Source organism: Amphiura filiformis, chromosome 2 (assembly GCF_039555335.1).
Source record: "Amphiura filiformis chromosome 2, Afil_fr2py, whole genome shotgun sequence".
Lineage (NCBI taxonomy): Eukaryota > Metazoa > Echinodermata > Ophiuroidea > Amphilepidida > Amphiuridae > Amphiura > Amphiura filiformis.
In genome coordinates, this window is record NC_092629.1 from 57703312 (window position 1) to 57775400 (window position 72089).

General features: G+C 37.4%; 3 protein-coding genes across 7 annotated transcripts in view; 1 reads left to right on the top strand and 2 right to left on the bottom strand.

The window, feature by feature from the left end:
* The first annotated feature begins 10455 nt into the window (after nt 1–10455).
* On the top strand, nt 10456–40661 carry LOC140146442 (epoxide hydrolase 1-like). Of its 3 annotated transcripts, none has more exons than XM_072168296.1 (6): nt 10456–10556; nt 22350–22474; nt 23740–23822; nt 24427–24625; nt 31049–31215; nt 39540–40660. In XM_072168296.1, the coding sequence occupies exons 2-6, from the start codon at nt 22398–22400 to the stop codon at nt 39803–39805; spliced, it is 792 nt and encodes a 263-aa protein (XP_072024397.1). In that variant the 5' UTR covers nt 10456–10556; nt 22350–22397; the 3' UTR covers nt 39806–40660. The 3 variants fall into 3 exon arrangements, with proteins under 3 accessions (XP_072024397.1, XP_072024395.1, XP_072024396.1); XM_072168294.1 differs by lacking the exon at nt 10456–10556 and adding an exon at nt 10785–10960 and having other exon boundaries at nt 39540–40661; XM_072168295.1 differs by lacking the exon at nt 10456–10556 and adding an exon at nt 21653–21874.
* A 190-nt stretch (nt 40662–40851) lies between these two features.
* Nucleotides 40852–43496, bottom strand: LOC140141631 (uncharacterized). Its single transcript, XM_072163545.1, has 2 exons — nt 43383–43496; nt 40852–43158 (listed from the first exon to the last, which is right to left on the bottom strand). Exons 1-2 carry the CDS (start codon nt 43494–43496, stop codon nt 40852–40854), a joined length of 2421 nt encoding a protein of 806 aa, XP_072019646.1.
* Nucleotides 43497–61138: 17642 nt separating this feature from the next.
* LOC140146446 (UDP-glucuronosyltransferase 2A2-like) overlaps nt 61139–72089 on the bottom strand; it is a 28043-nt gene continuing 17092 nt past the window's right edge. For 2 of the 3 annotated variants that reach the window (XM_072168302.1, XM_072168301.1), the window contains exons 2-4: nt 64702–64921; nt 63039–63258; nt 61139–62158 (exon numbers count right to left, since the gene is read on the bottom strand). In XM_072168302.1, the coding sequence (XP_072024403.1) occupies nt 61870–62158; nt 63039–63258; nt 64702–64921 (729 nt within the window). In that variant the 3' untranslated portion in view covers nt 61139–61869. Of the gene's footprint in view, nt 62159–63038; nt 63259–64701; nt 64922–66031; nt 66914–72089 lie in introns of those variants that run through there. The other variant, XM_072168304.1, reaches the window with a different exon arrangement.

Consider the following 72089-nt stretch of genomic DNA (forward strand, 5'->3'; position numbering starts at 1 on the left):
TACACATTCCCTTTTCAGGGAGTTTTTGTCAAGTGATGAGTTTCCTTGACGTACGATTCAGACCTTTATCATTGCAAATACAGGTAGCTAACAAAATACTACCTATTGCGCTACACTGTGTTAAGGTGGTATTGGAGGCATTATGAAAGTGCTCTAAACATGTTTTAAACAGATTAATTGAGTAGAGCAAAGCACACTTATCAATATGCCTTTTGTTTGAAGCAGATCGGACATACGGTTTTCAAAATATATCAATTTATATTTTCTTTATATCTTATTGTTTTTATCAATAATCAATATAGTTAATGAGCTAAAATGACTGGAGAAGCTCATTAACAATATTTTGCTAAAAATCCATGCATAAATGTTCAGGGTACTTTTATTTTGCATACTTTTGACCTGAAACTTGGTCAAAGTGTTCTAATATGTTCTAATGTATTATATAATGAAGCCGCCCCCTAATTTGCATATTTGCATAATTAATTAGCATTTATGCAAATTAGCTCATTAATTATGCAAATATGCAAATTAGAGGGCGGCTTCATTATATAATACATTAGAACATATTAGAAACACTTTGACCAAGTTTCAGGGCAATAGTATGCAAAATAAAAGTATCCTGAACATTTATGCATTGAATTTTAGCAAAATATTAACAAAATTACATATTAATGAGCCTTTGCAGTCCTTTTTAGCTCATTAACTATATTGATTATTGAGAAAAACAATAGGATACAAAGAACATATAAATTGATGTATTATGGAAACCGTATGTCCGATTTGCTCCAAACAAAGGGCATATTGATCAGTGTACTTTACCCTACTCAATTAATCTGTTTAAAACATACTCAAAGCATTTCCTAATTTCTAGAAAATGCATCCAATACCACCTTAATATGTCGTACCTAGTTTGCTTTTTAAAGCCTTTAGACGTTGACCTCTGGGGATGCGGCTATCATAGAATACATCTAGGGTCATGGGTCATCATTGTACCAAGTATGAACCCTGAGGGCGCTGTAGTTCCTGAGCTAGAGCTGTTTGAAATTTTACACATATTGCCCCCTGTAGCCCATGACCTTTGACCTCTGGGGTCGATGTTACTGCAGAAAATATCTAAGGGTCATGGGCCAACGTTGTACCAAGTATGAAACCTGAGGGCGCTATAGTTCTTGAGCTAAAGCTGTTTTAAAAGTTTACACATATTGCTCCCTGTAGCCTACGACCTTTGACCTCTGGAGTCGTGGCTACCATAGGTTACATTTAGGGGTCATGGGTCATCAATATACTAAGTATGAACCCTGAGGGCGCTATAGTTCTTGAGCTAGAGCCGTTTGAAATTTTACACATTTTGCCCCCTGTAGCCCATGACCTTTGACCTCTGGGGTCGGGGGTACCCTAGGATGTTTCTAGGGGTCATGGGCCATCATTGTACCAAGTATGGGCCCCGAGGATACTTTAGTTCTTGAGATCAGATCCAATATTCAGCCTCACCTCTGATATAGAGTGCTCGAAACGTGGGCTGGATATGACAAAGAACTCAGTTTTTGTTTCATTTAATTGAAGCATGTTGCGGTCCATCCAAAGTTTGATATCCATGATGCAATTAGTGAGAGTGCTCAGTGCATTGTCCAGTTCAGATTTATTGCGTGGACTGAATGGAATGTACAGTTGTATGTCGTCGGCATAGAAGTGGTATTTTACATCCTTATGAACGCTGATGATGTTGGCAATGGGATGAGTGTAGAACGAGAATGATTGTGGGCCGATTACAGAGCCTTGTGGCAGGCCAAAGTTCAAAGTTTGCGAATCAGATAGTACACCGGCAACCTTCACTCTGTTTGTGCGATTACTAAGGTATGACTTAAACCAGTCACAAACATTACCACAAATACCAAAAACACTAGTCAACCTGTTTAACAGAACATCATGATCTATGGTGTCAAAAGCCGCCGACAGGTCGAGCAACACCAGGAAGACAGCCTGTTGATTGTCAATATAACTCATGATGTCGCTCTTGACTCTCAGCAAGGCTGTCCCCGTGCTATGGCCCGGCCTGTAGGCGGACTGATACATTTGGGCAAGGTTATTGTTACAAACATGATTATTAACACTACACAAAGCAGATTTTTCAATAAGTTTAGATAGAAAGGCTGTATTTGAGACAGGCCTAAAGGGCGCTGTAGTTCTTGAGCTAGAGCTGTTTGAAATTTTACACATATTGCTCACCAAGCTACCAAAGCAAAGGAGGTCTACTCCACCATAAAGAAGATAACAAATAAACCCAGCATTAAAATGCAAACTGTTAAAAACAAGCAGGGGGGAGTGCTAACAGATTTAGAGGATGTGAAAAGTCGTTGGAAAGAGAACTACGAAGACCTTTACAACAAACAAAATCCAATAAACACTGAAATGACTGATAGCATTCCACAAATGGCTATGGATGAGGAAGAACCGGATATCCTGAAAGAGGAGGTTATCAGTGCAATTAAGAAACTCACCGATGACAAAGCCCCTGGCTATGACAATGTGACTGCTGAAGAACTAAAAGCTACCGTAGAAATAGGTGTAGAAATAATGCACAAACTTTGTAATATGATATGGAAAAATGAAACATTTCCTGATGACTGGGGCAGAGCCATCATTACCCCTATCTACAAGAAGAAGGATAAACTGGATTGTAGAAACTATAGGGGCATTAGTTTACTAAGCCATGCAGGTAGAGCTGAAGAGGTTATCTCCGAATCCCAAGCGGGATTCCGCCCAGGAAGGTCGACTGTGGATCAACTTTTTACACTGCGACAAATTGCAGAAAAATACCTCGAACAGGGAAAGGAGTTATTTTGTTGTTATGTAGACTTTGAGAAGGCTTTCGACTCGGTATGGCAAGAGGGTGTATGGAAAGCACTCAGCTTCTTTGGGTTTCCGCTTAAGATAATAAATATGCTTAAGGCCCTCTACAGTGAGAGGAAATAGTGACCTTACGGAATGGTTCCACACCACAGTGGGTGTACGTCAAGGATGCGTAATTTCGCCCCAACTCTTCAATATCCTCCTTGAACTGGTTATGCTTTATGCAACTCACAACATCGCCACAGGAGCACATATCCAAGGCCAGCTTATTTCAAACCTCCTCTTCGCCGACGACATTGTTCTCATAGCAGAGACACCCAGGGACCTCCAAACATTTGTGGACAAAGTATTCAATTATAGCTCCAACCTAGGGCTCAAGATCAACATCTCCAAAACTGAAGTACAAGTCATCAGTAGACAAGAAATCCAGCTCAACATCAATATTAATGGACAAAATCTAAATCAAGTAAATGAGTTCATCTACCTCGGGGGCAAAATATCTGGCAGAGGAACATGTAAGGAGGATGTCAAACACAGAATTGGAAAAGCGCTAGGTGCGGTTCAAAGACTACAGCCAATCTGGAATGCAAAGGATATCCGCCGCTCAACCAAAGTTGAACTGTATAAAGTACTTGTTCTCTCCATTCTGCTATATGGGGCAGAAACCTGGACCTTGAAAAAGGAAGATGAGAATCGTCTGCTTGTCTTTGAGATGATGTGTCTGAGAAAAATCCTGGGAGTATCTCGACTAGACAAAATTAGAAACTCAACCATCCGTCAATCACTAGATATGAACCACACCATCTTAAACAGAATGACCTTTGACCTCTGGGGTCGATGTTACTGCAGGAAATATCTAAGGGTCATGGGCCATCATTGTACCAAGCATGAACCCTGAGGGCGCTATAGTTCTTGAGCTAAAGTGGTTTTAAAAATTTACACATATTGCTCCCTGTAGCCTGTGACCTTTGACCTCTGGGGTCGTGGCTACCATAAGTTACTTTTAGGGGTCATGGGCCATCATTAGATTAAGTATGGACCCTGAGGGCGCTATAGTTCTTGAGCTAGAGATGCTTCAAATTTTACACATATTGTAGCCCATGACCTTTGACCTCTGGGGTCAAGGGTACCCTAGGATGTTTCTAGGGGTCACGGGCCATCATTGTACCAAGTATGGGCCCCGAGGCTACTTTAGTTCTTGAGCTAGAGGAAAGCAAAGGACTGATCTTGAGAAGGAGAAGAAGGAGAAGACGGAGAAGCCGAAGACTAAACACAACAAATACAATATCTATGCCCCGTTGCACGGGCGATATAAGGAGAAGGATAAGAAGAAGTCGAAGACTAAACACAACAAATACAATATCTATGCCCCGTTGCACGGGCATAGATAACTAGAAACCACAGCTGTGTTTGACCAAACACGAATATCTATGCCCGTGTTTTCCGCCCTGACAAACCTTAACCCACCATGACACTCATTAGTCAACCCTAGCACTCTTCACCACCTAAACCTACCCTGAAACCACCATGACACCCCCCTGATATCCACCAAGATATCCCCTTAACGCAGCGTATCACCCTTACCCAATGTCGATACACTTTGGACAAGTGTTTGACCATTTTTATGCGAAGTAGCTAATTTGCATATAACTTTTAATTGTCCATGCCAGAGAGATGCAGGCAATATGACAAAATCCGGGAACATGAAGGTTGGCCAAATCGGTTCATACTTTGTAAGATTGATGTACTGGATGACATATTTTCACATGCCAGACTAGACTCACCTGATCCCCCTGGGTAGGGAGATATGGGTATACCCCCTAATTTGGGGCTTTTGACACAGGAAAATTGCTGTGAAAACAGTTGAAAAATGGCAAAGTTTATGAAGTTATTTTTCTATCAGCAACTTCTCGATTGGATTTTATTTTGAAATATTTGTCAAGACCATAGTTTATTTGTAATATAGAACTTAAAATTGCAATGATTGGGGTCTTGGGTTTTCAGGAGGTGTTCATCAATGTTACCCCTCTTTAGCATTTTTAAAAATGTAAAAAAGTGTAATTTTATGAAAATATACATCTTAAATATTGATTTTTTTAATGTCAACATTTTGAGGCTATATTGGTCTACTCCAAACAATAAATGGTAGATTCGGGTGGCGTAACGAATTTGCATAAAATTGGTGTTTCTAGACAGTATTTTCGCCTAATAAATTTCTTGAAAATGATATTGTAAGTCTAAAAATTGGAGGAAACTGAATGTGACAATTCTATTTTTAGTCTTAAAATGCTTAAAATGTTTTCAAATGGTGACATTGTTTTAGATTTTTCTAAACAGAATCATGTCAAGTCTGCAGAAGTGTTTCTAAATACAAAACAATTCATATTTAGCTATCTGAGTAAAATACAAAACAGAAATACTGAATACAAGACTACCTTGTGATAAACCATGATGTACAAAATTGCAATATAAATGTAGGTCCATTAAATATAATGTAGGCCTATTGTGTATGCATTTTTTAATTATATCATTATATGGTTTTTATATATTAATATAAAGTACGCCTAAAAGCCCTCAATGTTGTGAGTAAGAAAGTATAGGATATTAGTTGGCTACTGTGATAGCTGATAACTAACATAGATCAGAAGATTATAAAGGAGAAAGTTAATCATTTCAAATAAATTGGATCACAGTTTACATTCACAAATAATTATTCTAGAAACACTATACTGCAAGTGCCCAAGAATCTCAGCCATGGGATGTAGTTCTAGTAGGCCTATATGGTCTTTTATGATCTTCAATTTCATGCTATACCGGTACTGCTTGAACTGCAACTGCCTTATAAATACTGTACTGAAATATTCACTAAATCAAACCAGGATTTTGTTCAATTACAATCGCAAATTTCCAATTTTTGGACAGTTCTTCTTCAAATCTATAATGAAAAGAACCGACTTTACAAATGTGCATTATAAGGGCGCACACCTCTAAATCACTCCGCGCACGATGTAATGTGGATGAGTTCCGTAAAAACGAAATCTTTTTGAGGTATTTTGGGACTTTCTGTGGACTTGTAAGGAAAAAGAGAAGCATGTTATAGCTTAAATAAAAGTTTGAGACCTATAAACGAACTTGGATCCCATAAAAGTTGCATAATCCAATTTTTGAAAAAAGTAGGCCCTCGGATTGAGAAAATGACCAGAAACGGGTTTTCAGGGTAAAAACGGGTCGAAAATGGTCATAATTTTCATCGATTTGCAATCGATTGGTGGTATATTTATGTTCAATTTGTTGCCGAAAAGGTCTAAAATCGGGCAAAGAAGAGACGTGTTTTCACGTGTATTTCAATGGGACGAGCTATTGGTGGTGTGCGCCCTTATAAGGCATGATAGGCTTAATTGGCCCGAAGTAGGCTTTTTACAGGAATCACGTCAAAAACAGGACGGATATGTGTAAAATTCCGATTTTGCGATCTGAATTAAAACTTTACAAGCCACTTAAAGATTTTAAAGTGTTTTATAGTGAAAATGTAATTTAAATTTCTTAATTAATATTGTTAAAGTTCATTAAAGTGATGAAAAAGTCAGCAAATTCGGCGTTCTGAGAGTTTTCATTAATTTAATATCATGATTAATTTTAGCACGTGTCCTTAAAACGACTCAAATTTCAGGGTTTTTTTTCGGGTGGGGGCAAAATGATACTTAATATAAAAATATGAATGTGTAGAAAATGTATAAACTTACTTTTATTACGTTTAAAGAAATAAAAATGCAAATATACCATTCAAAAGACGCTGATGCGAGTAACATTTTTGAAGAAAATTACCAAGACTGCTAGAATGGTCAAAATCATAAAAACTGTATATTTTCTGCATTGGACATATAACTTCAAACGCAATTTTTTCCAAATCTATTTATCCTAGAGCAATAAAATTTGACAATTTAACCGAAAATGTAATAAAGTTTGCAAATCTAAAATGAAAAGAACCGCAAATGTGCATTATAAGGCATGATAGGCTTAATTGGCCCGAAGTAGGCTTTTTACAGGAATCACGTCAAAAACAGGACGGATATGTGTAAAATTCCGATTTTGCGATCTGAATTAAAACTTTACAAGCCACTTAAAGATTTTAAAGTGTTTTATAGTGAAAATGCAATTTAAATTTCTTAATTAATATTGTTAAAGTTCATTAAAGTGATGAAAAAGTCAGCAAATTCGGCGTTCTGAGAGTTTTCATTAATTTAATATCATGATTAAATTTTAGCACGTGTCCTTAAAACGACTCAAATTTCAGGTTTTTTCGGGGGGGTCAAAATGATACTTAATATAACAATATGAATGTGTAGAAAATGTATAAACTTACTTTTATTACGTTTAAAGAAATAAAAATGCAAATATACCATTCAAAAGACGCTGATGCGAGTAACATTTTTGAAGAAAATGACCAATACTGCTAGAATGGTCAAAATCATAAAAACTGTATATTTTCTGCATTGGACACATAACTTCAAACGCAATTTTTTCCAAATCTATTTATCCTAGAGCAATAGAATTTGACAATTTAACCCAAAATGTAATAAAGTTTGCAAATCTATAATGAAAAGAACCGACTTTACAAATGTGCATTATAAGGGCGCACACCTCTAAATCACTCCGCGCACGATGTAATGTGGATGAGTTCCGGTAAAAACGAAATCTTTTTGAGGTATTTTGGGCCTTTCTGTGGACTTGTAAGGAAAAAGAGAAGCATGTTATAGCTTAAATAAAAGGTTGAGACCTATACACGAACTTGGATACCCCAAAAGTTGCATAATCCTAATTTTGAAAAAAAGTAGGCCCTCGGATTGAGAAAATGACGATTGGTGGTATATTTATGTTCAATTTGTTGCCGAAAAGGTCTAAAATCGGACAAAGAAGAGACGTGTTTTCACGTGTATTTCAATGGGACGCGCTATTGGTGGTGTGCGCCCTTATGCGGTACCATTTATGCAATGACGTAGAAAAACATAGATCGCTGAGCTCGAACTGGTACGTTGCCGTTTCATTGACAATCACACACTGAATACGCCATTATGAAATGAAGGGACCTAACAAAATCAGCATCAAATGCAACTAAAATGGGAACTGAATTTACTCTAGCATGTATGGATTAATAAAATTAAATAAATTACTTGTTTTAGCATATTCAACTTTACTGTGTACCATTTTTTTATCAAAAAATTGCTGAATAAGTAAAGTGGTAGAGTTGTTTAGCGTGGCAACACTGGTGATATACCAGATTCAGGCGTGCTTGCCTTTATAATTCAGCAATTTTTGATAAAAACAATGGTATACTGGGAAATTTAATGCGTTTTAATACATGATTTGTTCAACTTTGTGTATTTATACAGCACCCAAACCGGGACCCAAACCTGCTTCACAGATTCGGCGAGCAGGGCACTCTATCCTTTCTACCTCATTGCATTTATGCAACAGTAGTCTCCTACACAGTCAGTTTGCGTCGGTCTGACACTCGTCGGTCCTCCTAACAAACATGTTCGTGATAGCCACATACAGTCTGGCCTGAGACTAATGCAACAGCAATCATCTATTCAGTGATGCATGATTGATATCAGATTATTTGCAATTCACGATTTCGTCATTCCTTCAATATTCTATTTACACTTAGTAAACAAATCTGTATAACCATGGAGGTATATAAATAAATGGAGAATGATCCAGCCAAGCCTCTTTTGTACTACGTTGGTTATGACCAATTATTGTTGAATAGGCAATTTTAGGTTTATATTGATTATGCTAAGCTGATCACATTGTTAAGTCTGTTTCACTGGCCATTGATTTCAATGGGGTAAAATGAAGTTACTTATTGGAAAGTGCTCACTGCTCATGTTTCAGAAAATGTTGATATTAAAATCTCATTTTCGCCAAAAATTGAGTGCTTACATGTAAATTGCAAAGAAATCGCCCCTCCTCCAAAGAAAATGATAGCCCCTAATAATATTAATAATCATTTAGGCCTAAATACTGATAATTATTTATTATAAAATGAGAAGTTTAATGATGATGATTTGACGATTTCATGACAATACAGGATTAAAAGTTTAAAACAATAACATGACATATCCGTCATGGCACTCAATCAATTTGACTCGAAGCTTCAACCAAAATCACGGTTATCATACACTAAAATATGAGAAACTGTTTAAACAAAGTATGTAGGGCCTATACATTTCGTATATATCAATTTCTCTGATCGTCACTTTTGCTTGAATTCCGAAGTACTTCCGGTAAATTTTGCTCGCTCGTAACTCAAATGGCCCAAATTGGCCCAACATAATTTTTTCACAATCGGAAGGTAAAAACGTTTTGCTTTCATTTGCACTATATTTGAACTCCCTCAGACCCCCTTAAAAGCTTAATATATGAACATGAAAACTAAGTATATTTGTCAACTTACGGCACAACTAGTGTAGAAAACAGTTTCGTAACTTGAGAACAAAACATCCGAATTTCATCGGGTTTTCGCACGATCATACATTGAAACTGCAAGCTATCAAAACTGGCGACTTTGAACAGCTGATTGACTAGCTGACGTCATTAGATCGGACAAGCCTTCCGGTACGGGTCAATGTAGGGTCAATTCCTATTAGGAAATTTTGGGAGTGACGATCAATGAACCATGGTAGAGTCTCATAACCATCGTGGAGATCAATAGCACAGAGCACACCTTGAGAGGACACTTGGCTCATTTGCATGGCAGTCGGACTCTCCATTGTATTTGTTCATTTGTGTATGGAGAGCAATGGCGACCCTTCATTGTATTTGTTCATTTGTGTATGGAGAGCCATTCTTGGAGCCCATGGGACTCAGGCTAGGTCCTCAGGTAGAGTCAGACGCTGTATGTACTAGAAACGCCTATTCTTAATTCCGCGTTTATTCAATGTTAGCCTAAATTTGTATTGCCCGGCGGCCCCGCGCAATGGAAAACCTGAATTTGCTACATAAAAAGAAATGAAAATTTAAAAAAGTCGGGTTCCACCTGAGTACATATTAAATGGGTGTAGAAATTGTTCTCAAAATATTAATTAATTTAGACAAACATACGGGATATAATGAACCTTTCACATGACGCCATGATGACATGATTTTATTAGTCGTTTTATATATCACCTATACCGTGTGTCATAATTCCAATATTTGTAATTTTATATAAGAACTAATATTTTGCATCATAAATGCTCAGTCCATATGCACAAACGAATACTAATCTTCAAGATATTTAAGCTTTTGAAGACTTAAATAACATGTCACTAAGCAGGTCATAGGTGCTGGCCTTGTCCTATTGTACTTGTTCATTTGTGTATGGAGAGCTCATTGACCTGAATAGAGGTGAATGGGAGAGCTTCTTTACAAGACACAACACCATCGGTTTCAGGGCGTAGTTCATTGAACTCAACGGGTTGTTATTTGAAGTGCTTTTATGTTATTGCAAAACGGATCGTGGTGAAAACTAATAAATAATTCATACCAGGGTTTAATTAATCCTGGGATGCGGACATTTCATTATTCGCAAACCACCGGGATTCGATATAGGTTTGCGTTGTAAATAAACATGTGAATAAGAGTGTCACCCCCCTGTCAATAGCTTGGCTGAAGTGGCTGGTCATTCAAGTTTGGTGACTCATTGAATAGAGCTTTGAATAGAGGTAACGGGATAATCTCCACTTAAGAGATTAGAATTCTGGCGATCATTCTCCATTTATTTATATACCTCCATGGTATAACAGTCTGAATGCCAAGCGCGCAAATGATCCTAAATCAATATGCAAATTGGAAACGTTGACGGTAGCTGTAACTTTCTGTAAGCTTACTTGAAATTTTGGATGCATTAGAAAGACACGTTTCTAAAATGAATTTTTCAGCAATATTTTTTCGCCTTTGTGTGATGTATGCACTTGCATCAGTTATTGGGGTTCTGATACTTATAGTTACAGCATTCAGTATCATTTTCAAAGGTCCAAGGTGGTATTTCAAAAGAAATGTTAGAAATTCTAGACCAGAATGTATGGAAGATGCCAGTTTGGGATCGCATGGTTTTTTACGAACTCAGGTAAGCGATTACTCGAGAACTCTAGCTTCGAATTTGCATACGATAGTTACGCATTCGATGTTAGAGAGTTGAGTGCTTTGCTATCGTTTTTCGGTCTGACGGGCTGGGACAGCGGTGCAGCCAATTTTTTGCACCGGAGGTTATTTATTCTGTTAATGTTGAAATTGGATGAAAGTTATTTTGATGAGTCAACTATCTTTTGAGCAAGATTTGCTATTTTGGACAGTCTAAAACTTTTTTTATGCAATAGCCTGTTGTGATCGGCTGTGTTTACTTCTGAACTTCCATTGCTTTAAATACGGTATCATGCTTCAGTGAATCCAACTAGATTTTGAATGCAATGGTCTCTAGCCTAGAATTTATAATCATGCTTCTTCCATTATACCAACAAATAATTGGAGCATTGCCTTGTTCATCCATAAGCTCCAAAAAGTCAATGGTCTACCAGTGTTCTAAACCATTTACTCTTGATCTTGTTTGAAATTTGTTTAGATTGAAATGAACCCTGGGCCGCAAACCCCAGCATACCCTTGTGGAGTTTGCCAAAATGAGGTTGATGACAATGACAAAGCTCTGTTGTGTGACCAGTGTAATTTCTGGTGCCATATTACCTGTGTTGGCCTATCTGAAACTGCCTATTCTACCCTTGCCAACAACTCAAGTAGTTTGTCTGGGGTATGTTATCGTTGTGGTTGCCCAAACTTCCATAGCTCCATTTTTGAATCTGATTTGCTAAATTTGTCCAATACATTTTCCTCACTTGAGGATTTTGTTAGTGACGAAAACCTGAGTCACTCCACACCGTTGACCTCTACGCCTGTCAAAGAGAAAGATCAACCTTTTGAATTCCAGTCGCCCAAAAACCGTGGCAAAAAATCTGTGAAAGGTATGATTATTAACTGCAATGGTCTAAAAAGTAGTGGTAAACAAGCTGCTTTTAGAGCTGCTCTGGGCCAACATGACCCTGATATAATCCTTGGTTGTGAGTCCAAGATAGGTCAAGACCATGCAACATACTCAATTTTTCCAGACAGAGTTACACAGTGCATCGTAAAGATAGGAATGCATACGGAGGAGGAGTATTTGCTAGTAAAGATACACTCATAATTGATGAATGTGATATTGACTCAAACTGTGAGGTTATCTGGGCAAACCTACAATTTGCCTCATCTAAACCATTGTACATTGCTAGTTTCTATGGTCCTCAGAAACAAAAACACATAGCCATAGAGGAGCTGGATAAATCATTATCCAATATTACCTCTAAAAGTAGAGGAAAGTTGCCGAACATTATAATAGGGGGTGACTTTAACCTCCCAGATATCAATTGGCAAACCTGGAAACCCTCAAATAATAAAACTGCATATGCACACAAAAAATTCTTGGATTTCCTTTTGGGAAATTCGCTTAGCCAGCTGGTTGACTTCCTCACCAGACCAGTGTCTAATAATAATGTAAGATCAGATATACATGTACTAATGTATGTAAATTGTAAATCTCTTAAATCCCTGCCCTTTCACTAATGTCCTTCAGTAGAAAATAATATTATCTTTAAATATCTTAAGCCTTATCTAGTTCTTTCTTCATCTCTCTCCTCTCTCTCTCTCTTTTATATTTGTTAACACTATTACCTAACTATCTATTGTATTCTCTCTCTTAGTTTCTTCTCCTACATTCCAAACCCCACCCTTGGTTCATTCTACCTGACACTCTCTAACCATTGAGATACATGTATATAAAGATGGATGTGAAATAAATTGTACAGCTAAAGATGGATGTGAAATAAATTGTACAGCTGTATATAGATATTAAGAGGCAGTCTCGCTTATTATGTACGGATTTGCGATACCAAAAAAATTAGAATTGTCTCTAAAAAATAATTTTGGTATTAGCACCAATAACTCACATGTAAAATATGAGCGTGCACAGCGCCCTCGTTCAGCTTGAAAAAATTCTTGAAATTTCAGCCTCTCTGAGCCTTACTTGCAAATGGTAATCTTTGGAGGTGCATAACATTGTGCGCCATCATCATCCCAACCTGCATTTTGCATTTTTTTAAAGTACCAAATGGTTACATTACAAAAACCAAAAAAAAAAATTGGGATCTTGATGGTGCACAAAATCAGCAAATCCAATGATTTGATGAAAAGCGCCCTCGTGCAAACTTCAAAGCATCATAACGGGCTGCGCCATCAAGATCCCAAGTCCGAACATCCTTAGCTTTTGACGGATGAACTAGTTCCTTATACAATAGTAGAACTATACTACATGTATGTGATGGATGAACTTTTCGGTTGTGCAACAGCTATTGCCTGATTTTGACTTCATGTGCGTCCAGCATGCCATTGTTCTGGTTTCCTATTCCTACAACTTCTATGGCCTATGAACATTGTCTACAACTTATGAAATGGACCACAACCACTTGGTTGACTCTTAACCATGTATGTAGTTACTTTTAAGTACCCTGAACAGAGTAGAAGGTCAATGACCTTGTCTTATAGTGGCAGTCCCAAACGTCAGCAACGAAAGCTAGGACCAAAATGGCTTGGTCCTTACAAAATCATGGCTATTTACATGGATGGTTTGAATTTGCAGCTGATGGATACGCGTAAACCAGCTGCAAAACCAATATCTTTTTTTTTATCAAAATGCATTCAAATTCAATGCATTTTGAAATCATTAATAGACTATGACATGAATACAAAGTATCAATTTTCATATTAAAAATACAAAACATCTTGAATTTTTTTTTTTTTTTTTTTTTTTTTTTTTTATTATTGAATGATCCTAGCATTTAGGTCTAGGTCCAGGGACACTACAAAACCGAAAAAAAAACTTGTAAAAAATTAAAAAAAAAAATTTCGGGTACCCGGTACCCGCCCGAAAAATAAACGGGTACCCGGGCACAAAATTACCCGAAAATCCCAACCCTACCAGTCACAGCCACAACGCCAGGATGTCGGACTTCACCGTATTGCTCCACCCACATTACAGCCAACGTCGTTCAGTTCCACCTACAGCAACTCCACCACCAGTCCCACAGGCACCACCATCCACTCCCCCCTTACTATCTTCTCTACCTGCAAATCTATCCCCTTCACCACCCAAAACACCACCATCTCCATCAACCCCAAATCGCCCCACTTTACGCCGGTCTACTCGTCTTTCTCATAGACCAGACTTTTATAGTGCAGTGCCTTATTATCAATAATTTTAATTGATATTAATTTAATCAAATTGAATTTTATTAACTTCATACTGAACTTTGCATTATGCCACCTGAGTTATTAGCTGTTATTATTGTGTCAAACAGTTTTGATAAATGTCTGATATGTTCCAGTATTGTTTTGTACATTTTAACACAATTTTTGATATCATCTGATATTTATTTAGTGATGATAATTCAAAGATTCTTGTGTTGTATTTAGCATTTTGTACATTTTATCACAATTTTTATATATTGTGTGATATGCTGTATTTAGTTTCGTTGCACAGGTTACTGCAATTTTTTTTTGAAAGTTTAAACTTATCAAACAGTAAACATTTTTTTTCCGCTCGTTTGCCACCTACCATAAAAATTGAACAGTTTAGTTTTAATTTTTCTATTATAACTACACAGAAATGAAATTTCTACAACTTTATCAGTATGAATTGCTAAGATGTATTAAAAAAATTAAATATTTAAATACATTGTAATAAATTTTAAAGCATTTTGGTTGGAATACAAGCTTCTGCTTCACACAAGTTGTAATACAAGTACATACAAAAGTCATGTACTTCTAATAATTATGTGTCTAATAATGGTAACCATAAAGAACAAGAGTTAAAATATATAATAATAGAAACAACTAACAAAAAAAAAAAACCATACACCACTAATTAGTCTAATTTCAAAAGAAATTAAGGGTATATACAAAACATGGCCTGGCCTATGATGGCCAACTGAAAAGTTTTATGTGTTTGTCAAAATATCCTCATTAAAATATTAGTATATGGATTTTGCTATGAAAAATGAAACAAAACCAAGGGAGCACGGAGGCCGAGCGGAACGGACTTCGACTCATAATCGGAAGGTTGTGGGTTCGAGCCCCGGCCACGCCATCGTGTTGTTCCCTTGAGTAAGGCACTTTATCTCGATTACTCCTCTCCACCCAGATGTATAAAGGGCTACCAGCATTCTTAAATGCTGGGAAGGTAACAGTCTCGCTGAGGAAGAGGTGTAGCGATCCCCCTATAGCAACATTGCATGGAGGAGTCTGGCCCAATCGCCAATGAGAGAGAGGGCACTCCGATCACTGTTTATACAGGATCGTCTCGTTTACCTTTACTTTACCAGATCCTCATTAAATCAGCGTGTGATAAGTGAAAAATCATATTTTAGAAAATATTATTTATAAACCTCGCTCGTCCTCGTCCCCTGCCATAATCTCCAAACCAGTCGTTTATCATGTTTATAAGCTGTCTGATGCATTAAGGTGGTATTTGAGCCATTTTGGTAGTGTTCTATGCATGTTTTTAAATATAGACTAATTGAGTAGAGCAAAGAACACTGATCAATACGCATTGTGTTTTAAGCTAATCGGACATGCGGTTTTTTATAATACACACATTTTAAATTTCTTTGTACATTATTGTATTATTTTATCAATAATCAATGAACCAATATGACTTGAAAGTGCTCATTAATCATGTTAATATGTAATAACATTTTTATTTAATAGAACACTGGTTTCAAATTGATCAACGTGTTGCTAATGACTTCCAGATAATTAGCTAGCTGCCCTACTTTGCATAATAAATTAGCTAATTATGCAAATTAGCTCATTAATTATGCAAATATGCTAGACTATATAATACATTAGAACATATTAGAAACAATTTGACAAAGTTTCAAGGCAAAATTCTGCAAAATAAAAGTATCATGAACTTTTTGAATTGATTTTTAGCAAAACATTGGCATAAATTACATATCAATGAGGCTTTTCACTGATGCTATAATGAACTTTAGGCCTCAGCTGCCAAATAGGAAATGGCTTTTATGTGTTGAAAAGTTTAGACTATTTAATAGCTGGAAGGGTAACATTTGCATATGAATTAAGAACATTTCTTCATTAGTTTCCGCTGAATGCCAAAAATGTGGGTGCGGGGGGGGGGGGGTATGTGTGTGTGTTTTTATGACGGATGAAAATCTCGGGGGGGGTTGGTGGTACACCCCTTTATTAGTACTAGGGTTAAATTGAACTGACATACATGTAATTGCCGGGCATAATTTATACTATAATATTGCGAATTATGCAACAACAACAACAACAACAAAACCAGCTGCTTCACTCAGGGAGGTAAATAAGGATAATTTACTGGCCATGCTGGGTGGACAATTTAATTTATTTTTGCCCTCAGTTAGATCTATTATTAGATTGAATTTCGTCTAAATCTATTTTTCTGCATTGAGCTATTTCATAACATTTTTGGACATTCAAAAGTCCAGAGTGTTTTGATGAAAATTTGAAGGCTAGTGTAATCTGGCCTCGAAAATTATCTCATCTTATCATAATTTCTTTAAAAGCTTTACAAATACTTTGTGTTTAAATGTGATAAATTAAAAGATTTTGGCAATAAAGATTGTCTGAAGAGCAGTCTTCTTGAACACTCTTTGTCATCTTTCAATAAAATATGTCTAAAGCTGAAGGAATTAGCGAGTAGCGACAACCTTGAAAGTAATTGCTTTTCAGACCATTGCTAATTCCTTCTCAAAATATTTTTCATTGAAAGATAAAAAAAATAGTTATAAACCAACGTAATATAGACTACACCACATTTCGCCATAATGCATTCTAGAAACGCTTGCTGTTAGAATAAGAAAAATTTTAATGCTAATTTATTGCACATTCTAGGGAAGCGTGGTAACCTTTTTAAAATAACCGAGTGAGAGGGTTTTCAAGAAAATATTTTTCCTGTCAAAACTGAAGCATCCTCTGTATAAAAGAAAATATACATATTAACTGCACATCATATATAACGATTCGTGATACCCAATTGTGGCACAGTTGATGTCGTTCATGAGGCAGAGAATTTTATTTCAATTATATACACGCCAAAATATTTTTTTAATTGAGCGAGAATGGCGATAGAAAAAACGTTGAAAATTCCACGTATAAATGACATTAGACCCAACAAATGATTACTGTTTCGTTTTTATGGTAATAAATCTTTTATTTCCTGAAATAAAATTATGGGTCTAATGTGGGTTAATTGTATAATTGATGAAAACATCGACGTGTATAAAAGAAGCTACAAGAAAAATGGTAGGCCACGCCACATTGATAATCTATGCTTTTAGTATACGGCGAGTTCGTAGCGCACGTGTGAATCAAAATCGATATACTATTGTCCCGACTATTGTGCGCAAAGAGCTTTTAAATAGAAATAGAGTCGCAATAGATTATATAATCTTTTGTTCGTTTGATGCCGATTAGAAGATGCGACAGGCTATTCATAAAAGTGGTACCATTGTTTCGAATAAAGGGGTTCCGCCATTAAATTGGTCACTGATCCGCCATCATATTAACGCTCTACACAACAGGCGAGTATCAATAAGTGACCGGTAAGTGACCACACTATAGTCATGTGTAAGGGCAGTCATGTGTAAAGTGGTACCATTGTACTCGCGTGTCCCAAATGTGTGCTTGTGTGGGTCTGAAATCTATAAGGAGGCTTTAGCTGTCGATGCAATCATCTTTACCACCCACCTGACGTTAGGCGTTTCATTTAAATAAATTGAATGCTCTAGCTGATCGATTACATATTAGAATGTATGAAGGCTGCCATATAGTGTCCAGTCCATATATCTATATTACACTATAATGGTAATCGCTATACGTATACATGTAAGTATAAGTATAGGCCTATAAAGGTTGTTTTTAAGAAATTTCCATTTAATTTTATTTTAAGAAGGAGATTGGTATAGAAATAGTGGCGTACCCAAAGAGGGGAGGGGTTGGGGAGGGGCAGATTCACCTCTGTGAGAAGTCTTGGGAGGGAGGAGGGAGGAAGAGGGAGGAGGGATATGGAGAATGAGAGAGGGCTGGAGGAAGGGAGAAATAAAAGATATAATAAAGACAAGTAGGGCCTAGATAAATAGAAATATAAGGAAAATGATGGGAATGAGAGAGGGAGGGTGAGAGGGGACAATGAGAGCGAGGGAGTGATGAAGTGTAGGCCTAGGAAAGAATACGTACAGAGAAGGGAAAAGAAAGGAATGATGAATACATTTAATAATAATTATTAGGCCTATATAATAACTAAACACATAACAGCACTGGGCAGCCATTCGATGATGTCAATGCCTTTATTCGTTACGTAATTAAAACGCCCAGTCAGATGTATTTCACACCTACCAAACACAACTCACCCAATTTCTCAAACTGGACGTTGAATGTACACTCTCATGAATATTGATTGGCAACATTTTCCAATATGTCAGCGCTCTAATCGGAAACAATAGAACAACAGACCCTGCAGAGCGTTGATTGTGCGTGTATAGCCTCATTTATAAAACACGTAGTTATCAACAATTGAGCGCTATTAATACACATTAATGTTTTTAAACAAATAAAATTCCAAAATATGTTACGTTTTCTGTCTTTGCTTGTCACTTGGTATGTTGAAGTAATGAAGTTGCGATTATATTTTTAAATTTAATGCAATGTTCGTGGCTTCGGACTCTCACCACCCAAAGATCCCATTAAAAAAGCCATAATTTAGGTCTAAACGGTCTCTCACTCAATGACCCATACTTTGTGTCCAAAATGACCTAAGAGCAAAATTTAACCAAGTAAGTGTGAGTAATGAATGTCCACAAATTTGGATTTGGGGTACGGTTCAACATTTTTGAATGACCAAAATGGTTTTCGAGCAAAATTTGGCCTACTAATGAATGTCCATCCCAGTGGGCACAGGTTAGTATTTCGACGTTGAATCAACGTTGATACAACGTCGAAGTTTCAACCTAACCTGATTTCAACCTGATTTCAACCTAGAGGTTAGTTAAAATCAGGTTGAAATTTCAACGTCGATACAACGTTGAAATTTCAACCTGATTTCAACTAACCTCTAGGTTGAAATCGGGTTGAAATGGGTTGAAATCAGGTTGAACTCCATCAGGTTGAAGTCCATTTGCAAATACAACGTGATTTCAACCTGATTTCAACGTCGAAATTGATTTCGAAGTCGAAATTTCAACGTGATTTCAACGTCAGGTGTGCCCACTGGGATGTTTTGTATATATCCAGAAATTAACAATATTTATCCAAATTTTGTCGAAATGTTACAAAAACTTGGTTTGGAATGGGTTTTTTTTTCTCAACTCATTTAATCTTTTCTCTATTTCGTCTCGTAATTTTGCTAACTATGTATCTGTTTTAAATGCTATACGTTTGTAAATTGGAGACGATTGAGTGACCGAAGTAGTTATAAATATATAGTTCCACACTCTATCTTCTGTCCACATATAGAAACTATTGTGTCGTCGTGGATAGAATGTATATTTCTCAATCAAATAAGATTGAATTTTGAGTCTGACTGCAGTACGAGTGTTGCGCAAACTTTTCAGTGCCAAGGTGCGGCACTCGCCAGGCCGTGGTAAGGATTCTCAAGTACCATACCGGTAACCCAATTTTTAAGCTTAACAAGAATAGTCTTTAAAAAAGACAAACATCGCTGAGGCAGTTGTAATATGAAGTGGAGTAGGAGGTCACATAGGTTTATACAAGAAAGGATGTTGGAATTAAAAAGGGATGGTTTAGTAAAATCACCTTTGGGCTAAATTGGAATGTTATTTAAATGCATTGTTCAAGTGAGTGGAAATTGCAATTTGGAATGAGTAGAAATTGTGAAATACATTAGGGGGCCTATGTAGGTTTATATGAAGTTAATTATGCACAGTTGTCTGTTAATATGTATTTTTCATGTTCGCACGGCCACATTTTCTAATGGATGGTCAGAGGTCGGCAATATAACTTACCCGGATGTGGACTATAAGTTAGTTAATGTCGCTTGAACAAGTTTGTAAGTTGGAATATTATGTTGTAAAATTTGTTATAAACAAGGATATTATCATTGAGTGCTAACAACGTAAATAGATGTTTATGTTTTGTATTATTTTACATATTTGTAACATGTTGTTAAAAACACCCCTTTTCCTTGTTTTTTTTTTGGTCACGCATGCGTACAGACCATTTATGTGAGTGGCCCCCGGTGTACTTTTATTTTATATATATTGTTTTTGTTGGCGGCATCTACGTGTAGCACATTAATATAAACTATGTGAACAGGCAGTTTGCGTGGCTTCGCTTTTCATTCCTTTGTTCTTTCTTGACGGCTTCAGCATATTGGGATTTCGATCAGCTCTCAATCATGGTAAGAAAATCAACATTTCATTTAGCTAGTAATTAATAAGCTTACCATCGTAGAAGTAATATTATGATTTCAGCAAACAAAAACAAACAAACAAATATCGTAAATTCACAGTCCAAGTGCACAAGTCGATAGTAGAAATTAATGTAGTGCACGACTTGAAACAAACAAATATCGTCGAATATCATAGTGCACAAGTTAAAACAAACCAAAATCATTAGATCATGAAGTGCTCGGATGACATAAAGTCAAGAGTGAATTTCAAATACACATTGAATCATGTGATATTGTCGCTAAAAACACGCACTGCGGCACCGTTTAATAAAATCCAAAATAAAAACGCATGAACGAAATTCTTCACTATAAAAATCAATAGGCCTACATGAGTAGGAAAGCGATCTGCACCATGCAAAGTAGAGTGATTTTCAAATGCAACAGAAATTCGAAGTCAAGAGTGAATTTTCATATACACATTCTCGCTAAAAAATACGCGCTACTGCGGGACGGTTTAATAAAATCCAAGAAACGAAATTTTTCACTCAATCAGTATATTAGTACTCGAGAATCCTTGGTATACTCAGTAGGCAAGCGACCTGCACCATGCAAAGTCAAGAGTGATACACTTTCTCGCTAAAAATACGCACTGTTACAGGTCCATGGATTACTAGGCCTATGTCGAAATCATAATATTACTTCTACGATAGTAAGCTTATTAATTACTAGCTTATATATAAATGAAAATTATGAAATGTTGATTTTCTTACAATGATTGAGAGCTGATCGAAATCCCAACTGCTGATGCCGAAGCCGTCACGTAAAAGAAAGAACAAAGGGATGAAAGCGAGCCCACGCTAATTGCCTGTTCACATAGTTTCTATTTAATGCGCTACACGTAAAAAATGCGGCAAAGTACTTATGAAATTAACAACATATTACTACGCCAAAGGAAATTAATCACACAAGTTTTAAATATGTAAAATAATACAAAACATGAACAAATATTTACGTTTTAGCACTCAATGATAATATCCTTGTTTATAACAAATTTCAGAACATAATATTTCAACTTACAAACTTATTCAAGCGACATTTACTAAAAAAAAGTACACATCCGGGTAAGTTATATTGCCGACCTCTGACCATCCATTAAAAAATCCGGCCATGCGAACATGAAAATACATTTAATTCGACATATTAACAGACAACTATGCATAGTAATTCAAAATTTATAATAACTTATAACTTTTAATGGAAAATATAAGTTTCAAGAAGAAATAATTTCATTAACTCATAACAAATCAACCAATCGCAGTAATCGATAGTTACTGCTTCGGCATTGAGCGTAGAGACTTGTTATCCACCTCAACGTGATGGTCTAAGCACACTGTCACACACCACAAATCATTGCTAACCTCAATCACGATTTCTAGGCATGAGATAAAGACCAGACTCTATAACAGATGTTGAAACATCTCTACTATATGAACATGACGGTCAACAGTGAGTGTTATTTACGCACTGGGCAGTCCTTGTAAATCGTCTTAGTCATCTGGCGATGAAAAAAAGGAAGCTCAATACCGGGGCTGACGTACAATTCATGCGCTGTGTCTTTGCATGCATGCCAATGATGCCATATCAAAAGATCGAAATATAACCATGTATTAAAATAGGCTAGAATAATTTCTCAAGAAAATCCATAATGAAAACTTAAAAAGTATGGTCAGAATAATGATATATTTACATGCATAAAACCTTAAGAACTGTCAGTGTTTATTTACTTGCGTAAGGTTTCCGATAAACAGCATGTTTACCGTAAAGGCCAGGTCGCAGATGCGTAGCATGTGGAGATGCGCTGGCAATAAATTTCCTGCACAATGCTAATTGCTACAGGCTTCAGTACAAAATCCACTGTAATTTCTCTATTTGTAACTTCATGTAACATATAAAAGATTCTTTTTCATTTCAAAATTTCCAGGATGTTCGTCTGCATTATGTAGCAGCAGGATCATGCAGCAAACCTTTGATGCTTTTCCTTCATGGCTTTCCTGAGTGCTGGTATTCATGGCGCTATCAACTCAAGGAATTCAAGAAGGATTATCGGTAATAAAAAATTATGATTAAATGAATATTATGATATGTTTATAAAACATTTACATTTAATTTATAAAGGTAAAAATTTATGTAACTTGTATAGAAATAACATCCCAGAATACATTGTACATCACCAACAACAATTATCAAAAGATCATAATTGGTAAACAATCTAGGTCAAGTATAACATGACACTTAAACATGTTTGCCCAGGTATCATGAGATTCCTTTTTACAGGTGTGCACTCTATAGTCACCTATTTGTTCTACATGTTATGTGAGATGGCATACAGGGGTGCAGCAACTAGCAAGAGCCTTAGGGGCCCATGGACAAGAAGCAGTGTGAGGCCCTTTTAATATCTCCTTTATCAGCCCTGCCCTATCCCTATTTTCACTTGTGCCCGGGCCCCTGAACCTTTGCGCCCATGAACTTTGTTCACCCTATTTACCTTCTTGTTATACACTGCACAGCATCATCATCCCTAAAAATTGCAGTGATAGTACGAAGAATCCTCGTTTTTCAACAGCTACGCATGGTGATTTTGTTTTTCGATAGGCCGAGTGACTCGACAGGCTAAGCGTACCATTTTACACACGATATGAGATTCCACAGAGCCTGCCACACAGTTTCTGTTCTATGTTTTTACGATTTGCGCATGATCAGTATCCCATATGATATTTCTATTACAAGAAAATTTGATTTGTTGTCAGGTAAATCCCAGGTTTTATTTTTAATACACTAACTGGGAATTAAATACACTAATTAGCGGGGACCAGTATTTTGCTGTGGATATATTTTACTGCATTTTATAAGTAACGATTTTGATCTTCAAAATAAAAATTGTGATATATTCAACTGTTTGAGAATTCCAATTCTATAAAGGAACACATGTATTAGAAAATTAAATCACCAGTCATACAATACACACTATGCCGCTTTCTTTATCTGCATCAATAATAGAATATTGATTTCAATCGAATTGAATACATCGCTCCATTTTGAGTTTGTAGTTCACCACTGAGCGATCCAGCGATCGATTGCTAGCCAATCAGATAGAACTCCTTTTCTTTCGTTCGGTGAAATACCACTCGCCCGTTGCTCACCAATGGAGTATTAAGTTTATATTATAAGGTGTCTACACTGCGCCGCTGGTGGTATATATATTTGGTGGATGCACATGAAAAAAGTTATTCCTTACATTTTACCTGAAACCTTCTTTATCTTCATCACAGCCTGTAATCACATGTCACAATAATTTCTATTATTTTCTTCAGTGTGGTGGCTGTGGATATGAGAGGCTATTGTGAATCGGAAGTGTTATCTGGAATACATAACTACAAAATGTCAAAACTTGTTGGTAAGAAATTAATATAGAAATGATCATGGAATTAATGTCAGATCTAAATGTTTTCACAAAACTGCAGCAATATTTCTTTTGAAAATCAAATCAAATATATATAATCAAGGGGACTGAGTCACATTGCGTATTGCGACAACGCATTGCTTTCAAAAGCAAATAGTTGCTTTTAAGAAAGCAACATGTTCTTAAGGCAGCCAATAGTAGAGGTTTTGGCAATACGTTGCTTGCAAAAGCAACATATTGTTTGAATTTCTCAGTGTAGGAGGCACAAATCAATGCATTATTTTCAATAGGAGAGCTTTTGGCAATGCATTGCTTTTGAAAGCAAGAGAAACACAGGGACCACTGCTGCCACCATTCATTTCGGTCACAAACCGCTCACGTAAGCTGTTAACCACAAATAGAGGTATCCTGCTCCTTCACCAGCTACATGCCGTCCTGTCGGGACTCAAACCCACAATCTTGGGATTAAAAGGTGTGCGTACTGGTGTATATAGACCAAAAGAGGACATCCCCGTCAGTACTATATAACTCTAACATACTTATACATCTGTGACAGTATTATATAAATACTGTTGTTTTCATTTTGTCAATTATGTAGGTGATGTGAAGGGTGTGATAGAAGCTCTTGGTTATAGTTCCTGTGTTCTAGTAGCCCATGATTGGGGTGGCCTAGTTGCATGGACATTTGCTATGGATTACCCTGATCTGGTAGATAAGCTTATCTGTATGAATGTTCCACATCCAGACCGTTTTAATGAACATTATTATGACAACATAAGACAAAAATTCATGTCTTGGTAAGTTGTAAATTAATACTTTATGTACAATGTCTGACGTCACCCCGCTATCAAATTACCTACATTGTATACCGTACAAACCCGTCTACAAGCATATAGTATAGCGACTGTGATGATAGCAAAATTCACGCTAGCGCCCTCCACAATATCATATCATTATGGAATTTGAGCAAATCAATTACCGACACAAGCAGGTATACAATGTATTATTTTATCTTTATTTCGTATCTCACGAGCATAGCTCACTTGGTAAGGCATAGGACTTTAGTACATGAGCGCTTTAGACTATAGATCGAAAGATGGTGAGTTCAAGCCTCATCACGGTCACATGAATTTTATAAACCAAATATATTTCAAACTTTTCATTTATATATTGGTGTTGTAATTTATATAGAGGCCTGCATGGTTTTATCGATTGACTCCAAACAATGGATTTGAACCGGTGTCCTTCACCGTAGTGCAGTTGCAGTGCAGTCCATTCAATGAATTGCTGTCATCAACCTATTTGATCGTAGTGCATTTGTTATGTTTGTGAGAAGAACTGTCGCGGTATATTGCAATCATGCTTTTGTTGAATGCATTTGAGTAGTCCGCCATATTCACTGTATGATACGTCATATGCACAATCTCTTTACTGACAGTTAAAATTAGCTACATGTATTTGAATGGGGCTTCGACTTCGTCAATATCAGCATGATCAAGGATTATTAAATCAGGATGTGACACTTCGTCATTTGCATGTGTCCAATTCATATGTTAATAGCATATTGTTATTAAAATGATGGTCTGACCTGGCCAGAGGGCGCTAATATAATGGACGTTTGAGCAAGGGACAGAGTAGTTTCCGTTTGTATCGGCTACCGAACGAAACATAATTATTATGCTCATTTCGACCAGACTAGCTTTGCCAGGCAGGGTAGGCCATGACGAGTAGGCATATATGCCGAACGTACATTTTGAAGTATTTGCATAACTCTTTTGTATGAAACTGTAATTGTCATCTAAAACAAACAAACAAAAACAATATTATACAAGTTTTAATTTTAAAAAATTACCCTATTTTACTACGGTCAATAATGATGGCGGTAAATTACCATGTAAATTAACCGATAATTTACCGACTCACAAGTTTTAGTATTATTTAATGATATTATTTCCTCTATCGTTTGATGTACAATGGTACAGGTCGGGAGGGGGGGGGCAAAATAGCTTTGTACTTAATATGAGGGTGGGGGTTATAACAGTGTTAGGTCCATTAACTTGTGAGACAATGCGTCAACAAAGTTTTGGATTCACGAAGAGGAGATAGGGGGGGTTAAAAATTTGTAACGCGGAAAAATACATTGCCCCCCACCAAAGTACTATTTCTGAACACTCCCTAATCTTAGTTGATTTTTCAGAAAATGTTATTTTTCAGTGAGTTTTGCTTTTATTCCGTGTTAAATTATGGCAAACGGAAACAATCAAAATATGATGTACTAGGAAACAAATACTATAATCGCTCCTGGGTGTCACCCATGCATACTTTTTAATGTAGGCCTACCGGTATAGGGGCCTATTGCCAATCACAAAGTTTGAAATTGTAATTGTTTAATGTAGGGTACTCCCTAACAGAATACGTTTATACGCACGCTGGCGAAGTGACGTACTTAAATCGGATTAACTACCATAACAATAGATGAATACAATTTTGACTAATGATATCACCCGCACTCACGTTCATGCGATAGGACCTACCGATGCATTGAACCATAGATGTCAAAGAAATGCTAATCACTTGCACCTGTAAGATTAGTCTCTGTGAAAAGAGCGGTATGAACGGTATTGTATTCAATCTATTATATGATTGAAGACAGGTGTACAGACGGCTTGACGTGAGCCTATGATTTTTTTTCTGGGGTCTTGTGGTGTACGCTGGTTATCATCGATGTTGAAGTGCCTATAATAGTTCAATGTAAGAAAATGAGCCAATAGACGTGATGCATAAAAGCTAATAAAGATCGGATTTTTGGATTATTAGTGGCGGTATACAATTAAATGTCAAAATTATGGTGCTATTCTACTTTTCAACAATAATTTATACTGGCAGGATACACCAACAAGTGTATTAGTGCAGATTTATATTTTTCGGGATACTTTTCCACAGGGAGGAAGCACATGGCAAATACAATTGCCGCGGGCGCCATTTTGGAAGGTCACGTGAAGTGACAAATGATTTTTTGACTTCAAATACTCACTGTATTTCATATCTTATGCTTGTCGTATATTTCCTTTGTATTATCGATAGTTAGTCTTAATTTCGACATTACTATATCAACAAGACATTCCCTTATCAAATTAAAAGACTTTCTTGCAGAAACAAATCACTGTGGCCTGATGGGATCATAGTAGTTGACCCACTTCCGCCCGGTCTGACCTTGCTTGGGGGCGCTTTTTACTATCTTCAACAGGTTCGATTCGCTAAACTTACGACACCTTAATGTGGTGACCTCAATCACATGGGCTGAGTAAGAGTTGATGTGAATTATTCATAACCGATCGATACCTTGCCTCACTTTGTTGAGTGCAAGCCAACAAAATTGCCATAGGTTTGCGTGGCTAAACAAAAGCCGTGAATTTAGTGTCACCCCCTTGGCATGATATATGGTTCAATGCAGAGGTACCGCTTGAACGTACCAGTGCAGCGCGGTATATTAAACAATTGTTTTCAATTTGCTATGGTAGTAAATCCAATTATTGCATAACTTCGCCAGCGTATGCAAGACATAGGTTATGTAAGGGATAAACTGACTGTGCATAGGAGTATGGGTTCAAGTTTTTGTTATGGTAATCCTGTTAGTGTAACATCACTACTTCGGTGAATAAAGGTTGTGCATATGACGTAAATCACACCGTAAATATGGCGGACTACTCAAATGCATTCAGCAAAAGCATGATTGCAATCAGACTACTGCGACAGTTCTCACAATCATTAACGAATGCACTATGATCAATAGGTTGATGACATCATTTGAAGAGCTTTGTTTCAAAACCCCTTACATCCACTTGCCCATTTTGGACAACACATAAAAAAATCATCAAAAAAATCACTGATGTATGGGGGTTTGCAACAAAAGCAGCTTTTGGCGGGATGCTTGGGTAGGATGAGCATCCTGACAAAAACTGCTTTTGTTGAAAAACACCTTATATCAGTGATTATTTTGATGATTTTTCGACGTGTTCTCAAAATTGGGCAAGTGGATGTAAATGGTTTTGAAACAAAGCTCTTCATTTGACTGAATGGAATGCATTGCGCCATGAAGGACACCGGTTCAAATCTTTTGTTTTGAGCCAATTAATAATTTCACGCACAAACTCTGTACAAAAGAAGTGGGCCTTTGTAGTTGAATGAGCTAAATAGATGTCTTTGTAAGATGAAATGATTAAAGTTTTGGAAGATATTCTATTTATGATGGGATAATAGATTCAAACATGGAATAATTATTATTCCTTATTGTGGCAACAAAACAATATTTTTTTTAAATGTCACCACAAGTCTTTCATTCAGTATTATTCCGCGTTTCCTTATGGAGAGGAGCAGTTTCAGACAATAACTTGGGATTATTGGGGCAGAGGTTATCTTTTGAATTCTTTCATGACCATTGACCGCTGAAGAATAGTCAAGACTGTCAAGGACACTCGGCGCGAATTGAAAGACCATGTCAGTCACCACAAAAGAATGTCAATGTTCATAAAACACCAATTTAGGGACCTTCTACTACCAATAATATGTATACCTAAAGGTCTATGGCTGCTCTAACCGTGGGTTTCGATATTGTTTGGAATAAATGCTTTTACTTGTTTCTTTAAAACCACAAAATTTCTATATATATATATATATAAAAAAAAGTTAATAATAAAAAAAAAATGAAAAAAAAAATCTAAAATGAAATCCTAAAAGAAGAAAGGTAGATTTGAAGATAGATAAAAAAAACAAGAAACAAAGTTTAATCAAAACGAGCATAAAACGGAACCAGTCCCCAGACAGTGCTCTCTTTACTGCCAAAGCCTGATATATGAAACATTCGTTATTATGTCAATACAATTGATTGGTGTTACAATATATAAATGGAATGTATTATTATAGCCACCTATTGCCAGTACACGGTGGTGCCAGTATAATTATAACATATAGTTGCTCAAACTCCAAATACAAAAAGCAACTAACTTTATTGAGGGCGTTTCTTTGATATATGCTTCTAGACGGGGTTTTACGGTAGTCTACTGTATTAGACCATTTTAATTTATCACCCCACATTGTCATCATCCCTATATCTTCGTGTTAAAAATTGCCGTGATAGTACAGCGAATCCTCTCGTTTTTTAACAGCTACGCATCACGATTTTGTTCGAGATAGGCCGAGCGACTCAGGCTAAGCATACCATGACTATCATATGAGATACCACAGCGTTTTTATTTTCTACACATTAAATTACGATTTGTGCATGCTGTAGTACCCCATATGATGTTTCTATTACAAGAAAAAAATTTGTTTTCAGGTAAAACCAGGGTTTTGTTTCCAGTACACTCACTCGAAAAGCAGTACACTAATTAGCGGGGCCTTGCAGCTTGCTGTGGATATCTTTTACTGCATTTTAAAAGTAAAAATTGAGATATATTTAATTTTGAGAATGACAATTATACTTTATAGGTATAAAGGAACGCGTTTAGCCCATTCAGTTAAGTTCCAGGTGCACGCCCTATAACACAATGCATATGTAAACTTTCTTTATCTGTGTCAATAGAATTTTGATTTCAACGGAGTATTGAGCTGTATGGAAAAAAATATTTATAATACAGGGTATTTAAACACTGTGCACCCCTCTATTCCCTCTGACCATGATCCAACCATGAGAAAAATGGTCTACTGTATTTAGAATATACAATGAACGATGCACTCTAATACTGGGTATGATGCTACCTCATTAAAAATGCAGCCTTGGTTGTTTATGCACAGACCTTGTGGTTTATGTACCTGACGCAGATAGAGCTACCAGCTGCATGGACCATGTGGGTTGAGTTCACAGTGGCCTGGGTTGGGTTAATCATAGGGTTAATGCATAAACATGAATTCTTGCCTATCTGTCATTGGTTGATTTTTACTTCATTAACATTCATCTCAGATTGGAGATGAAAGAGGTTGAGTCTATGTGTTATGGTTAAGGTACATGTATGATGGGTCACATTTTCCAATTAGAGCAGTCCTTTTTTCTCTGGGCAGGGCAGTCACTGGGGATGTGTTTTGTTTTATGCATGGAATGGTATTAATTGTTTATCAAAAAGGGAATGCAGAGCAGTCTATACATTGTACGGTCCATGATTGGTTAGTATAGTGCGTAAGAGGGATGTTGATTCTGCAAAAAACAACTTTTCTAGCTATTGTTGACTTGGTGCCTTGAGGAAGACCTAACTTGTGAGATGGTTTATATGTGGTATTACACCCCTTGATAAATTTTGTGACTAATTTTGCATTTTTCTCAAAAAATAACAACACACTGGTAACCAAAGTTATGTATTATATTTATAGGGGCAAGGAATCCAATGGGATTGAAACTTTTCAAGATATGGATAATTTTTATAAATGATACCTTGATATTTTCGTGAATTGCTATTCTGAGTAATTCGGCTAATAGTTTCCTGCTTTACACAGGATTGAAATTGAAATTCAACTGTCAATTATTGATTAAATAAACCTCTTTTTAATAAGTACTTTCAAGGATTTGAAAGTCCACTTAGTCCCAAGGTCAAATACCATGAAATTAGGAATTCCAAACTTTGATTTTCTTTATGGGAATGTCATCTTTAAAGGCATACATGTATAACCTAAAAACATGCATAGCTACTTGTTCCGGGTTGGAGCTGTCACATATGTATGTACGTAGTCAATCATACAAATATTAATGCTCTATGTGCTAGCCATAGGCTTCAATATAAAAAGTCTTGAGATTTGAGATATTTTCTCAAAATAGCAAGAGCTATCTCAATAAAAATTAACAATTCTGAATTTGTAGAATATTTAAAGAAAAATTGAAAATGCGTGGTGAGGATTAAATGATTTCATTTATCTGGGCTTACATATGGTTATGACTGTGGTATGCCAGAAATATCTTCAAACCAAATGGTGTGGCTGCAAATTGTTGACTCTTGAAGGGGTTGTCGGGGGGTTGTAGTGATGATGCATCTTGGTTAAGATAATGATCAGTAATGAATAATGAGCCTGCATTTAACCACCTCAAAACATGTAATTAAGAAATAGAGGAATAGTATCTTTAACACCCAAATAATGTGTCCGAGGCAAATATGTGATGCGATCAAGCAAAATCAGTATGAATGTTGTTGAATGTAGTAAAACTTTTGTGATGTACTCAATATCTTGCCATGCAGGTATATGTTATTCTTTCAAGTTCCAGTCCTGCCAGAGATGATGATTTCTGCTGGAGATTACGATTTTGTGAAAGCCTGCTATAAAAATGACCAGATGGGTTTGAGGAATAAACAGAATGTAACAGATGATGATGTGGAAGCATTTAAGTTTGCAGCTTCTCAACCAGGTAAATTCAATATCGTCGGCAGAGTGCTACACTATCGTAAGTGCAGTAGAATGTAATAGCTGCCATTTGTGACATTTCAATAAATGTACTTACTTTTAACCAATGATACTAGAAAAACACCCAACTACATGTAAATGTAATATCTTGGGTTAGCTTAGTGGCCATCAGGCAAGTAATACAGAACTTCAACACTTTACAATGAGCATGATAAGGGGATTGTGCTGCAAACAATAGGTGCTTTACAAAAGGCAGCTATTGCATTCTACTGCACTTACGATAGTGTAGCACTCTGCCGACGATATGTGAACTCACATAGTGCAGATAATTATACGTAGCTCAGATCATACAAAAAAATATTCTTATTTGATTGGCCAATTACTTGATTATTTTTGCTATATTTAGTGTCAAGCTAAAAAAAGACTTTTGCACTCTGTGCGACCAATAGTCAATTTAGAATTGCACGAAGCTATGGCAACGCTGACAAATGTGAGCATAGGCGTGCTGTGACCACCTCAAATTATAGGCATGGGTAGTTTAGACATTTTTATTTATTTATTTTATTTTCCCTGGTGATTTATAAAATTAAGTGGAAGAAGAGGAATTTATATGCAAGTTATATTTTCCTTTGGTGAAATATGAACTATTCCATTAAACTTGCAAACCCTCACTGAATGGAACAGTCCATATTCACCAAATGAAAATATTCTTATCATTGTACTCATAAACATTCAATATTTGTACATGTATAACTAGAATAGTAAACAAGTATAGTAAAAAACCGTTGATTGTCCATAGATGCTTCCAAGGGTAGAGTTGGTTAGAATTTTTTTTTATAATAGGCCTATAGACAAATCCAACAAGCCAAGTCATGGTCAGGATTTGGTCGGCCATAACCGGGTCCCCGCAGCACCACACTGGTGTTGTGACTGCCCAATTGGGTGGATTAAAGCCACTTATAATTTGATGTTAGATTCTTTTGTGTTGTAAACTGTCATCATTCTTTTGTCTACGTGTAACGCGGGTGATAGAATGCAGTTTAAAATACCCTCCAAGGCCGCAACATTTCACATTTTAGGTGAGATGGAGCCGACGGGACCCAGCTATGGCTGCCATTGAGGTGTAGGAATGTGTGAAATTGGATTCGTCTATAGCCAAAACATGTTTGTCTATTTTAAATTTAGCTTAACAAATAGCCCAAATAAGTATGAAGTGTGGAGACAAACCTGAAATCAGTGAACTACCTCGACATAAACATGAACTTGGCAACCGGCGTGCACCAACCGTACAAGAAACCAAATAATGAGCCAATGTACATTAACAAACAGTCCAACCATCCTCCACAAATCATCAAGCACATCCCTGCCGCCATAGAAAAGAGAATCAACAGGCTATCATCGAACCAAAGAACATTTGAAAAAGCTGCACCATGTTACAACGAAGCACTGAAATCCAGCGGATACGACGGATCCATCAAATTCAGCAGCAACAAAGAAGGCAACAGGAAAACGAGAAAGAAGAAGAACCGCTCAAGGAAGATAATATGGTTTAACCCGCCTTACAGCAAGAACGTAAAAACAAATGTCGGCGGAACATTCATCAAACTGATAAACAAGCATTTTCCCCGAGGGCACAAGTTGCACAAGATATTTAATCGCAATAATACCAAGGTTAGCTACAGTTGCATGAAAAATATGAGGTCAATAATCAAGTCACACAATAATAAGGTCATCAAAATAAGGACTCATAAACAAACCGAAACCACAAGGAAATGCAACTGTAGAATCAAAGCAAATTGTCCCCTCCGTGGAGAATGCTTGACTGAAGCAATAGTGTACAAGGCTACTGTAACATCTGATGTGGAATCTAAAGTATACATAGGACTTTCAGGAGGACCGTTCAAAGATCGATTCCGTAACCATACGAAGTCCTTCAGACACGAGAAATATGAAAAGGAAACTGAACTTTCAAAACATGTTTGGAACCTTAAAAGAAGTAGGCCTAATTCCAATTATGAAATCATCTGGGAAATAGTTAAGCAATCAAACACTATGAGACGAGAATCCGGTCAATGCAATCTTTGTCTAGAAGAAAAACTTTATATTCTAAAAATGTCAGAAGAAACCCTCCTAAACAAAAAAAATCCGAACTTATCTCAAAATGTCGCCACGCAAGAAAAAAAAGTAGGCGCAATTAAGTTGTTGTTTTGATTTTTGATTTGCGGTGCCATTAAATTTTCGCGCGAAATTCACATCTATTTCGCGTAGGCCTATCCGCGTGGGTCGACTTTGCGTATGTTTCAGGGAGCACACCACTAAATCAATGCGCCATTTGTGCAACCCTACTGAGTTCCGGTAAAATACAGAAAGTTTTTGAGGTATAATGGGCTGCTCTTTGGACTAATAATCAGAAAGAGTAGCGAATGATAGCTTAAATAAAAGTGTAAAGCCTGTGCATGAATTTGAATCACTAAAAAGTCGCATTTTTATAATTATCGAGAAAATAGGTCCGCGTATTAAAAAATGGGCAGAAACGGGTTTACAGTCATGAGAGCATGTCAAAAACAGTGAGGGCGCTGTTTAGCGGCTCCTACCGGGAAAACGAGACGGAAGACTACCCATACATTGAAACATATGTTAAACTTTCATCGATTTGCAATCGACTGGTTATCCTTAAATTTCTCAGAATGTGCCGAAAAGGCATCAAAACGAGCAAATAAAACTGGTGTTTTTACACGTATTTCAATGGGACAATTATTTAGTGGTGTGCGCCCTTCGAAGGGCCTAGGAGTAAAACCGTGCTTTTCAGAGATTCAGCCAAAATTGAAATGGCTTTTGATTAAATTGCAGTTTTTCGATTTAAATAGATAGTTTATATGTTAGTGAATATATTTAATGCGTTTTAGATGCAAATTGCGCTAAGAAAATTTCCCCTGAGGCCTTCAAAGTTCAAGAAATTGCCACAAATTGTGTGAAAACAAGATTTCTTGGATTTAAAGCAATTTGGGCTTAAGGTGACAAATCGGTGCGTGCCGTTTAAAGCTGCCAAATCTTGGTTTTATATGGGCGGGGGGTGATTGTTATAAATCATTAACAGTAGACCCATGCAATTGTGAAACGTGATTTACTCTCATTTAAAACCGAATTTCATCAGATGGAAGGTCAAAAACTATCTAGAGAATTGGAATTTAATGCAAATATAGAAGAGTAGCATGAATGGTCAAAATGTTGAAAATTTGCCTATTTTCGGAATCCACCATGTAACTTTGAAAGGGAATTTCTCTTGAAGTGAATGTCACAGAGCAATTCTGTTTCGAGCGTTTTACTCAAAACATTTTATATTTCATGAAAAAGATAAAAGAATTAAATTTTATGAACATCAGAAACCCTTGAAGGGAGAACACCACTAAATCAATGCGCCATTTGTGCAACCCTACTGAGTTCCGGTAAAATACAGAAAGTTTTTGAGGTATAATGGGCTGCTCTTTGGACTAATAATCAGAAAGAGTAGCGAATGATAGCTTAAATAAAAGTGTAAAGCCTGTGCATGAATTTGAATCACTAAAAAGTCGCATTTTATAATTATCGAGAAAATAGGTCCGCGTATTAAAAATGGGCAGAAACGGGTTTACAGTCATGAGAGCATGTCAAAAACAGTGAGGGCGCTGTTTAGCGGCTCCTACCGGGAAAACGAGACGGAAGACTACCCATACATTGAAACATATGTTAAACTTTCATCGATTTGCAATCGACTGGTTATCCTTAAATTTCTCAGAATGTGCCGAAAAGGCATCAAAACGAGCAAATAAAACTGGTGTTTTTACACGTATTTCAATGGGACAATTATTTAGTGGTGTGCGCCCTTCGAAGGGCCTAGGAGTAAAACCGTGCTTTTCAGAGATTCAGCCAAAATTGAAATGGCTTTTGATTAAATTGCAGTTTTTTCGATTTAAATAGATAGTTTATATGTTAGTGAATATATTTAATGCGTTTTAGATGCAAATTGCGCTAAGATTATTCCCCAGAGGCCTTCAAAGTTCAAGAAATTGCCACAAATTGTGTGAAAACAAGATTTCTTGGATTTAAAGCAATTTGGGCTTAAGGTGACAAATCGGTGCGTGCCGTTTAAAGCTGCCAAATCTTGGTTTTATATGGGCGGGGGGGGTGATTGTTATAAATCATTAACAGTAGACCCATGCAATTGTGAAACGTGATTTACTCTCATTTAAAACCGAATTTAGTGGTGTGCGCCCTTCGAAGGGCCTAGGAGTAAAACCGTGCTTTTCAGAGATTCAGCCAAAATTGAAATGGCTTTTGATTAAATTGCAGTTTTTTCGATTTAAATAGATAGTTTATATGTTAGTGAATATATTTAATGCGTTTTAGATGCAAATTGCGCTAAGATTATTCCCCAGAGGCCTTCAAAGTTCAAGAAATTGCCACAAATTGTGTGAAAACAAGATTTCTTGGATTTAAAGCAATTTGGGCTTAAGGTGACAAATCGGTGCGTGCGTGCCGTTTAAAGCTGCCAAATCTTGGTTTTATATGGGCGGGGGGGTGATTGTTATAAATCATTAACAGTAGACCCATGCAATTGTGAAACGTGATTTACTCTCATTTAAAACCGAATTTCATCAGATGGAAGGTCAAAACTATCTAGAGAATTGGAATTTAATGCAAATATAGAAGAGTAAGCATGAATGGTCAAAATGTTGAAAATTTGCCTATTTTCGGAATCCACCATGTAACTTTGAAAGGGAATTTCTCTTGAAGTGAATGTCACAGAGCAATTCTGTTTCGAGCGTTTTACTCAAAACATTTTATATTTCAAGAAAAAGATAAAAGAATTAAATTTTATGAACATCAGAAACCCTTCGAAGGGCCTAGGAGTAAAACCGTGCTTTTCAGAGATTCAGCCAAAATTGAAATGGCTTTTGATTAAATTGCAGTTTTTTCGATTTAAATAGATAGTTTATATGTTAGTGAATATATTTAATGCGTTTTAGATGCAAATTGCGCTAAGATTATTCCCCAGAGGCCTTCAAAGTTCAAGAAATTGCCACAAATTGTGTGAAAACAAGATTTCTTGGATTTAAAGCAATTTGGGCTTAAGGTGACAAATCGGTGCGTGCGTGCCGTTTAAAGCTGCCAAATCTTGGTTTTATATGGGCGGGGGGGTGATTGTTATAAATCATTAACAGTAGACCCATGCAATTGTGAAACGTGATTTACTCTCATTTAAAACCGAATTTCATCAGATGGAAGGTCAAAAACTATCTAGAGAATTGGAATTTAATGCAAATATAGAAGAGTAAGCATGAATGGTCAAAATGTTGAAAATTTGCCTATTTTCGGAATCCACCATGTAACTTTGAAAGGGAATTTCTCTTGAAGTGAATGTCACAGAGCAATTCTGTTTCGAGCGTTTTACTCAAAACATTTTATATTTCAAGAAAAAGATAAAAGAATTAAATTTTATGAACATCAGAAACCCTTCGAAGGGCCTAGGAGTAAAACCGTGCTTTTCAGAGATTCAGCCAAAATTGAAATGGCTTTTGATTAAATTGCAGTTTTTCGATTTAAATAGATAGTTTATATGTTAGTGAATATATTTAATGCGTTTTAGATGCAAATTGCGCTAAGATTATTCCCCAGAGGCCTTCAAAGTTCAAGAAATTGCCACAAATTGTGTGAAAACAAGATTTCTTGGATTTAAAGCAATTTGGGCTTAAGGTGACAAATCGGTGCGTGCCGTTTAAAGCTGCCAAATCTTGGTTTTATATGGGCGGGGGGGGTGATTGTTATAAATCATTAACAGTAGACCCATGCAATTGTGAAACGTGATTTACTCTCATTTAAAACCGAATTTCATCAGATGGAAGGTCAAAAACTATCTAGAGAATTGGAATTTAATGCAAATATAGAAGAGTAAGCATGAATGGTCAAAATGTTGAAAATTTGCCTATTTTCGGAATCCACCATGTAACTTTGAAAGGGGATTTCTCTTGAAGTGAATGTCACAGAGCAATTCTGTTTCGAGCGTTTTACTCAAAACATTTTATATTTCAAGAAAAAGATAAAAGAATTAAATTTTATGAACATCAGAAACCCTTGAAGGGAGCACACCACTAAATCAATGCGCCATTTGTGCAACCCTACTGAGTTCCGGTAAAATACAGAAAGTTTTTGAGGTATAATGGGCTGCTCTTTGGACTAATAATCAGAAAGAGTAGCGAATGATAGCTTAAATAAAAGTGTAAAGCCTGTGCATGAATTTGAATCACTAAAAAGTCGCATTTTTATAATTATCGAGAAAATAGGTCCGCGTACTAAAAAATGGGCAGAAACGGGTTTACAGTCATGAGAGCATGTCAAAAACAGTGAGGGCGCTGTTTAGCGGCTCCTACCGGGAAAACGAGACGGAAGACTACCCATACATTGAAACATATGTTAAACTTTCATCGATTTGCAATCGACTGGTTATCCTTAAATTTCTCAGAATGTGCCGAAAAGGCATCAAAACGAGCAAATAAAACTGGTGTTTTTACACGTATTTCAATGGGACAATTATTTAGTGGTGTGCGCCCTTCATATCCACGCGTCTTTATGCGTAGGCCTATCCGCGTAGGCCTACTTTGCGTATATTTTTTCGGTTCCGTAATCAAGGATCATAACAACAACAGAGCAATAGTCTGACGATCGCCGTGAGGCGTGAAACTACTAGTTACTAAATGCTGAATATTATTTAGCCAAAATTGTTTTATGAATTGTCATATATATTTTTCTACTGTATATCACTTCATTCATGTTTTTTAAAACAGTTTAGAAATGTGAAGAAACTGTTTTAAACACGTTTCTTAGGATGTCAAAAATGTTGAAAACAACTTTTTCTGGAATTTCCAAAATTAGGGCCGGTATTGCTTTATACAGTAAAACAAGCAAAAAAAAAACCACCTTTTTTCTTGATTAGGGTCTGCAACTGAAGACAATCAAACAACATTTTTTGGCCTAATGGGCTATTTATACAGTCAAGCTTGAACTAGCCCATTTGATTCGCATCCCTCAAAAGAGCCTTGGGTGAGCAGCCATGAACAGGGATGAAGGAGTCTACACTCTGAGTCATATTTATGATCCACTGCTTAAAGCTGCTGACTATGACTACATGTAAGTATAATCTCATTACCAGGAGTGAGGCATCTTCCTGTCAGTCAACTTAAGGTATAGGGGAGACCGGGGCAAGTCCGCCCTCGGGGTAAGTCCGCCCACCCCATGTTTCTGATCTCGTGACTGCTGGAAAAGTACAATGATGATGTAATTAGCTGGCACACGTCATAGCTAAGTACCCAAGAAAACAAGAAAGTCCGACACTTCTCGCCACAGAAATTATCGTCAAAAAACGTTTTTGAGTCAAGGAAGTTCACATTTTTGAATTTAGTAATATTGTAATAATCTCAAGACCTTGCAGAGACGGTTTCCATTCTTATATTTATTTGGAAGGTGAACGTTTTGCCCAACATATTATGCAATTAAAAGATCGACATATTGTGTTTAGTAGGCATAACACGAGGTAAAGAAAAAAAGTAGCGTTGGGGCAAGTCCGCCCTGTATGTGAAGGGGCAAGTCCGCCCTGTGTTTTTCCCAGGCGGACTCCCGGGGCGGATTCGCCCTATCGGCGAATTATGCAAAATATTGATAATAATACCTGTAAGAATTAAGAGTAAAACTACATGCAAACATATTTTTTAAAGTTAAGTGGTATCAGTATTACTCATACCACCGTTTATGCCCTAAAACTATAAATGCCGAAGTTGTAAATAAAGGTTTTGCTCATTTTGGACCCCTACATTTATTAGCTTACATTATACCCCTCCAATAAATTTAGTAGACTCTTTGGAAGAGAGTGAGTGCCTAATATACCCTTTACTAAACGTTTGCATTAAATTTATAATTGTTTTGCAATATTATAACCTTTTCTTTTTATCAGGGCGGGGCAAGTCCGCCCTGTCATCGTGATTTTTATTTTCCCTTCTCCTGCCGTTACTGAAAGCTCAATGTCCTTACAAATGTGGTAGTATTTAGCTATAGCATACAGCTTAAAAATGTAAAAACTATAGCCTTCTAATATGAGAATTGTCCTCTCTAGGCGAGATTGAAGAAAATAGGGCGGACACGCCCCGGTCTCCCCTACATCAATACCAGCTTTGAGAAAGTCAGAGGTGGCTCTGAAAATGGACACTAAGTTTTCACTTAGTAATTGACTAATTTGTCAATTTATCGAATAGTCAAAATTATCTGTTGTGAAATTCTCTTTTCGTTTTTATTTTGCAGGTTCTAGCTCAGCTGCAATCAACTACTATCGTGCATTGTGGAGGTATCCAGCTGAGCCGCGTCACAACCCAGTGGTTACCTCCCCATCGCTGCTTATTTGGGGTGAAGAGGATAAGGCCTTTGACAAAGATATCTTGCCCGGCCATAACAAGTTTGTAAAAGACTTAACACTAAAGAAGGTCTCTGGTGCAAGTCATTTTGTGCAACAAGATGAACCGGTTATAGTGAACATCATCATGAGGGAGTTTTTAGGTAGTAGTGAGTGAGTTGTTGATACTTATAGTTATATAGCTGTGAAGAACATTTTGCAAGAACCCAACCGGATAGCAGGACAGGCTAGAAGTTACGAAGACGTATTAAGAAAAGAAAAAGAAAGCCGGTTTTATGATAAAAATTCAATTTTTACTGGTGCTCTGAAAGCACACTTCATCTTAGTTGCCAAAAATATGCCAAAAAGGTTGCTCAAAGTAGCCCAATGTTAAGGCAAGTCGCTGTAGGATCTTCTGAATTTAAGGCAAGCGATCTTTAAGTACCCAACTCGCACGGCTAAACCTCATTATTGGCATCGTTACATCCCAAGTGAAAAAAGGCTGAAATTCAGGTGTATGAATGAAACAAAAATATTCAGATTTTAAAATGGAAATGTGGCAGATTACCACAAATCTCATTTGTCAGTAAATTTCAAGGCATCAATTAACTAGATAAAAGATAGAATAGACACCAATCTTCACGGCTGTGTAAAAACTCAAATGTTAATCATATTAATTAGCTAATTTGCATATTTAATTTGGGAAAATTCTGCAAACTAATAAAATGTAGCTCCACTATATAATGTCCTATCAAGATACATGTCCATGAGGTGTCAAATTAAAGAACTTGCGAAGATATCATGGACCTCTGCTAACATCAGGGTTTTGTGTTTTTGTAATAATGTATGTACCAAATTGTGTAAATTAATTTGACTAAATATTTCTATAAACATGATCAATGTCCCAGTTCAATTTGATTGTAGGTCCAAGCTCTAGGAAATAGTCTAAAAAATGTGTTTGAAAATAAAGAAAAACAAAGAAAATAATAAAAATAAAAGAATCATATTACATGTACATTGTTATCATTTAAAATGAAATAATTGATAATTATATTTGTGTATATTCTCAGTCATCCAGGTAAATAAAATATCAAGTTGATTTAATTAAAATCTAGTCAACTGGACTTACTATTTATTGACTGGCGACGTTTCACATCCTATCCTGGATGCTTCCTCAAGCCGTCTGATTTTTCGGCGGCGATTGGTCAGTGACCCGTGACGGGGTCACAGAACTGAGACGTCGAGGATCTTTTGGATTGCAGAACTGTAGGCCCCCGCCAAGTTGTGGCGTAGACCTCCTCCTCTGTTCAGAGATGGCTCCTCCCGCTTCACATAAACAGCCTCTTTCACACCTCTTTCAAACCACCGCGATTCTCTGTCCAATATGACAACGTCCTTGTTATCAAATGTGTGGTTGGTACTATTGAGGTGCGAATATACAGCCGAGTCTCCACAACCGGAGCTTGCTCTTCTATGCTGGTACATGCGCTTAGCCAGCGGTTGCTTGGTTTCCCCTATATATAAGTCCTTGCACCCATTGTCTGTACATGGGATCGCGTAGACAAGATTATTTTGTTTGTCTTTCGGGACTTTGTCCTTAGGGTGAACAAGTTTTTGCCTCAGTGTGTTGGTGGGCTTAAAGGAGACAGGGATTTGGTATCCTCTAAAAATTCTACGAATTTTCTCGGAGAGCTCTGACACATAGGGGATGGTGACGTTGTGTCGTCGTTTCTCTTCCCCTGCTGTTGCAGTATGTGAAGCGTCGTCCTTTGTTGGCGATTTTGGCTTATGAAGCGCTTTCTCAAATGTCCATTTGCGGTATCCACAAGCACCAAGTGCAGATTTCAAATGCTTGTGTTCCTTGGTCTTGGCGTCTTCATTCGATGAAATAGTGTCCGCACGATGGAATAGCGTTTTGATAACCCCTAGTTTATGGACTAATGGGTGGTGAGAGTCAAATAGGAGATATTGGTCCGTGTGAGTGTCTTTTCTGTACACAGAAGTGATCAGTTCACCATTACTTTGGATACTGACGAGGCAATCTAGAAACGCGAGTTTTCCGTCCTTCGGTTCCTCCTGCGTAAACTTGATGTGTTGGTTCACGTTGTTGATGTGCTCAAAAAATGGAACAAGCTGATCTTCCTTGATCTTTACCCAGGTATCATCCACGTAACGGTACCAATGCGATGGCGCTGTACCCGTATACGACTCCAAGGCTCGGCGTTCAAAGCGTTCCATAAATAAGTTCACAACTATCGGAGAAACCGGGGAACCCATGGCACAGCCATGGCGTTGTCTGTAGAAGTTTCCATTGTATACAAAATATGTAGTGTTCAAACAAAGTTCTAACAATGAACACACTTGATCAGGATTAAGCTTTGTTCTTTCGCTTAGCGTGTTGTCGTTGATCAGAAACTCCTTCACAACATCAACGGCTTCATCCGGTGGAACACATGTGAAGAGGGCAGACACGTCGTATGATGTAATAGTCTCCCCTTCTTCCAACTGAATGTCCTTGATTTTATCAACAAAGTCTTTGGAATTAACGATGTGGTGTTGCGACTTACCGACCAATGGACCGATTATGTATGCTAGGTGTTTAGCAACATTGTAGGTAACAGAGTCTATGCTGCTTACGATCGGTCGTAAGGGGGCGTGCTGTTTGTGGATCTTTGGTAGCCCGTAGAATTTAGGAACCGACTCCCCCGGGTATAATTTGTAATACAAGGGTCTGTCAATAACCTCCGATTTCTCAAGCTGCTGTAGACAATCGATCACTTTCTTTTTATATCCACTGGTCGGGTCCCTTTTGTGGAGTTCATAGGTCTTAGAATCACTCAATAATTCACTCACTTTCTTGTCATAATCAACCTTATCCAACACAACGGTACACCTGCCTTTGTCAGCTGGTAAGATAAAGATGTCCTTATCCTTTCCAAGCGAATTAACAGCCTCCTGTTGCTCTTTATTCAGGTTAGAGTTCGGAACCTTAGCGTTAACTAAACACGATGATATTTTTGTTCTCAACTCGTCCGCTGTCGATGTATCCAAATTGTTGTGTTTAATGGCTGACTCTGTTGCTGTTATTAATTCCACATGGGGGATGCGATCCGGCGCTACCGAATAATTCAAGCCCTTCGCGAGTACATCTCTCTCCACAACACTGAGCGGTCTACTAGATAGGTTCTTCACCCATCTATCTTTTAAATCACTATCTGGATGTAATCCATCATTATTTCTCCAGTTCTTGTCCAAGTCAGACCTCGACCGCCGTGCAGACGGTGCAGAATTCTGCAGCCTTGCGTATTTATTTTGCTGTCTCTCTTTCGATTTCTGGTGTTGTGTCAATTGCGACTGCGCCGTGAACTGTGACACACGATCATGAACATCACCTGGTAACCGGCCACGCAAATTATCAGAAATCTCACTCACTTTATTTTTCAAGACATTGATCGTAAAATTCGTCTGGCGAACACGTTCGTTTAATAAATCCTTTTGAGCTTTGGCTATGATTTTCTCAGCCTTGTATCCCTTTACGAGAGGTTTAATCCATAAACTGCGGGGTGTTACGTTTGAATGGAGGCAACGCAAATTGAACCGTAGATGATTTCTATAGTCCGCTAGTTTCCTCGACGTTTTCTCAAAGTTCCTCAAAGGACTTATATATAGGGGAAACCAAGCAACCGCTGGCTAAGCGCATGTACCAGCATAGAAGAGCAAGCTCCGGTTGTGGAGACTCGGCTGTATATTCGCACCTCAATAGTACCAACCACACATTTGATAACAAGGACGTTGTCATATTGGACAGAGAATCGCGGTGGTTTGAAAGAGGTGTGAAAGAGGCTGTTTATGTGAAGCGGAGGAGCCATCTCTGAACAGAGGAGGAGGTCTACGCCACAACTTGGCGGGGGCCTACAGTTCTGCAATCCAAAAGATCCCTCGACGTCTCAGTTCTGTGACCCCGTCACGGGTCACTGACCAATCGCCGCCGAAAAATCAGACGGCTTGAGGAAGCATCCAGGATAGGATGTGAAACGTCGCCAGTCAATAAATAGTAAGTCCAGTTGACTAGATTTTAATTAAATCAACTTGATAAATTGATAATTAATTACATTTAATACACACCTATGACGTCGCGCTATTGTTTTACCGCTCCATTATTTTCCACGAATGGAGCGATGATCACAATAACACGCCATTCGTAAATGCCTTTCTCTTTTCTCTGAAAAGCAAATACTTTCACGGAAAAAGTACTGGCATTTACGAATGTAGTGTTAATATCAATTGCACTTTTGAAAAGCAAGTATTTGCGAAAAGTGCGGTATTGTTATCATCACTTCATTCATGCAAAACAATGATACGAAAAACAAGAAGAAAATGATTTTCATTAATACAATAAATTGAGGAAGCGGATAGCAACATTTGCACAGTATTGTCATGGGACCTGAGAGCACATCAGACATATCGAATTGCATGCTGAATACGAGGATTGTCCCTATATCTAATAATAATAATAATTTTGATTTTGTGAAATTCGCGATATAATACAAATTATTAAAATTTCATATTTTTTATTTTTCCAAATTTAACAGTCCTCGAAGTAAACTTTATAAATCTAATGATATGTAATTAAACTATAGGCCTATGTAGCTGGGATGAAAAGCCGACTCAATTGAAAATTTGACCTTTCATATAGAACTTATACATTTGTTTCCAAAAAGACCTACATTTTTTAGTGTTTTGAGGAAAAAATCTATATCTTTAATAATGAAGGTCACAATTTTCATATGATTGACGGCTGTTCAACCCAACTTCCTACTATTTACTGCATATCGTTAGATTTATACAATTTACTTTGAGGACTGTTAAATTTCAAAAATATCAATTTTTAATAATTTGCCTTAAAATGTGTATTGTATCGCGAATTTAATAAAAATCTAAATTATTTGATATCAGGATGTGTCTGATTTGCTCTTAGGTGCCACAAACAAAATACGTAAAAACGTCGCTATCCGAGCCCTTACAATGCAATCTGTGAAAAGTAAGTCAAGATCAAAACGGGCAGGTTAAATTGTTGGCTAAGTACGTTGTACTTATTATGCAAGATGTGTTTTACCTCACTTAGGCTTTACTTCGTAGGCCTTTACTTTTATTTATTTGGACCTTTCTTTCTACGCTTACTGTTTTTTATAACATTTTTTTTCCTTCTTTATATTTTTATACGTTTTCAGTGGCTTAGGCCCTACATATAATTTGTCATATTTTGGGCAACATTGCTACATAATTATACATAATACACATTCTGTATCAATGTATTTAGGCCTATGAATCTGTTTATTTTCAAATCGTTCTCTTCGGGCATGTTTAATAATGATAAAAGCCACAGTAGGTCTATTTTCTGTATAATTTTATTTGTCATTAGTATATCTGATGTTTCATCTGATGGTATTTTGGCATGCTTGAATATTTACTTACATCGATCAGTAGGCCTATCCGATACCGTAAAACGGGTAACTTTGGGCACTTTTCAGAGTTTTTAAACCATTTCTAATTATCTCTTTTTTTATGACGTTAGGGTTCCCTTCTACACCTTGAAGTTGAAAAAGATTTTTGAATAATTTTGAAAGGGTGCCCTAGGGGTTGAAAATAGCCTGACCAAAGTTACCCCGCATTTGGGGCAACTTTGGTCAGAGTATTACATTCCATGAAGAAAAGAAAATGAAAAAAATTGATCTTCGCTGTTTATGGGCAAGGTTTTGTTTTTTGTGACATTTGTCCCCATGCAAAATTAAGCAAGCACGCATCCTTGCTCACAAATATCGATTTTTATTTTGTCTGAAAAAATGTAAAAAATGCTCATTTTTGGTCAAAATGCCAATATTTTCGTAACTTTCAAAGAAATTGGACATGAGCGACTTCTTCCAAATATATTTCTTAACAAATTGAGACCAAATATGACTAAAAACAATATTGCTGTACGGAAATATGACCATTTAAAATATATATTTGAACGACCAAAGTTACCCCGCTTACCGAAGTTACCCCATTTTACGGTAATTAAATATTACAATGTTAGGGACGCTCCATTTGATTTCGGAAGGGGACTGGAAGTTGAGGTGGCTTTTATTTCGCGTCGAAGGCGGCGAAGTTTGTTTTGTTTTTTTCCGACAAAGTTCAAGGACAATAATAGGCCTAGGTAAAATGTGTTGTAGTACATTTAAAATTTTCGTACCTTTTCGTACCTGATTTTGGTCCTTCTGCTGCGAATCAACGATATATATCCTCGGAATGATTCCATCACAAAATTATCCAAGATAAACTCGATTCACAGAGAAGAGTATCTTTGCTCAGGTATAGCGATAGGTGTAGTTTTCTTGAGGTTGACAACTGTAATGACCATTTCATATGAGCCTATACATGCTATATGACCTTTTTGCCAATGTTCCTTATTATGCAAAATAGAGACCTATTAAAACGTAACTACTTCAACAGTTAATACATTAGAAGTGGGCATAAAGAACTATTGATGGTCTAATCACTTTACTGATTTTACGAATCTACGTTTATTCAATTTGTGTAACAAACATTTTAAATCTTTATAATTCAAGAAGGTGGTTACGGATGATTTGAACTAAACACCTGGATCGTGATATGATGGGTATTTCTATAGAAATTTTACATAAAGCTGAGTCGGACTATTTTTGCACTCGCACCTAAAATTTAGTACGATCATTATATTAGTGTATTGTCCGGCATCAATGAGTAATTGATCAATTTGTGAAGAGCAACCTATTTCAATAACACTCCATTCGTGAAAAATAATGGAGCGGTAAAACAATAGCGCGACGTCATAGGTGTGTATTAAGTCGGTTAATGGCCGCGGATTAGAACGTGAGTGGGTAGAATGGCTTCGCCGCTCCGCGGCTCAGCCATTCTTACCCACTCACGTTCTAATCCTTGGCCATTATCCTATACGTAAATGCATAATTTTATTAAATATTTGCACTATAAAAAATATCGAAGAGTTCTTTCATGGAACTTTCCAATCCATTAAAACTCTTGAAAGAGAGAAACATGCACACTGCACTACATCTCATCTCCCACTCAGTAAATTGGTACTCAAACATAGGGCTATTATACTAGGGTGCTGTAGTTTGTGTGTGCTCACTACTCACTGGCACTGCACATTTGTGTGGGACAATTTTGAAAAGATGTTTAGAATTAATGGTGAATTTCTGCTAGTATTATTATTATTATTATGACGATGATGATAACGATGATGACGAAGGTAATGATGATGATGACGATGATGATGATGTTATTTTTATGTAATGTATTTGAATACATTGCAATTCATTTACATGACTTGTATGCTTCTCTAGTCTCTGGGGGTGGGGGTGAGTTTACATGTAGTGTGCCACACACACACACAAATATCCCCACATATGACTGCTGTCTGATACAGGTGATCTGATGATCTGATACATGTAGATTTTACCTTCAGGAGTTACATGTACCATTGTGTGGTATGGCTGGTTGGTTGACTTGGGTTGAGTCCTTGAAATGTCAACTGTGTGAGGTGCACTGGGGGTGGGGTTTGGTAGGGTGGGAGTGTACAGGGAGAGTGGTGTGTGGTGTAGTGAGTGACCTTTGACCAATGACCTTGTTTTTCTGTAATTTTATTATCAAAATGCCATAAAATTATGTGGAATCTTTGAAATTTTCTTTTTTTCAGTAAATTTGTATTGTAAATTTTAAAATTAGAAACAAAATATAAAATTTTGCTCCATTTCTTATGATCCATTTTTTCAAAATGTTATACCAAATGACCCCCTTCTTTCAAAATTTTTATACCCAATTACCCCTACCCAATGACCCATTTTTATACAAATAGGCTTCTACTAAGCAATGCCAGTAGGCAGATACATGTCACATTAAAGTTTAATGACCCCCCCCACCGGGAATGTACTCTGACCGAGTCCGGACTCGAGTCCGGACTCGCGTCTTATTTTTGTTGACTCGGACTTGGCTCGGACTCGGCACCCCGGACTTGGACTCGAGTCCGGACTCAGACACAAAAGGACTCGGACTTGGCTCGGACTCGGATACAACTGGACTCGACTCGGCTCGGACTCGGACAAGCTGGACTCGGGTACAAGTCTGCCTTTGGTGACAAAATAAGTTTATAGTACAAATTCTTGTTATTCATTGTTTCTATTTAGGTAAATACGCAGTCCATAATAATAATGCTGAATATGGTAACCAACAATAAGTTGTGATATTATGCACCTACAATACCATGATGCCAGTAACATAATTATATATTAGTTCCAATGACATGCCTATATGTGACGTGTCATGTCAAAAGGAGACACTTTTGGGCAGGTTATCAATTTTGAGGTTTGTACATATCTTAAATGTAGAGATATTTTGCTCCACAATGCCATTTTCCCCAATGAAATCGGACATTCCTAAGTGAAGATATTGAGTTGGTAAGTTGTGGTATTATAAAATTGGAAATTGAGATATCGTCCTTTAAAAATATTATTGACACTGTTGAGAGTAGGATTTACATTGAAAAATGTCTAAAAAAATACAAGATGCCAGTTATATTCCGGTCCGAAACTATCAGACAATATTTTTAACATTAATAACATCACAAATTCGCGACAAACCCAAATTGTGAAAAAATCACCCACGGGCAGTTTTTTGGCTATTTCTCCATTTACTATCCTGCCCAAAAGTGTCTCCTTTTGACATGACACGTCACATATATCCCGAAACAATTGAGCTACAGCACCATTGGTGCTCTTGTCTTCAGTAGATAGCATTTGACATGCTACAGGGCGAGTCAAAAAAAGTGCAATAGAGAAAAGAATCAATTTTTATTTAAGAACCGAGTTGAACCTTTAAAGTTTTAAAACAATTTATTAATAACATATCCATTAGTGATATTGTGTGAAAAAATGAAGGAATTAGCATTATTTTAGCGTTTTGTTTTTATGACACAGTTTATAGCGATACCCAATTTTAATGTTTGTCCAAGAGACATCTAAAATTTGAATGTCAGCTCACTCTGTGTAAGGTAGATTTGGAACAACTGCCATTTTCTAAACCTCATTGGTATTGAAATAAAATGGAGCACCCAAAGTGTTGTTGTCCTTGGTCTTGTTTAAGTAGAAGTAACATTATTTGTTGTTATTTTCATTTTCCCTTTACCTTAAAGATGTTTATTCTCGATCAAAAACATAAATTTGTAGGCGGGTTTTTCAAATGTCGAAATGAAATGCGCCCAAATTGAGGTGGAGTGAATTACAAAATATCCATAAAGTTGGACATATTGGGGTTTAAAAAAACTGGAGTTGGAGTCGAGTGAGGTATGGAGGACTTAAAGTAATATTAGAAAGTTTGTTTGAACAGAAAAAAGAAATTAAAGTAACGCAAAAATCAATCTTATTTAAGTGTCAGTTTTAGAGCTGGTGCATTTATCGTGCATTATGTGTTCTCATTCAAAATACATGGTACCTCGTGGACAAATAATGAAACTGGGTATCGCAGCAAAAGGACTCATAAATTAAACGGTAGTAGCGAGTCACTTTATTTTTTCACAGAAGGTGACTATCGAGTGTGGCATTTATAAAAACGTTCAATAAAAGGAAAGTTCAACTTGGTTCTTACATAAATATTGCACTTTTTTTTACTCACCCTGTATCTTCAGTAGATAGCATTTGACATTGCTATCTTGACATTGCTATCTTCAGTAGATAGCATTTGACATTGCTATCTTGAGTATATCATTCTCATTGCTATCTTCAGTAGATAGCATTTGATTTGACACTGATACCTTCAATAGATAAGCATTTGACACTGCTATCTTCAGTAGATATCATTTGACACTGCTATCTTCAGTGTATAGCATTTGGCACTGCTATCTTCAGTAGGTAGCACTTTCATTGCTATCTTCAGTATATTGAATTTGACATTGCAATCTTTAGTCTATAGCATTCTCATTGCCATCTTTTTTGTGTAGCATTTTTCATTGCTATCGTCAGTAGATAGCAGTTTCATTGCTATCTCCAGTAGATAACATTTTTTTCATTTATGTCTGCAGTACAGGGTGTAACAATAAAATTTGTACACTTTTGAAAGTAGAATGACACAAGTATGTCGCGTATATTTTGGTTTAATATTTATATGTCTATCAAGATAATTTCTTTAGCCACCAGATAAGCTTTGTTCCAATAAAATCGATGGTATACAAGGGAAGATATGGCAAATTATGTAACCTAGTCTTAAAAGCGCTTGGGCCACTTTTGTCTAAGTGTTACAAAAGTGACTGAATGGAGTTGAACCGTGGACCAGTTGGACGGTGCTCTTAGGTAGTTTTAAACAATGGGGTATTCGAAGTGGTAGAAATGATTACATATTCCTTGAGTTTTTGAAAGTCACAACTAAGCACTGACATAACCTCATTTACTAGAAATCGTGGCTGCAGCTCAACAACTTAAACCCCAATTCACGTTGGAAGAGCGCATTTTTGTGGTTGTGACATTCGGTAGCACATGGAGTCAAGCAGAAACCATAAGATTGTTTATAGCTCATTTTCCAAACTCATATCTTCCATGAAGGCATACAATTACATATAACTGTGAGAAGTATGTAGAATTTGTTAACAGAAGTGCTGGCAATAGGGGTCGCCCCAGAACAGCTAGAAGCCCAGCTGAACTTAATTTCAAAATTTTATTGTTTTGTACTTATAAATGCAAAAACTGTTCTCAGTTTTATCAATGATATCTCAGGGATATAAGAAATTAATTTACTTTTTTTTTAATTTGAAAGACATTTCATGACTTTCTAAGAAATATCATATTATTATTAAGTTCATGTTAATTATATGAAGAAATACCACTTATAATTCTTTTTTGTTAGTTCTTTAATGTACGATAAGCATATCTACGCGGTTCAAACTTGATATGCAAAACATATGAACATGGCAAAAGTGGCCCAACATGTTTTTTGGACGATTTAGTTACGCGGACATAACTTTTGAACCCAAGCTTGTAAAGAAACCAACTAAACGTTATCTTTTAGCCAAGATATTACTCATTAAAGTGCATATAACATTTGTACCATAACTCTTTTAGTTTTTTCCTGAGAAGTCAAAATACAATTGTACAAATTTTATTGTTACACCCTGTACATTGCATGTGACATTGCTACTCTCACCGCTATCTTCAGTAGATAGCATTTTACACTGCTATCTTCAGTAGATAGCATTTGACACTGCTCTCTTCAGTAGATAGCATTTGACATTGCTATCTTCAGTAGATAACACTTAACATTACTATCGTCAGAGTATAGCATTTTAATCGCTATCTTCAGTAGATATCATTTTACATTGCTCTCTTCAGTAGAAAACACTTTTTATTGATATCTTCAGTAGATAGCATTCTCATTGCTATCTTTAGTGAGAGGGAAAATTTTGCAAAATTTAAGTCCAATTGAAGACATATTTGGTGCATCATAGAACCCAATTTGAAAGATTTCAAACTGATACTATACAATTTTAGAGACTCGCAATCACTAAAATATACATGGATCGATGCTGAAAGTGACAAAATGTGATGGGCCCTACGTTTTGCCAAAAGCCGTGAATAAATGCACAATATCGGGTGTTTCTCTATTCAAATCTTGCAATATCTGAACGCGTACGTTTTCAAGATTTTGTACGCATTGGACTTTGGGACTATGGATTTGATTTTGAAGGAGTCAGAAAAGTGCCTGAACGCGTAAATACGCGTGTTTTGTGCGTTAAAGTAATAGTCTAAGAAAGATAATGGATTTTTTGGCTTAACTTAGAACTAATTGCAACCAAAGGTTTTTCTTCACGATGCATTTCTTTGAAGTACCCTTTATGACATACTAAAAGTCCAAAAAAAATCCAAGTTGCGAAAATATGCCTAATTTGCATAAATTCAAAATGGCCGACAATTTATGAATTTTTGCCCATATCTCGAGATCTGAGGCTCATAAAAGAAAAATTTTGGTGGCTACACCTATGTTTTCAAGGGCTATGAATACATATATAACATTATAATTAACATAGAGGTTTGGGTTCAACCTTAATTTGCATAAATTAAAAATGGCCGCCATTTTAATGCATTTTTCATCACATCTCGAGATCTGGGGTTTGTTGGCAAGCACATAGATCTGAAAGTATACAAATATTAACTGTCTATGAGTGTGATGGTCGAAATATAATCACGAGGTGAAAGATGGATTGTTCCATTCCACGAGCCGGAACGGCGAGTGGAATGGAACAATAAATCTTTCACCGAGTGATTATATTTCGACCATTACACGAATTTAAAACAGTTAATATTTGTTTTATATCACTCATGCATACATTCTATTACTAAAATACTATTTAAGGTAGGAAATACATTTTTTCATCAACATAACACCATGTTTTGCTGTGATATACTTCACATTTTGGGGTCCACCCCATAACTAAATCGGCGAGTCCAAGAGTCAGCGCACGGCTTGGCGCAGGCGCACTACGGCAGAGCACATGATGGTAAAGACTATCACACGGAGAGGGTGATAGAAAAAATGATAAATGGTAATCAACCAATGAACTGTCTAGAATTTATGTATGAGTGATATAATAGCTTCTATTGGACAAGCTATAATACAAGCAGTACAGGTCATGATAGCTCCTCTTTAACTCATATATAGTCCAGTCAAAGTGGGTTTTGACTCACCACTAATTGCAACAGAATTTTTTTCACTGCTACAAATGTCAGACATGTCCCCCGAACAGCATACAAAAAGTATACTAAAATATACTTGGTGGAAAGGTAGTTTTTGGCGGGAAAAGGTCATACAGGGGTCAATTTTCAAAATCACTCCAACCATTTTAACAACTATACCAAATTATTCCTCTAGTCATAAGGATTCAGAAAAAGTATAGTTTGCCATATCTGTGATGTACGGTTCTTGAGTTATAACCGAAAAGGTCAAAGGTCAAATGTTGGGTTCAACAGAGGTCAAAAACTAAAATTGTCTGATTTTAACCAAAATGGTCTCAAATTGTTCGGCTTGCAAACATAATTCATTTAAAGAATATTTGCACTGTTTAGGTTGTTTAATTAAATGCGTAACATCGAAAACTAGGTCGGGGTCAATAGAGGTCAATGGTCAATGACCTCTTTTACCCTGCTACCTAGGTAACGAAACGTCCAAGATATGGCAAACTATTCTTATTTTGGAGTGTTTTTGAAGGACGAACACATTGAGACCATTTTTAAGGAGATTGGAGCATTTTTCGAAGTTGACCCACGTGGAGCCCAAAATTTGACATTTGACCTTTTTGCTTATAACTTGAGAATGATACATCACAGATATGACAAACTATACTTTTTCTGAATCCTTAAGAGTAGAGGAATGCTTTGGTATAGTTTTTAATAAGATTAGAGCAATTTTGAAATTTGACCCCTGTATGACCTTTTCCCGCCAAAAACTACCTTTCCACCAAGTATATTTTAGTATATTTTTGGTACGATGTTCAGGGGACATCACTAAAATGTATAAAAGTGAAAAAATTTCTGTTGCAATTAGTGGTGGGTGACACCACTAATTTGTTTAGATTGACTGGACTAATAGGGTATAATCTTCTTCCACGGTAAACCAAACAGCTTCCGTGGTAAACCTTAAGGGCCATCACTTGATGAAAGTACGTTATTAGTAGGCGTGAGTTAAAAGCTATCTGGGCTAGAACTATTGCGACTGTAGGGGTGAGCTTGCCTACAGGTAAAAAAAAAATACTCGTGGCGGTTATATTACACGTCTAGTTTAGGGCAACGGGGGTGGAAAGGAGGGTAGGCCTACTACGGGGATGTGCGACAGATTCGGGGTGCATTTTGGTTTATTGATGGCCCTCAATTTCATGAAAATTTGGTTTAAGAAAGATTGTTTTTATTTATTTTTTTTTAAATTAATTTGTTTCCCAAATTTTATATCGGAAAGTGTGCCATTTTTTTTATTGTTACCATGGCGTGCGATAATAAATAGGCCTAATAATATAATTTTTAAATGCTATTTTATTTGTTATTAATTGAAAATCTAAAATAGTATAAAATCGTATATGATGCCTTAAATTAAAGTTTAAAACGTTCTTCCAATATTAATAACTATTATTAAATAATTCCTAACATCTCGGACAACCCGCCCCCCCCCCCCTCCACACCCCACACCCCACACCCCTACACCAACAACCACATGCCAAGTCTTGGCGAAAGTCTACCTTGCACATCGTGCACGCGTGCGTGCACCATCCAGCATTGTCCCGCTAAAATACACTACCCTATTACGAGCAATGGAATAGCCCGTCAATCATGCACAGTGGTTGCTCCTGGAAGGAAGATTATACCCGATGTGACGCGGTTGCTCATGGAAGACAAGAAGGATTATACCCCTTTTCCTTCAACTTGGTCCTGGAATCCAGCTTCACCATCATTTTGCATCACAGTTTTTGCCGAGGTGAAGAAATATGAGAGGAATGCAGCTGTAGGGTACCGATTTATTATTAGATTTCAATATTGACAGTTTATTCAGTACGCTGCAGATAATGTATACCACAACATCTGCACCATTGATGGATCAGGCACCTTTCATGGCATGGGTATAATAGCTGCAAAAATCCCAGGTTCCAGGATTTATAGGGCAGTGCCAAGGACAACAGTAACTTCTGATGATATTGCAAATGTTGGAAGAATCAACATCAAGTATTGGAAGCCATCTCTTCCATTAAAGTCACTTACCTATCAACCTATTCATAATCTGGGGGTATTGGACCCAACACCTAATCTTGATGTGCTTTGGAAGGCAGGATCCCCACATCCTTCCTGGTCTGGAATGATGCAGATGGTAAATAACAGAAACCACCCTGTAGAATATTCTGTGATGTTCTTACCAATGATTGACTTTAATCCTAGTGACCCATCCTGTGTGTTATCAACGCTTGAGTTTGTGTGTGCACATGCCAAACGTTATAATGGCATTCCCGTCGTAACCTTTGACCAGTCATTATGGTGGAAAGCTCTTTCAATCATTAGAAGAGAGCAATGTGACAGCGGTTTGCACAAACTAGTTCTCAGACTTGGTGGCTTTCACACAGAGATGAGCTATCTGGGATCTATAGGGCATCTGGTGAGCTTCTGGAACTGGTGTGTGCCGCTAATAGTGGGCCACATGTTACGAGGCAATATCACATGTTGTGAGGGGACATTTGCTTGTTGGTGCTGCTTTGAACACAATACTTATTGAAGATCTGTATGATGTCCAGCTGATGACAAATTAACTAAATCAACATCCATCAGAACCATATCCAACATGTTTGTCAAGTGATGAACAATTGAACATAGTCAGTTGTCAGCTGAAGCCGAAGTTTGACTAATGAAAAAAAGTCACTCCCAAGCTAAAGTAGCTGCAGACATGACAAATCAGTCAGACACTGTCAGCGAAAACAGATCTTTCTGATGCAAAACTACTGTATGATAAACTGATGGCAGGAACAGTTTCAATATACAGCGTTTGCTCATCAGATGTTATCAGTCGCATTCGGGGACAGATCCAGGTCATGAAAGAAAGCCTTCAATAGAGAACATCACTGCTATGGATACAGTATATGAACATGATAGATGTTTTTTGTATGTTTCTGAAAGCAGAGAGAACCGGCAATTGGAATCTGCATCTACAAGCTACATACTGCCATATTTTGCGGCATCTGGACATAATCTGAATGACAAGAGTGCCAACATTTACCAGTGATGAGAGACTTGCACAAGACCCATCCAGAAGTTCACGCAATGTTCATGAAAGGTTACGTGGTGGAGTGTAAGAGAGAGTGAGTGTCTGATGGGGTATAAGAGAGAGAGTGTGGTCCAGTCTGGTGGTGTTTTAGAGAGAGTGATGGTCTGATGGGTGTATAAAAGAGAGTGAAGGCTTGGTACGGTAATAGAGAGAGTGTGGGCCAGTCCAGTGTTATGAGCATTACATGTATATCAAATGAAAGCTTAAAACAAGTGCTTTCACCAGCTATTCACAAACGAAATTTACCTTAGTTAACACATTTGGTAGTCAGCCAAATTCGCCTAGAACACAATACATATATATATTTACATAGAAATATAAAAGAACTGGCCGGTCAAGGAAACCTACATAAATATGTTGTCTATACTTCACTTAACCCAAATATATGATTTTTTATGGTGATAAGTCACTCGCACATGGAATTTTAGAGGGATTTTGATAGCAGTTCCATTAAAAAAGCTGCTATCAACATGAGGTCTAAGATCTAGAAACACCACCGAAATGCTTTTTTTTTTTTTTTGCTAGTTGAATCTTTTTGATGAAAGTCAATCTTTGACAAGATGTAACTTTGCTATGTAACGTGCTATGAAAAAAAGGTTTTCAGTTTTTGGCTTTCTTTACTCAAGGGCTTTAATTTGATATATAAAATGATGCAGTTTGATGGCAAATTCGAATTCATCTGGCATACCTACTTACTACCATAGACATACCACCTAGACCTATGACTGCCCATCCACAGCGGGAGGTGAAGCCCCGTATCCAAGGTGATATTGACGGATTGACGGGGTTACTAGGCGCGGAGAATATCGCATACATGTCTGACGCGCTCGTTTGCGTGATTGCTGCGCCGTTATCGCCCGCGTCAAATGCGACATGTTCCGTAGACGCGAACATATCTGCTTGCTTGCGTCCGGGTATGCGTCCTTGTCAAAGTCGTTGCTAAGCAGTGTCGGCTTCACTACGCGAACCAAAGTCACAGGTCTAGGAACTAGTTTGTCTGGGCTTACTACAACCTGAGACTATTGAATGAACGCAGGTTTCAACAGCTGCACTCGATCCAACCGCGATCGTATATCGCGTATTTCAAACTACAACGCGAACGCACGACCTTGGATACAATGCTAACCAATCACGAGTGCGTTCCCAGACAAACGAGCACCTAGACCAGTGACTTTGACTCGCGTAGTGAAGCTGACACTGCTTAGCAACGACTTTGACAAGGACGCATACCTGGGCGCAAGCAAGCAGATATGTTCGCGTCTACAGAACATGTTGTATTTTGATGCGAGCGATGATGGCGCAGGAATCACACAAACCAGCGCGTCTTTCTCTCCAGTCGCGTCTACGGAACATGTTGCATTTGACGCGAGCGATAATGGCGCAGCAATCACGCAAAGCGCGTCTTTCTCTCCAGATATGAACGCTTTTTTCACCTTGGATACGTGGCTTCACCCATAGACATACCACCTAGACCTATGACTGCCCATCCCTTACCACAGCGGGAGGTGAAGCCCCGTATCCAATGTGATATTGACGGATTGATGGGGTTACTAGGCGCGGAGAAATATCGCATACATGTTTGACGCGCTCGTTTGCGTGATTACTGCGCTGTTATCGCCCGCGTCAAATGCAACATGTTCCGTAGACGCGAACATGTCAGCAGTGCAGTTTCACTACGCGAGTCAAAGTCACTGGTCTAGGTTCTCGTTTGTCTAGGGCTTCACCTACTGCCATGGTTAGGGATGGGCACTCATAATTCTAGGTGGTATGTCTATGAGTGCGTTGGCATGGTTGGATTCACTTCCGCGATACTCACGCACAATCGCACACGCTGGCGTATATCGCGCAGTGTACGCAAAAATTCGTCACGCTATTGGAAATTGCGTTCATTCAATTGGAATTCCCTCAGCCGAATTCCTACTGAAGACATAAATCATACACATGTCAGATGTATATTGTATTGGCACATATCCACAAAAGCGTTCATTATAAATTTATTAATTGTCATATTTTATGCCATGTATTATATCCTTAAAACTAACCGGTGGATTTGCGAACAATTTGTCGACATAAATGACGTTATTTTTGGTAATATGCAGACGAATGGCCAAATTAATAGAAAAATACCTGTTGTGATAAATTTATCTGTACAAATTGTCGCACTCCGAGTGACATATATCCCAGCAAACATAAAACGTTTTCGACATCATTCGAAAAAGGTTATAAAAGGTTGTCAGAAAACATTTAAATGTCGGGTTATATAAAGGGTATATTAAGAGTATAAAACGTTTTCATAACCTTAAAAAAACATTTTTGATAATCTACTGCACAGCAATCACAAAATATTTTACAGAAAACGTTTAAATGTCGGGTTGTATAAAGGGTATAAAACGTTGTAATAACATTCTAAAAACATTTTTGAAAAGTTGATACAAAACATTCTAAACAGAATGTTATTTTGGGGTTGAAAAAATATTTTCCGAAAAATGTTTGCCCAAAATATTTGCAATAACGTTTTATACACGTTTTCATGACCTTTATATAACCCGACATTTAAATGTTATTAAAACGTTTTGAAAAAGATATTTTAAGACCATTTCTGTGTTTGCTGGGTGCAAATATAATTAACATAATGTTATTTGAATGTTGACAAAATATTTGGCAAAATATGTTAGCAAAAATAGTTTACAATAAAATTTTGAAAATATTTTAAAACTATTGTTGTAGTGTGTTTTCATACAAAACGTTTTAAAACGTTTTCATGACCATTATATAACCCGACATTTTAATGTTATTAAAACGTTTTTCCCTAAACCAAAAGCCAAAATATAACTTATTTAAAACGTTTTTAAAACGTTTTTGTGTTTGCTGGGATGGTATATTTGCAACCCTGCTGTGGATTTGCGAACAATTTGTCGACATAAATGACGCTTGCGGAGAAATTATTAGAAAAAAGGGTTTTTTTCCCTAGGTTTGGTCCTGGTGACAACCCTGCAAATAGGATATTTCACATTGAAATTGTTTTGTTTAGAAAGGTGATTATTTAACTTAAAAAATGAGGAGTCAACCATGTCTGTAGGAAAAAAATTAGCAAAGTTACGGACAAATGTATTTTTCCAAATTCTGTGTCCATCATTGATGGTACCTTACAATAAATACCTGTACAAAAAAGCAAGTACCCATTATGCCACATTTTTCAGCACAGCAATCAATTTTACAGAAAAGAGATTTTATTTGAAAAAATCTTACTATCACTGTATTATAACTTCTGCTGTATAAAGGTGTACCAATTGACACTTTTTGACTTTCAACTTGAAGTTTCTGGTGTCCAAATTTCATTTTTTTTTGTATTTCCTACACAGTTGGGAGTTGATGGAGGCCCTCTATTATCCGGGGCTCATGATACGTGATTATAGCCTAGTTTCCTTGTGTGTAGCCTTCTTCACTCAGTACGAAGGCTACAGCATCAATGTATTGAAAAATGCAGGGTCCATCGATCATGTCAGTAAATGAATAGGGCCTATTTCGTTTTGGGACTGATTATTCGGACTACCACCCGGCATGCAGGTATTTCAGAATTATTACCATTGCAAGATGGCTAAAGCTAGCATTTCAAGTATCTCTTATAGCAAATAACAAATGGTGCCCGCTGGAACCTCTTGAGGCATTGTCTTTTTTAAAGACATTTCTTGTTTTCTTCTTTTTTGTATTGTACTGCAAATCGATCAAAGAAATAATGTTGCCATAGGGAAGAACCAAATACAGTACAGTGCAGATTAAATTTTAAAAGCCCGTTTTGGGGGAACATTTTCGAGAATCTTGATTGAGAAAACACTGCTTTGTTACATTATCAATATCTTGATTGTGGAACGTTAATTTTAACATCTAGGCGTGTGACCGAGAATAGGCGTATTGACCCTAACTACCAACATTATTTCTCAACTGTCTGTCGATTTTCATTTTGATTTTCATTCCAAAAGAGAAGCTACTTTGGCAAAAAACGAGTTTTTTCGTCATCGATGCGTCCGACTTTGCGGGGACAATGCGCTTGTTTATCATAACAGCCTGTATTCACTATCAGTTTGACCATCAGCTAAGCTCACTCCGTGGCGCAATCGATTAGCGCACTTGACTCATACTCTTCTCGACTAGGTAATAGTTTTGATTTGAGCTGGTCAACTAGTACGAGTTCGAGTCCCTGTGTGGTCCAATTCTATTATTTTCTATTTTTTCTTACTTTCCTCTTTTTCTGTCTTCTTTCTTGTTCGTTTCTTTCTTCATGACTGCAGTGATTGATTGTTTTTGCCGGTTTTTTGTGATAATTGTATAATTCATGAATAGGCCTACTAGTCTAAATAGGCGCGGCCTATATAAGCCTATGAATATTTGTTACAAATTAGATATTGGTTGTTGGTTTTGTTATTGTTGTGGTGGTTATTGTTGTATATTGCATAATCAGGGTAGGCCTACTAGGCCTATTATAGCCTATAGCGGCATTGATTTATTTCACGACAGATATCATCTAAGGATAATATTTAAAAAAAATGAAAATTTATAAAATATTCTTATTCAATGGGTGCGTCTTATAAAGAATTCACGTAATTTGATTGGTTTTCTGGTGTATAATATCTCGCAATAGTTGATAGTGATATTAGTCAGGGCGCGCGCCGCCACGCAACGGCGGCACGCTTGTTGCTCCTCAATGATCACGCGATAATGCGTTCGCGTAATACACGTGCGAGAACTAAGAACGCGATTCGGCGGCTTAGATGTTCGTGATGGTTTCGTTCGTTTAAAACAACGGGGATGTCCTCACCAAAGTAACTTTATTTTTATCTGAAGTTTTTCTCGCAAAAATTACATTAGGCCTAAAACTGAATAAGAATGAGAATAAAAGATAGGATTTTGTCTTTTGCCTATCCAATATCGTATTTTGAGTAGTGGATGCCGGCGCAGCCGGTATCCACTACGATAAAAAATATTGGCGAGCCCATCCATTATGACACGATATTGGATAGGCAAAAGACAAAATCCTATCATTTATTCTCTAACCATAGGAAAATTGCAGAAAACCGGCTGCCCCCACCCCGGCAGCCCCTATCATGGTTGCCCCCTCCCTATCCCTGCAACATAGGATGACTCACGTGCCACGGTTTCATAGGTTCGTGGTCATTGTGCATGTAGAATGATACACCAAGTACGCTGAGTTCATTTTTTTCTGCATGGCTGTTTCTATTATTAACTTACGCCCCTCTGGAATCAAGCCTTAAAAATCCATTGTATAACCTTAAAGTAGTGGAGCGTAACCTAGCGGTGTGCTCATATTCATCAAATCGAGTGGGACTTTCCATTCTTAACTTGTGTTGTAACCTTTCATCATTCTTTTGTCTACGTGTAACACGTGCGATGGAATGCGGTTTAATATCCCTGCCAAGGCAATATCAATTCACATGTTAGGTGGGATAGACCTAAGAACTAAGGGGGACCCATCTATGGCTGCCATTGAGGTATAGGAATACGTTAAATTGGATTCGTCTATATCTGCCTTCACCAAAGAAAGGATACATGGATATGTTACTCCCACACGCCATGGGAATTATGCACAGGCTTAACACGCAGATAAATGCAGTTTTTGAACTTGTCATTTGGATAACCTTTGTTAAAGGAAGTGTACGACAATCACAACATTATGTCTTGTATGTTAGAAAAATTATCAAGCACGAATCACATGGTTTTATTTAACACAAACTCACCCCAACCATAAAAACGAATAAAACCAGCCACCTCTCAACCCGCGATATTCAAAATTCCCGCGCCAAAATCGTCTAGAGCAATGACGTCCCAATAATTCAATGAAGCCTGACGACAAATGAGCACAAATAACCATCACGTCATTGCTCTTCTGTATCGAAGCGAGATCGCCCAGTTTTGCACGTACGAAATGAGCGTGGAGACAATGTTGAAAATGCACAAAATGTGTCCATTTAACAATACATACGTCAGGCGAAAACTATTATTTTTATCTTTGGCTCTGACCATGACTGGTTTCAACTCACATTTTCGGTAAATCCCATAAGCCTTTGCATCGTCACGCCGATGCGCACATCATGGCGTTGCAATTCGCAGTAAAATTGTTCGCTAACGATGTGCACACCGGTGTGACGTCAGGTGACGACATCAGGGGTCCAAACGCAAAGGCTTATGGGATGTGCCGAACAGGTGAATTGGCGTGCGCGTTGAAGTTCAGTGTTGGTAAGAATCGTAACCTCGTTAAGGCACTTTTTTATATTTAAAAAAGTCATCGAGAAAATCTATAATTATGATGCAAATCGTCGTTACTTGCAACATTACCTCGAGACTTGCACTAACCTATTCACTTTTTACTTTGTTTGACCCGCCACATAGTCTTCTACAACCTCTAAAACATAGTCTACAACTGCAGTACAAGATAATCATCAATGTAATGAAAGCTAATAGCAAGACTGCGATGACGTCTAGTAGTAAGTACTGGAATATGTTCAAATCTAAAGCAGCAGATCGTAAATGTTTGGCGCCACCGTGACGTATAACATATTCTATCCAATCAACGGCTACTTCTGGTGGTGTTCGGGGTGAATCTCGGAATATGGCCGATATACGGGTTGCATTGTTCTTGTAACTGAAAGAAAGGAACAAACAACAAAAGAGTGTTTATTGTACTTTATCATACAAGATGATTATAATGGCAATTACTTTTAATTGCTTATTAATGCAATATTACCATTTACATTCATAACTTTGTGTTTAAAGTGATTATTAGTGATTTGTTGAGCCAGAAATCATCCATCAAAGTTTAGTTTTCTGCATTTTGGAACTTATATCGATATACTAATGAGTAGACAAATATAAATGCGATCTGATAAAGACCAAATGAAGATAGAATATAAAAGGAATCACCGTGTTTTAATATTTTACACTTGCACCGGAAAGTATTTCCAATGTCTATCAGACATGGAATTTTATGATCAAATGGCTTCTTGTCAGGGAACTTCGGATCTACGGAATTGCACTGAAAGAGGTCACGATGCACACAAGTGGTACCTCATGCTATGATCTGAATTTATTTCCCGGCATGCTTAGTAGGCACATCCGTCTTGCCATAGACCATGGAAGACATTTAATCAACATTTGGTCACAACTTATGAATAAATACTATTAATACAGTAAAACATAGTATAAGAACTATTCTATCAGTTATACCAAGAAACTGATGAGGCATTAAATATGCAGGATATTAATCATCTTCCTAATAGACAGACTATGGTACATGTCACATACGTGGCTGTTTACATCCACAAGTGACCGTTAGTGGTACCTCGTGTTCTGACATGCTGTGACCCTAAGATTCCTGACATTGCCCTTATAAAAAAATGAACTCTCACCCTCCTGTTCTTGTTCAAATTGGTGTGTTTAGAATGAGGACAATTTACAGATATAGGTCATTTATTCATCGTTCTTAACCCCGCAGATATATGCCATACACATTAATATTATCCTACCTTGGATCCTTAATGACTGTACGTATAGCTTGAGCCAACTCGTCGCTTGTCAACGTAGAGATGTCGACTTTCACTGCCATACCACGTGACACCAATCTCTGTGCATTGTCATATTGGTCACCAAATAATGGCACAGCTACCATAGGTACTCCGTGATATACAGCTTCCCATACACCATTCACACCACAGTGATAAACAAAGGCTTTGATCTGAGGATGACCTGTGAACAGAGACGATGGGCAATATGATTAGACACCATTCATCCAACATGAGGTGATCAGGCTTTGATCTGAGGATGACCTGTGAACAGAGGGCAGTATGGTTTAAGCAGGGATGTGAGAGAGCAAGTCATACAAATGGTTAACAACAACCGCCTGGTTTTCTTGTTTCCAGTGTGGACACAATTACACCCTAGGTACTAACCACTCTATGTGACTCTCGTTTTGATGTGGACAATCTTATATGTAGTGTATATCAAACATAATGCGATTATTGGATTCAATAAACAATGCCAATAATATTCAGCCCGGGCATTCAGCATGCTCAGTGTTACTGTTGCGGCCTACAAAATGAATAGAAGAATATGACAAAATTCACAAAAACGGAAAGTGGAAATATTAATGTTCTATAATTCGTCTTTGCATAATTAAATATGATTTCTGATTCGATTATTTATAGTGCTGCAAGCCATAGACGTGAAATGAGTGTACGCCGTATATGTGTTCATCTGTGCATCAATTCATCATCACGTCATGGTGAAATGTCATGCCCAAGTTTAGAGAACTGGAGCCCCTCTTGTTGACTCTCTACCGTGTGGACGCTTTTTATTTTCATTTACTGATATATTTTGTTTAGGCCCGTGTATGACGACGAATTTTACTCCTCACCATGCAAAGCACACAAATTCAATAATGCCGCGATGTAACTCTGGGTTCAGTAAATTATACAGACATTATAATCATTATTTTGCTCCTTGTGTTCTGTGCATGTAAAATAACAATAAATTTCACAATCGTAATTCTGGTCTCATCTTGTGTTAGCTATTCCTTTCCTGTACATTATTCCTTCTCTTTTGTGGGACTCCAAATCCGATATTCTAATTCATCTGGTGCGTCTTGTCAAGAATACATAACACACAATTTGATTGGATTTTCACCTATACATTATGACACAATGGTGGATAGTCATATAAGACAGCGCTCGTGCAGACACGCAACGGTGGCACGCTTGTAGATCCTCAACGATCGCGCGATAATGCCTTCGCGTCATACACGTGTGTGAACTAAGAACGCTGTTCGGCGGCTTAGATGTTCGTGACGGTTTCGTTCATTTAAAACAACGGGAGTAACTTTATTTTTTCTGGAGAAAAAGCAGTTTTACTTGTAAAAATTGTACTAAACTGAATAAGAATGAGAATAAACGATAGGATTTTGTCTCTATCCAAAATCGTGTCATAATGGATGGGCTGGCCAGTATTTTTATCGTAGTGGATACTCAAAATATTGGCCAGCCCATCCATTATAACACGATATTGGATAGGCAAAAGACAAAAACCTATCTTTTATTTTCTATCTCCTACCTTTCCTTTGAGTTATTCCACAAGTTTTAATAATGCTTAGAGCAGCCTTATGGCTGGCTCACTTTGTTCGGCTTGTAAGCTTACCTAGCAGATCATTCTGTGGTATCCAATCTACAACCTTGACATTAGGAGTCAAAGTGGCCGATGGTTTGCCGTTCAACTTCCAGATAACCTTTTGAGGTAATTGAGCAAAAGCTCCAGCAAAGAGACCTGCCACATCTTCATCAATACCAGTTGCATAAGAGCCCATTGAGAACAATACTACGCCATCTTCACCAGCGCTCTCAAGAAAGTCTATCCACTCCTGTATGGTTAAAAAAGTAGAAAAAATATCTCCATTAGTGATATCAAAAGGTTTTTTTACCAAGTAAAAAGGTACCATCACGATTACAAAAGTTGTGAGGTTGAAAGAGTCCTGCAGAAGATGGTAAAGCGTTTATTTAAACGGTCGCTCCGTATGGAGACACACTCTGATCCTGATTGGACCATTCAAACAAAATGCTCAAGCTAGGCTAAAAGCATATATATTAAAGCATGCTGGTCTACGTGGAAAGAAAAGAGAAGAACAGATTTGAAGATAAAGATCAAGGAAAAGAAAGTCACTCCTAAGAATCAAGAAGTGAGGGCGGCTTCAAATCTCGATCATCGGTTCGACCCGGTTCCGACCGGTTTCTATTGTTCTACGCGGTTCAACCGGCGGTCGAGTTTGAAGCCACCCATGAACATTTAGACTATAATGTCATTATATCATTCTCTCCTTGCTATTTTATATAATTTCCACATCAGTGGCGTAGCTTGCTGGGTTATCGTGCCCTGGAGCAAGCATACATATTGCCCCCTTTCCCCATTCCTGTAACAATTGCGCGCGGAGCACAGGAAAATTTGCACACATTTTACTACTAATTTGGATATAATCAAGTTGAAGTTCAGCGCCAATTAATCCTTGTTCAACAAAATTTTGGAAATAAATCATTCACTCATTGAACAACAATTACATCACTACACAATGCAATAGTACAGGACCAGCCTGTAGAATCCGTAACCAAATCATAGAACAAAAGTTTGAGAGTCATTTTGGGATCTTTGATTGATTCTGAATAAATTTAGCTTGGCTCACCTCCTGAAACTTCCGGGCATTCCGGGGAGGGGTCAATCAAGGTCACATGGGGTCAAATTTTCAGAATACTCCAATTATGTCAAGTAATATATTAAATTACTCGTATGGTCATTAGGATTCCAAAAATGTATAGTTTGTTATGCGTCAGACCTTTCAAGAGGGCGCTATGAAGAAAAATGTTCATAGGTCAACGACCTTTTCGAATTCTGACCATAGTTAACAACGTCCGATTTTGGTGTCTAATTATATGTTTTCTTGCATGAGAAATACAACTACGCATAATAATTGCTGACTTACATTTTCCAAAGGCTTGCTTTGTTTTGTAGTCAATCCTCCTACCGCGATAACATTGGGCATAAGAGGTCGGGCAAAATCTAACACAAAATGTGTGTTCACTAAGTGCAATTCGGCATCACTATAAAATGGAGTAGTATCTGATAGATTATAAACACTCCTAATCGATGTTACATCCGGGTCTACGTTGAAAACTAGAAATAGTATTGCATTTGTTATGATTGTACTTAGAACATTAACGCATCTTTCTCGGAATGACATCACGTGACCCAAACCAAGAGATAGAGGTGCAGGCATATAAGACGGGTAGACCGGCAATCGATTATCTAGACATGACAAAGCAGGTAGATTGTGTATATTTGAGACTGTTACATATTGGATCCCCATGAACTTGCGAAGATATTGAACAATTGGGCATTTGTTGAAAGTATCAACGATTGATAAATCGAAATTAGCATTACGTAACCTCTGCAAGAGCTGCTTATCAGATAACATTTTGTGACATCCTTCAGTACGTTTCTTACGCTCTCCTGACATTATTGCGATGAGTGCTGATAATCTATGGCCTTTAATTCCTGCCTTGGTTATAGTATGTATAAGAGCATGCTTATTTTCATTCGACAACACCGGTGTGAGGTATTCATAATAGTACCTATCATTAGAAGCAGTAAGTTTATCACTTTCGACCAGCACTGTAACGTTATGTCCACGATTCACAAGTTGTTCCGCAATTGCCATCATGATGGTGTAGTGGCTACCACTGCTCATAGCGGGAACGATGAGAACATTACTTGCGGAGATGGAATATATCCCAATCATCAGGATGGGAGCTAACAGAACATGCAGTTTAGTGTACATCATGTACATAGTAACTGCTGCTACACGGATAATACATGTACATGTAGCTCAGTCTGCAAATGGCCAACACATTCTACATTATAACATTTTCGTCACACGGTGCTTCTTGACGTTGACTGGTTACTTCACAACGCTTCTGAAGAAGCCAATCACGAAGGAGCGCTATTGGCAAACGGAAAGTTTATTTTCCATAACCAGCTAACGGAAAGTGCATCGAAGAGCTTATAATCCTGCATAACAAAACGGTTCCATATAAGGGGCTGTTACTATTTGAGGTTTCTTTAAAGGGGGATCCAGTTCATGTGCGTATTTTTTTTTGGGGGGGCTTTGGGGGCGCCAGCCCCCCGGGGTCAAAGCAGGGGGCGGCAAAATTGAAGGGGCGGCGGGAAGAAGAAGGGGCGGCCAAAAAGAGGGGCGGCGGAAGAAGAAGGGCGGCAAAAAAATTAGTAAAGAAAAAAAGGGCGGAAAAAGTGAAAAATTGTACTACACATCAAATGTGTTGCTTTTGGGGCAGTAGCGCCTATAAATCCTTTTTTTTTTTTTTTTTGCTCTTCACTTTTCAAACGACCGTAAAAAAAAATTGGGGCAACCTTTTCGGGCTGTTGAGGAAGGGGGCGGCAAAATTGGCTTTTCTTCAGCCCCCCGGGGAAGGGGCGGCCACGGTACGCCACTGCAATTGACCAGGCAAACTTTCAAGGACAGCCCAATTAAGCAGGCTTAAAATATAATCAAGTCAATGTTCACCTCTATACCACCAAACTTTGTACAGCTCCCAACTTAATGTGTTTTCCAGATATTTATAGCGGCCTTTAAGGGCTTGGATAGCGACGTTTTCACGTATTTATTGTGGGACCTGAGAGCATATCAGCCATATCGAATTGCAAACATCACTTTCCGAGCACTTAATAAATCATGCCAAAAATTCCGTAAGGACTCTTGATAAAGCCAGAAAACCAGTCTGGACTGGGTCATAGCTGATCGTGCTGGTCATTATACTCCCCCGAATGAATTAGTAACCATGCTAACACATCCCTGCTCATTCATCGTTGTAATCCTACATGTAGCCCTATATATGCCGTCTCGACCCCGAGTCTCGACTGTAGTCATGTGTGCACAGTCACAGATAGGGTGTGGATAATGTGCGAGTTGCGAGATGCGATTTGCGAGTTCGAGTTACGGGTTGAAACTCTACGAGTTGCAAGTTGTCAATGGAAGTTGTGAGTTGTTTTCCGAGTTGCGAGATGGCATTTGCGAGTTGCAAATTGAAATTTGAATTGTGAGCCGATTTCCCAGTTGTTCATAAATTCAACACATATCAACAAAATATTTCTTTACATTCTAATGCATGATTTAAAAAAAAAAAACACCAAACAAATCACCACCTTCGGCCCCGACCTCAAGAAATACGATATGCAACAAGTTGTTTTCATTCCAATGAATGTGACGTGACACCAACCCTGACATCCATCACATGATCATGAAGACATGATGGTGGTCAAAATCGGAGGTTGGTTAAGCTTTATTAGGCAACAGACACAAATTTGTTCGATCTTTGGATCGACCGTCGATGCTGCTTCGATGCTTGTTACTAATGAAATAACAACTAATTAATCAGAATGGGTGACTTGTGTTTGGCAGGTGTGAAATACACCTGACTGGGCGTTTTAATTACGTAACGACTGAAGGCATTGACATCATCGAATGGCTGCCCAGTGCTGTTGTGTGTTTAGTTATTATATAGGCCTAATAATTATTATTAAATGTATTCATCATTCCTTTCCTTTCCCTTCTCTGTACTTATTCTTTCCTATGCCTACACTTTATCACTCCCTTGCTCTCCTTGTCCCCTCTCACCCACCCCCTCTCTCATTCCCATCATTTTCCTTATATTTCTATTTTCTACTTGTCTTTATTATATCTTTTCATTTCTCCCTTCCTCCAGTTCTCTCTCATTCTCCATATCCCCTCCTCCCTCCTCCCCTCCCAAGACTTCTCACATGGGTGAATCTGCCCCTTCCCAACCCCCCTCCCCTCTTTGGGTACGCCACTATTTCTATACCAATCGCCTTCTTAAAATAAAATTGAATGGAAATTTCTAAAAAAAACAACCTTTGTAGGCCTATACTTATATTTACATGTATACGTATTATAGCGATTACTATTATAGTGTAATATAGATATGTGGAAATGGCAGCCTTCATACATTCTAATGTGTAATCGATCAGCAAGAGCATTCAATTTATTTAAATGAAGCGCCTAATTTCAGGTGGGTGGTAAAGATGATTGCATCGACAGCTAAAGCCTCGAGGCCTCCTTTATAGACTTCAGACCCACACCAGCACACATTTGGGATACGTGGGAACAATGGTACCACTTTACACATGACTGCCCTTACACGTGACTGTATTGTGGTGACTTATTGATACTCGACTGTTGTGTAGAGCGTTAATATGATGCCGGATCAGTGACCAATTTAATGGCGGAACCCCTTTGTTCGAAACAATGGTACCACTTTTATGAATAGCCTGTCGCAACTTCTAATCGGCATCAAGATCAAACGAACAAAGGATTATATAATCTATTGCGACTCTATTTCTATTAAAAGCTCTTTGGGTAGACCGGCAATCGATTATCTAGACATGACAAAGCATGTTGAATCTGTACAGCTGAGACGGCTACAAATGGAATTCCCATGAATTTGCGAAGATATTGAACAATAAGCAGCTCTTGCAGAGGTTACGTAATGCAGTCCCAGTATAGCTGTTGCTGCATAGTGATAGCACCTTTGAAGATTGAAGACCTCTGCAAGAGCTGCTTATCAGATAAAACGTTGTGACATCCTTCAACGCGTTTCTTTTTCTCGCCCATAAAAACAATGATTGCTGATAAACTATTGCCTTTAGTTTGCTTTGTTGTACCTCATTTGTTGGTCGACATTAAAAGAGGACATAATGTGAATAAGCTTGAATAGTGAAAACTAACATTTTGCGATAAACAAATAAGAATCTATTCTTTATTGAAATCGCACAATAATGATTTAAACCAAATCAGACACCATTATGTATAAGATACAAGTGAGAAACAGGTCACGAGCAGAAATAATTGGGGTATTGTTGAGCATGTTGAGGTGTGGTAAGCATGTTAGACACGCGGAAGGCCCCGAGAGACTAACATGCAAACCATACCTCAACAAGACACCGATTATTTCAGGTAACAGTACGACAGCAACTTCGTGACCTCTTTTGTTCAATAGAAATTTTTTACGGGTTGGTGAACACGGGTTACGTAACTAAATGTTGAAAATTTGGCCGGCAAACATGTTTTAGCGAAATAGTTCCAGAAATGGGAGACACGGGTCGTTTTTTGCTTAAATTGCTTACCATGATCACGGATAAGATACCAAACATTTGTGCAAAGAACAAAAAACGAGTAAAAGTTGAATAATATTGAAAATAAAGAAGCTTGAACATGTCCAAAGTGGCCGGGAAAATGAGAAAAAAATGCATGTCACGATCACCAAAATGGTTATATGTACAACTATGAGCAAACGCCGGTCGTATGCTTTTCTGTAATGATAGATATTAACTAACTGGAGCTTGTATTAAATTTTCAGCGAAAATGATTGGTGGAATAATCGAGTCGTAGGTTGGAAAGTTACTCTCAAAACGGCCCGTGTCTCAACCGTGCGTGTCCCGTTAGTGACAAGTGTCACTAGCAAAATAGCAGCCGGCCTTGTCATTATATCGAATAATAATCGTCAGAATCGTCCAGTTGACTCCAGTGATATTTATTTATTCAAGCAAAATACTGCATTGACTTACAAAATATTGAAGTCAATATAAAAAGTAATATCACCTCATTTGACTGAACTTAAAAGCAGTTTTAAAAATATTAGTTTATGGTACAGCAGGTTGTGATGGTCTAGTGGTTGACGCCGTGGTTTGAAGTGCGAGAGGTTGAAGGTTCGAATCCTACAGCATTTCGATTTTTTTTCTCTCTTGTTCTGTTAGGCCTATGGTGTATGTGTGTAGGCCCGTCAGTATTATGATCAATTGAAAATATTTCTATGCAACACGTTTGCAATGTTTTTCTTTATGCGTAGGCCTACATATTAAAAAATAAGATAGCGTCAGCCATAATTTACGAATTTCAAACCTGATATTTTGGCATAATATTATTTGTAATTTTTACACTGTTCTTACACCCTACCCAGACATACACATAATTGGAATCAGCGTTTCGTTGTCTAGAGTAACTTTAATTATCACCATATAGCGGTCAAGATTTTTAAAAAATGCTTTCTTTCATTTTTATACCTCATTATTTCTGCTTCAAATGATCAGAAACCCTTCCTGAAAGTTGTTTACTAATATCATAAATATTTTCAACAAAAAAAAACCCGCTATGGTAGGGTTCGAACCTCCAGCACTTCAGGCACGGCCTTAGCCACTAGACCATCACAACCTGCTTACTTATGCTCGTACCTTTTGCAATGTTATTTCTAATTCAGTGTCTCGTTCAACAATAATCTTTTATAACTGTTTGTATGTTCAGTCAAATGGCTTGAAATTACGTTTTATATTAACTTCGATATTATGTAAGACAGGACAGTATTTTGTATGAATAAATAAATGTCACTGTAGTCAACTGGACGATCCTGACAATTATTAATCGATTATATGGACAAGGCCGGCTGTTAATTTTCCTGCTGACACTGGTCACTAATGGTCACGCATGTTTGCGAGGGGAAGCCGTTTTGAAAGCAACTTTCTAACCTACGACTCGATTATTCCACCAACCATTTTCGCTGAAAATTTAATACAAGCTCAAGTTAGCTAATATCTATCATTACAGAAAAGCATACAACCGGCGTTGGCTCATAGTTGCAGATATAACCATTTTGGTGATCGTGACATGCATTTTTTCTCATTTTTTAGTCTACTTCGCGCACAATAAACATTCCACAATAATTGGACTTTTACACGTTACTGTTTGCCTTATAATCATGTTTCATATCTTATCTATAGGCTCAATATGGAAATGAAGGGAGAAACGACTCGTGTATTCCATTTTTTTTATGTTTTCTGAAAAACTGTATTTGCCACCTGATTTTCAACATTACGTTACGTAACACCAGAGGTCACGCCGATAAAAATTACCGGAAGTGAGCTAAGTTGCTGTCGTACTGGTAATGGTCTGTTTT

Excerpts from the sequence above, each read along its gene's own strand:
- LOC140146442 (XM_072168294.1), top strand. The coding sequence starts at position 10,796 with ATGTATGCACTTGCATCAGTTATTGGGGTTCTGATACTTATAGTTACA. Across the intron at positions 23,823-24,426 it reads CAAAATGTCAAAACTTGTTG|GTGATGTGAAGGGTGTGATA; the intron begins GTAAGAAATTAA and ends TCAATTATGTAG. Across the intron at positions 31,216-39,539 it reads GTTTGCAGCTTCTCAACCAG|GTTCTAGCTCAGCTGCAATC; the intron begins GTAAATTCAATA and ends TTTATTTTGCAG.
- LOC140141631 (XM_072163545.1), bottom strand. The coding sequence starts at position 43,496 with ATGGCTCCTCCGCTTCACATAAACAGCCTCTTTCACACCTCTTTCAAA. Across the intron at positions 43,159-43,382 it reads GTGTGGTTGGTACTATTGAG|GGATACAAGGCTGAGAAAAT; the intron begins GTGCGAATATAC and ends CCTCTCGTAAAG.